This window comes from Pristiophorus japonicus, chromosome 8, assembly GCF_044704955.1.
Source record: "Pristiophorus japonicus isolate sPriJap1 chromosome 8, sPriJap1.hap1, whole genome shotgun sequence".
Classification (NCBI taxonomy): domain Eukaryota; kingdom Metazoa; phylum Chordata; class Chondrichthyes; family Pristiophoridae; genus Pristiophorus; species Pristiophorus japonicus.
The window spans coordinates 63,178,877-63,248,133 of NC_091984.1; the positions used below are offsets into that span (position 1 = coordinate 63,178,877).

The 69,257-nt window shown below is 47.1% G+C and overlaps 1 protein-coding gene across 3 annotated transcripts; it reads right to left on the reverse strand.

The window, feature by feature from the left end:
* Positions 1-6,612: 6,612 nt before the first annotated feature.
* Positions 6,613-59,062, reverse strand: gpx7 (glutathione peroxidase 7). 3 transcript variants are annotated; one of them, XR_011593971.1, is made up of 4 exons: positions 58,868-59,062; positions 38,169-38,430; positions 30,830-32,424; positions 6,613-6,674 (listed from the first exon to the last, which is right to left on the reverse strand). XR_011593971.1 is itself a non-coding variant. In XM_070886101.1 (3 exons), exons 1-3 carry the CDS (start codon positions 58,997-58,999, stop codon positions 32,256-32,258), a joined length of 468 nt encoding a protein of 155 aa, XP_070742202.1. In that variant the 5' UTR covers positions 59,000-59,062; the 3' UTR covers positions 29,620-32,255. The 3 variants fall into 3 exon arrangements, 2 of the variants coding, with proteins under 2 accessions (XP_070742202.1, XP_070742201.1); XM_070886101.1 differs by lacking the exon at positions 6,613-6,674 and having other exon boundaries at positions 29,620-32,424; positions 38,264-38,430; XM_070886100.1 differs by lacking the exon at positions 6,613-6,674 and having other exon boundaries at positions 29,620-32,424.
* Positions 59,063-69,257: the final 10,195 nt, after the last annotated feature.

The window sequence follows — 69,257 nt, forward strand, 5'->3', positions numbered from 1 at the left end:
GATACTGAAGTTGCATGTTCAGCCATGAACTCATTGAATGGCGGTGCAGGCTAGAAGGGCAGAATGGCCTGCTCCTGCACCTATTTTCTATGTTTCTATGTTTCTATGCTGTAGGCTCTCTCAGCCATAGACAGGCTCCTGGAAGCATAAGCAACCGGTTGCAGTTTCCCAAAATCAAAATACACACCCGATGCCATATGACGACGCATCATATGCTACTACCAAACGCTTACATGGATCATACAACACAAGCAATTTGTTTGAGCATAGCAATTTTCTCACTTTTACAAAGGCATTTTCTTGGCTTTTGCCCCAAACCCATTCGTCCCCTTTTCGTAGTAAGACATGCAGTGGTTCTAACAGTGTGCTGAGACCCAGTAAGAAGTTACCAAAGTAGTTCAGGAGTTCCAGAAACGACCGCAGCTCTTTCACATTCTGTGGCCTCGGTGCATTCTCAATTGCCTCCGTCTTCGCGTTGGTGGGCCTGATCCCTTCCGCCGCAATCCTCCTTTCCACGAACTCCACTTCAGGCAACAGGAAAACACACTTCGAGCGTTTTAACCTGAGCCCCATGCGATTGAGACGACTAAGAGCCTCCTCCAGGTTCTGTAGATGCTTGATTGTGTTCCAACCTGTGACCAAGATGTCGTCCTGGAAGACCATGGTGTGCGGGACCGACTTCAGTAAGCTTTCCATGTTTCTCTGGAATATCGCCGCAGCCGATCGGATTCCAAACGGGCATCAGTTATAAACAAAAAGACCTTTGTGCATGAGGACCTTCAATGATTCCTCCAGTTCCTGTGTCATGTAGGCTGAAGTCAGATCCTGCTTCGTGAACGTCTTTCCTCCCGCCAGCGTTGCAAAGAGGTTGTCGGCCTTTGGTAGTGGGTATTGGTCCTGCAGGGAGAAACGATTGATAGTTATTTTGTAATCGCCACAGATTCTGACGGTGCCGTCTCCATTGAGGATTGGGACGATAGGACTGGCCCACTCGTTGAACTCGATCGGGGAAATGATGCCCTCTCTTTGCAGCCGATCTAGCTCGATCTCCACCCTTTCTCTCATCATGTACGGTACTGCTCTCACCTTGTGATGGATGGATCTGCACTTTTGCTCTTTGGAATTTCCTGATGCCTGCTTCGAACAGCAAAGGAAATTTGTTTAAGACCTTGGCACACGAAGTGTCGTCAGCGGGCGATAGCGCTCGGACGTCGTCCCAGTTCCAGCATTTCTTTCCCAGCCAGCTCCTGCCGCGCAAAACGTGGGACCATCACCTGGTACCAACCAGAGTGGTATTTTGTGCACCGCTCCATCATAGGAAACCTTTACAGTAGCACTGCCGATTACAGGAATCAGTTCTTTCATGCGAACTGGAGTTAAAACTGGCCTTGAAGCCTTGTTGCACCACAACCTTTCAAAAGTCTTTTTGCCCACGATGGACTGGCTCGTGCCCGTGTCCAGCTCCATTGACACCGGGAGTCCATTTAGTTCAACATTCAGCATTATCGGGGGACAATTCGTGGTGAATGTGTGCACCCCATGTACCTCTGCCTCCTCGATCTGAGGCTTTGGTTCGTCGTGATCCTCCATGGATCTGTCCTCCTCTGCAACATAGTGGTTTGCAGGTTTAACAGAATTTGCAGCTCGCCTGCACACTCGTTGGAGGTGTCCCATTGTTCTATAGCCCTTGCGAACGTACTCTTTGAATCGGCATGAATGGAAACGATGATCACCCCCGCAGCGCCAACAAGATGTTAATGGCCTTGCATTCATCACCCTTGATGGTGGACTCTGAGACATTTGCGGACGTGTAGCTGCAGGTATGTGTGACCTGCCCTGTATGTTACGATTCGAAAACAACATCACTTTGTTCACAGTACTTGTAGCAGTGCAGCACTTGTGTGCTGAGAGATTTGCTTCGTATTGTCACTGGTGGCAATGAACGCCTGGCCTATCGCTATGGCCTTATTCAAGGTTGGGGTCTCTACAGTCAAAAGTTTGCAAAGTATGGTTTCGTGGCCAATGCCAAGTACGAAAAAGTCACTGAGCATGTGTTCCAAATGTCCTTCAAATTTGCAATGTCCTGCAAGGCGTCTTAGCTTGGCGATATAACTCACCACTTCTTGGCCTTCAGACCTTTTGTAGGTGTTGAACCAGTACCTCACCATCAGAACGCTTTCCTTCAGGTTCAAATGCTCTCGGACCAGTGTGCACAAATCGTCATACGATTTCTCCGTGGGTTCCACTGGAGTGAGCAGATTCTTCATGAGGCCATACGTTGGTGCCCCACAGACGGTGAGGAGGATCGTCCTTCGTTTGGCAGCGCTCTCTTCCCCATTCTGCTCGTTAGCCACTAAGTATTGGTCGAGTCGCTCCACAAAAGTTTCCCAATCATCTCCCTCCATGAATTTCTCCAGGATGCCCACTGTTCTCTGCATCTTTGGGTTCACTATCTGTATCTCGTTGCCAGTTGTTGTGTATGGAGAAAGAGTCAGACTGAACACTGTGGGCTCAAAGTAAAGTGTGACCTTAGTCTTTTATTGCAGGTCTCCAGAGTGCCGCTCCAACCTGTGAAGCCTCCTTAAATACCTGTGCTCCCAAGGGATTATGGGATCCCTTGGGACTCCAGGTGATGAGCCCTCTGGTGGCTGTACAGAGTAAATACAAGTATACATAGATAACACCCACAAAGATCTCGCGAATTTCACCTGTCCCAACCTTTGTTTGAATCTGGCGCTAAATCAAGTGAATTTCCAGCGTCCAGCAACAGTGATGTCATCAAGCAACGTATTCTCACAGACAGCAAACCAGGAAGTAAAATGCACAGATTCTAATTTGCTTTTTATTACATTTTAGAGAGCGAAATAAAGATTGGGACAGACACATAGGATTAAGGTAGAAGCTGAAATATCATAAACAAACCATTTAAAAAATATATATATTATTTAAAAAATTATGTATTTCTTAATCACATTCATGGAAAAATTTGACATTCCACAAATATAAAATTTGTTTTTCAGGGCCAGAATGGTTGCTCAGCAGTCAATAGCCCGTTAAAAACTCAGTAACACCTCTTTCAACAAGGCTTAACTTTTTGGGAGAATGCGGAGTGGAGGGGGCGGGGCGAGGGGGGGGATGCAGTTGTTAACAGCAATATTTCAGTGTACTAGGGTAATGTTTAGTCCTTCAGTGAACCTTTCACTGGTTGCTGGCTCTGGGGAGTTCCACAGCCAAGCCTGTGACAGGAGATGGAATAACTGACTGCAACTTCTGGATTTTCGTGTTTATCTGCACATGCACTAAATCCTAAAGTTGCCGTCAGTTTTAGAGGGATAATGACGGCGAACGCTGACAGTTTTTCCGTCATCACCACCGCAAAATCCAGGCCATTGATTCTTCTTTCTTTAAGGAATATCAAACTTACCAGTACTAACTGGTTGCTTCCCATAAATATTGAACAGTCTCCAAACACAACTGCCTTTGATTTTTACAGAAGGTTTTTTTAAAATAAATTTCATCCTTGATTTTCTTTCCATTGTTTCGTGGTCTATAATCCATTCTCAGCAATGTGACTGATCCCTTGTTATTCATTAGCTGAATCCAAAAGAATTCTGTTTGGACTATTCTCTATTTAAATCCTTATGCTCTGGTATTAGACTAACCAGAAAACAAATCTGTGGGTCGTGATCCCAGTGGTTATGCTAGGATCAGGCCAGCTTTGTGCCCTCCAGTGCTGATCCCACCAGAGTTTTGTGGGGTCAGCAGGAGGATACCTCATTAATTTGGAACAGTACTGGTGAATCTCTGCCGCCCACCTATCCACGTTTGTTGGAATGGACCCAGCCTTCCCCCCCGGGCCCTGGCCATGGCCTCTGCAACCTTCCCCTTTCTTCCAGGTTCCTGGCCTGAACTGGTGGGGCTCAAGTTCACCCTTCTGGATATGCCTCTTTCAACATTTCTATATTCACATTCCCTGTACACCTAAAGCTTACTTTCCCTTCCAAGCTGCCTACTCTCTTGCTGTTCCTCTTTCAAAAATGTTTTTTTAAAGACAGCTTTGGGACTGTACTGTGCACTATTTGCAGACAGCTTGTACAATGCAGTTGCGATTCCTTGGAACTATAGTCATGTGGTTGCTGATGGACACATTTAATGCAAGTTTTTCCTGGTTGGGGCAGGGTAGACCATACTAGACCATGTTCGGAGGCTCATCAGGGTGAGCCATGCTGTTTGTGGAGGTGTGAGCAGAGATGTGGGAGAGCCTTGTTGAAGACAAGCTTAGGGGTGAGTTTATGATCTGTTATGCGTTAAATGATAAATTATATTTTTCTGGGTAGACAGTGAGGTAGTGAGTTCTGCACTGTCCAAGGTGTTGTCTTTTGGATGAGACGTTAAACTGAAGCCACATCCGCTCTCTCAAGTAGACGGAATAAATCCCATGACACTATTCAAAGAGAGCATGAGAGTTCTCCGTTATTTTGGCCAATATGTGTCCCAATATTTATCCCTCAACCAACATCACTAAAACAGATTGGCCTAGAAACTGCATTGTGCAGTGCCTTGAAATCATCTTATGCCCCAAAGTGGTGGGCAGGAGACGCACGCACAATTCTGGCCGGAAGTGCGTTGGTCGTCATATTTGGTAATGACAAACAGGAGATGTCCTTCACCCGTGCTGAAGTTGCATAAAATCCATTTGCAGATGAAAATAACGGGCCTTATAATCTGCTTGAGGTCCCCTATCCAAGATTGCTTTGGCAATTGCCATCACCAATGTCAGCTGTACTCAGGGAAAACAGCCCGAGGGATTGCCTGCAACAAAGAAGGTAAGTAATGTACCTGAATGTGGTGCTGGGAGGAGAACAAGTGCACTTCCCAACCAAATGTAACCACACTACTGATCGCCACCCCTCCCGACCACTGATCCCACTTCCCACCTCCCCCGACTTTCTCACCTGACCCCAATTGCAAACCCCAAGGCCTCCTGTCCTACTCCCGATCTCCCTCCGCCCCCACCCGCCCAATTTCAACTCCCCATCCCAAACACTCCCAGATCCCCGGCCCTGAAATACCCTCCTCTGAACTCCCTTCTCCCCAGCTCCGACCCCCTAATCTCCACCCTCCATACCTTGACCCCCAATCTCCCAAGTTCTCGGCCACGCAACCCCGTCACCCACAACTACAGGCCCCCACACCTGATCTCATCCCTGCCCCACCCCCCCCACCCTTCTCCTCTCCCTGACCATCGGAGCCACTTACCTGAGGGTCTCTGTGACGCTAGTTGCAGCCCGATTGCTCACCACTCCTCTCTAGTCTTTGCCGGTGGGTTGGTGCACCATGCTGGCATTATTACATAAGAACTTAAGAACAAGGAGCAGGAGTAGGCCATTTGGCCCTCGGGCCTGCTCCGCCATTCAATAAGATCATGGCTGATCTGATCCTGGCCTCAATTCCACTTCGGCGCTTGCTCCCAATAACACTTGACTCCCTTATCATTCAAAAATCTGTCTATCTCCACCTTAAATATATTCAAAGACCCAGCCTCCACAGTTCTCTGAGGTAGAGAATTCCAAAGATTCACGACCTTCTGAGAGAAGAAATTCCTCCTCATTTCTGTTTTAAATAGATGACCCCTTATTCTGAAACTATGCCCCCTAGTTCTAGATTCCCTCATGAGGGGAAACATCCTCTCTGCATCTACCCCGTCAAGCCCCATCAGAATCTTATATGTTTCAATAAGATCACCTCTCATTCTTCTAAACTCCAATGAGTATAGGCCCAAACTGCTCAACCTGTCTTCATATGACAAACCCTTCATCTCAGGAATCAACTTTGTGAACCTTCTCTGAACTGCCTCCAATGCAAGTATATCCTTCCTTAAATAAAGAGACCAAAACTGTATGCTATACTCCAGGTGTGGTCTTACCAATGCCCTGTACAGTTGGAGCAGGACGTCACTACTTTTATACGCCATTCCCCTTGCAATAAAGGCCAACATTCCATTTGCCTTCCTGATTACTTGCTGTATCTGCATACTAACTTTTTGTGTTTCATGTACATTAATATGTCCTTACTATACAGTATAAATGCACACAAGGCACATACTTGACAGAAGATCACACTTTGACCAGTCACCTTTATTACCAAGACCTCAAGAGACCGACGGTGTGTGGAGCTTCCCCTTTTATACTGGAAAGTCCAGGTTAGGAGTGTCTCCCACAAATTTGCCCTCTGTGGTCAGTGTTCTGAGGTGTACAACTTAGGTCAGCTGAAACATGGGTTACAATGACAGTTGAATACATGACATCACCCCCCCCCAAAGTCTTATTGGGATCACAGGTTAAGTCTCTCTGGTGGTTTACGCTCCCTTGTAGAGCGCCTGAGTTGGGGCTCCGGTTGTTGGGCGCTGGCCCAAGTGTCTGCTGTTTGCGGTACCTCAGGCCTGTCTGGACTGCCCACAGTGACTGGGCTCTCCTCCACTTGGTTCAGGTGTTCGGTCACCTGTGGTGGAGTAAACTCTACGTCGTGTTCTTCCCCTGCTTCTTCTATGGAGTTGCTGAACCTCCTTTTAGTTTGATCCACGTGTTTGCGGCAGATTTGTCCATTGGTAAGTTTAACTACCAGAATCCTATTCCCCTCTTTGGCAATCACAGTGCCTGCGAGCCATTTGGGCCCTGCAGTGTAATTAAGGACAAAATCAGGGTCATTGACATCAATACATCGCACCCTCGCATTCCTGTCATGGTAGTCACATTGTGACTGAAGCCTGCTCTCAACAATTTCTTTCATCGTAGGACGTATAAGGGATAACCTGGTTTTGAGCGTCCTTTTCATTAGCAGCTCTGCGGGTGGAACCCCTGTGAGCGAGTGTGGTCAGGATCTATTGGCCAACAGGAGGCGTGATAAGCGGCTTTGTAGGGAACCCCCTTGGATTCTGAGCATCCCCTGTTTGATTATCTGCACTGCTTGTTCCGCCAGGCCGTTTGAGGCCGGCTTGAACGGTGCCGTTCTGACATGGTTGATTCCATTGTCTGCCATGAAGTCCTGGAATTCAGTGCTTGTGAAGCATGGGCCATTGTCGCTGACCAAGACGTCCGGTAGACCATGGGCGGTGAACATTGCCCGTAGACTTTCTACCATGGCAGAGGATGTGTTTGAATTTAAAATGGCACACTCAATCCATTTGGAGTAGGCGTCTACTACAACCAAAAACATTTTTCCCATGAAAGGACCTGCGTAGTCCACATGGATGCATGACCATGGCTTGGCGGGCCAGGACCAGAGGCTAAGGGGGGCTTCCCTGGGCGCACGTGTTGCACCTGCGAACACAAAGTTCCAGGTCTGTATCTATCCCTGGCCACCAAACGTGTGACCTGCCAATTGCCTTCATCATGACAATGCCTGGGTGCTCATTGTGAAGTTCTCTGATAAACACCTCTCTACCCTTCTAGGGCATAACTACTCAGTTTCCCCACAGTAGGTAATCGGCCTGAATCGAGAGTTCATCCTTGCACCTATGAAATGGTTTAAATTCCTCAGGGTATGCCCTGTACGTGGCTGCCCAGTCCCCATTCAGGACACATTTCTTAACTAAAGACAGTAGCGGGTCTTTATTTGTCCAGACTTTAATCTGACGGGCTGTCACAGGTGAACCTTCGCTTTCGAAAGCTTCAACAGCCATGACCATCTCAGCATCATGCTCAATTCCTCCCTCAGTGGTGGCTAGTGGTAGCCTGCTGAGTGCATCGGCACAGTTTTCAGTGCCCTGTCTGTGCAAAATTGTGTAGTCATAGGCAGCTAACATAAGTGCCCACCTCTGTATGTGGTACCGATGCATTCGCATTTATGGGCTTGTTGTCAGCCAAAAGGGACGTTAGGGGTTTGTGATCTGTCTCCAGCTCAAATTTCGTGCCAAATAGGTATCGGTGCATTTTTTATTACTGCATATACACATGCTAGCGCTTCCTTTTCTACCATCCCGTAGCCCCTTTATGCCCGGGACAGACTTCTGGAGGCATAAGCTACCGGCTGTAACTGACCAGTGGCATTCACATGCTGCAACACACACCCGAACCCCATAGGACAATGCATCGCACGTTAAAACAAGTTTCTTACACGGGTCATATAACATTAACAGTTTGTTGGAGCATAACAAATTGCGTGCTCGATCAAAAGCCCTTTCCTGGCTGTCCCCCCAGACCCAATCGCGACCTTTGTGTAGCAGCACGTGTAGCGGCTCTAACAGCGTGCTCAATTTGGGAAGAAAGTTGACAAAATATTTCAGGAACCCCAGGAACGAACGCAGCTCCGTCGTGTTATGGGGTCTGGGTGCTCTCTGGATCATTTCCGTTTTGGACGCACTAGGTCTGATCCCGTCTGCTGCTACCCACCTCCCCAGGAATTCTACCTCTGGAGCTAAGAAGACGCACTTCGCCTTTTTCAGTCACAGCCCTACCCGATCCAGTCTGCGTAGCACCTCCTCCAGGTTGTGGAGGTGTCCTTCAGTATCGCGACCCGTGATGAGGATGTCGTCTTGAAAAACCACCGTCCTTGGAATCGATTTGAGGAGGCTTTCCATATTTCGCTGAACGATCGCGGCGGCCGAACGAATCCCGAACGGACATCTGTTATACTCAAACAACCCCTTGTGTGTCGTGATGGTGGTCAGCTTCTTCGACTCACTCGCCAGCTCCTGGGTCATGTAAGCTGAGGTCAGGTCCAATTTTGAAAAAAGTTTGCTACCGGATAGCGTCGCAAAGTGGTCCTTCACTCTCGGTAGCGGGTACTGGTCTTGGAAGTGACATTACCGATTGATGGTGGCCTTGTAATCGCCACATATCCTGACAGACCCATCCGCCTTGAGCACTGGCACGATCGGACTCACCCAGTCACTGAATTCGACTGGCGAGATGATGCCTTCCCTCAGCAGGCGGTCCAATTCACATTCTATCTTTTCCCGCATCACGTACGGCACCGCTCTGGCCTTGTGGTGTACTGGCCTGGCGTCCGGGTTTATGTGAATCACTACCTTGGCCCCCATGAAAGTGCCGATGCCGGGTTGAAATAATGAGTCAAATTTGTCCAGGACCTGTGAGCATGATACTCGCTCCACAGAAGAAATTGCATTGACATCGCCCCATTTCCAGTTCATGACAGCAAGCCAACTCCTCCCCAGTAGTGCGGGACCGTCCCCTGGGACAATCCAGAGCGGCAACCTGTTCTCCGAATCTTTGTGGGTCACGACTACCGTGGCGCTGCCTAGCACCGGAATGATCTCCTTTGTATATGTCCGTAGCAGTGCGTTAATCGGCAATAATTTTGGCCTCCTGGCCTTGGACACCCACAACCTTTTGAACTGTTTGATCCTCATCAGGGACTGGCTGGCCCCAGTGTCTAGCTCCATTAATACTGGGATGCCATTGAGGAGCACTTTCATCATTATCGGTGGCGTCCTGGTATATGAACTGTATATGTGCTCCACATGAACTCGCTGAACTTCAGCTTCCAGCGATTTCCCCCAGTATTCATTTGGCCTCGTTGGGCTTACATTGGGCCCGTCCTCCTCGTACATCAACCTGGCTGCAGGCTTCCTGCACATACGCGCCAAGTGACCGCTGACGTTGCAGTTTCTGCAGGTATATTGCTGATACCTGCAAGCTCTGGCTGGGTGTTTGTCTCCACACCTCCAACATGAGCTAGAGGCCCCATTGTTGGAAACAAAAGATCCATTACCAGTCGATCGTCTCTGACTGTCTCTGTAACTGTCCTTAAGCGCACCATTAACAGGTGTTGATGGCCCCATTACTGGCCGCATTGTCCATTGCGATGGCATGAATCGCCGTTCAGCTAGCCGTTGTCTCTGTTGAATACCCCCTTTGGGTTTGACTGCATGCTGGGGCATGTCCAATTGCTCTTGTCTGACAAGAGAACTGTGTGCCGCGTTAACAATGTTGACTCCCTGGTCGTTTGCCGCATTTAAGCCAAGATTTTTGCCATAAATCATTCTGGTCTCTTCCTCCCCTGAGATAATTGTCTGGGCTATCATAGCCGCCGCTTCCAAGGTCAAGTCTTTGGTCTCAATCAGTTTCGTAAAAACCCCAGCATGCCCGATGCCCTCAATAAAAAAGTCTTGCAGCATCTTCGCTCTGCCACGAGGTCTGGAACGCTTTGCCCTTCTCGCCGCCGGTGCGTGTAAAACCGGTGTCTCGCCATATGCATGCTGCTCGCCGGTTTAAGGTGTTCCCCGATCAACTTACTGAGCTCTTCGAACGTCTTGTCCGCCGGCTTCTCTGGCGCTAGAAGGTCCTTCATCAGGGAGTACGTTCTGGATCCACAAACCGTCAGGAGATGAGCCCTGCGTTTGTTGGATGAATCCTGTCCCAACCATTCCTTAGTGACAAAACTTTACTGTAGTCTCTCAATAAAGTCGTCCCAATCATCAGCAACACAGTACCTCTCTTCTGTGCTGCTAGTGGCCATGCTCGCGTGGTTTAAATCCCAGTTTCTCATCGCCAATATTATGTCCTTACTATACAGTATAAATGCACACGAGGCCCATACTTGAGAGAAGATCACACTTTGACCAGTCACCTTTATTACCAAGACCTCAAGAGACCGACGGTGTGTGGAGCTTCCCCTTTTATACCGGAAAGTCCAGGTTAGGAGTGTCTCCCACAAGTTCGCCCTCTGTGGTCAGTGTTCTCAAGGTGTACAACTTAGGTCAGCTTATACATGGGATACAATGACAGTTGAATACATGACATACATGAACCCCCGGATCCCTCTGTAGTGCAGCATTTTGTGATCGCTCCGCATTTAAATAATAATTTGCTTTTTTATTTTTCCAACCAAAGCTAAATTTTTGCCCACCTACATAGCCTTTCTATATCCCTTTTCAGATTATTTGCGTCCTCCTCAACACTTGCTTTCCCACCTATCTTTGTATCATCAGCAGATTTGGCGACATTACACTCGGTCATTAATATAAATTGTAAATAGTTGAAGCCCCAGCACTGATTCCTGTGGCACCTCACTAGTTACAGTTTGCCAACCTGAAAATTACCCATTTATCCCCACTCTCTGTTTTCAGTTAGTTAGCCAATCCTCTATCCACGTTAATATATTACCCCCAACCCCATGAGCTCTTATCTTGTGCAGCAGCCTTTTGTGTGGCACCTCATCAAATGCGTTCTAGAAATCCAAATACATGGCATTAACTGGTTCCCCTTTATCCACTCTGCTCGTTGCATCCTCAAAAACTCCAGCAAATTTGTTAAACATGATTTCCGTTTCGTAAAACCATGCTGACTCTGCTTGACTGCATTATGATTTTCTCAATGTCCTGCTACTACTTCCTTAATGATGGACTCCAGCATTTCCCCAATGACAGATGTTAGGCTAACAGGTCTATAGTTTCCTGCTTTCTGTCTCCCTCTTTTCTTAAATAGAGGTGTTACATTTGCGGTTTTCCAGTCAGCTGGGACCTCTCCAGAATTCAGGGAATTTTGGTAGATTACAACCAATGCATCCACTATCTTTGCAGCCACTTCTTTTAAGACCCTAGGATGCAGGCCATCAGCTCTAGGGGACTTGTCCACCTTTAGTCCCATTAGTTTGTCTCGTACTTTATCTCTAGTGATAGTGATTGTTTTAAGTTCCCCACCCCGCAATAGCTCCTTGATCATCAATTATTGGGATGTTTTTAGTGTCCTCTATCATGAAGACCGATACAAAATATTTGTTCAAAGTCCCTGCCATTTTCCTGTTCCCCATTATTAACTCTCCAGTCTCATCCTCGAAGGGACCAATGTTTACTTTAGCTACTCGCTTCCTTTTTATATACAGGTAGAAGCTCTTACTGTCTGTTGTTATATTTCTTGCGAGTTTACTCTCATATGCTATCTTCTCTGTCTATATCATTTTTTACAATAAGATTTGAGGTGCAATATCACCCTGCACCCCCCATATGCCCAAAATTGGTCGTGCCCCAATTTCTAGGCAATTATCTCATTGCTGTTTGTGGGATCTTGCTGTGTGTAAATTGGCTGCTGCATTTCTATACATTACAGCAGTGACTACACTTCAAAAGTACTTCAATGGCAGTAAAGTGCTTTGGGATGTCTTGAGATCGTGAATAGCACTATGTAATGCAAGGCTTTCTTTATTAATTGGCTATACCATTTCCAATGCTTCTCCAGTCTGAGCAACACCCTTTAACACTAACCCTTTGTTTCCTGTCTGTCAACAAACTATATTCTATCTACGCTGCTGCTTTCCCTCATACCATATTCCTGAATTTTTGTAACAAGCCTCCTGTGAGACAATTTATCGAAAACCTTCTGAAAATTCGTAAATACCATTATCTGCTTCATTCCCTTTATCCACTCAATCAATCACTTGTTCAAATAACTGTAACTTGTACAGCCTTTCCTCATCACTAAGAGCACTAATTATAGGTATTATTGTGGATACTCTCCTCTGCACTTTTACTGGAGCCTTGATATCTTTCACATTATGCAGGGAAGAAACTAGACGCAATATTCAAAGTGCAGATATACAATAGCCTTTTATTTATATATATATATATATATATATTTATTTTATATAATATTATACCATAACCTTATATAGCCTAAGTATAATACTCTCCATGTTTTACTCAATGGTTCTAGCAATGCAATCTAAAACCTTATTTACATTCCCTAATGCCACTTCATACCATGTTTGGACCTATTTAACAAGTCATTGATTATATCCCCCGGTCATTTTCTTGAGCTGTTACCTTAAATAGTAAACATGCCAGCAGTTTGCTAAACCCCAAATGTTCTTCTCCACATTAATCGTATCTGTCACACGTTCTGTTGAATTGTTTAAATTGCCCTGCAACCTACTGATGTGAATTACTATCCCCTGTTAACATTTTCATGTCATTAGTGAAGTTAAGAATGATTTCACTTAAGCTCTACTTTAAAACATTAATGAAAACGATGAGCCACTTATGACCAGGCCCTAATCATCATCATAGGCAGTCCCTCGGAATCGAGGGAGACTTGCTTCCACTCTAAAAATGAATCCTTAGGTGGCTGAACAGTCCAATATGAGAACCACAGTCCCTGTCACAGGTGGGACAGATCGTCGTTGAGGGAACGGGTGGGTGGGACTGGTTTGCCGCACGCTCTTTCCGCTGCCTGCGCTTGATTTCTGCATGCTCTCGGCAATGAGACTCGAGGTGCTTAGCGCCCTCCCGGATGCACTTCCTCCACTTAGGGCGATCTTTGGCCAGGGACTCCCAGGTGTCAGTGGGGATGTTGCACTTTATCAGGGAGGCTTTGAGAGTGTCCTTGTAAAGTTTCCTCTGCCCACCTTTGACTCGTTTGCCGTGAAGGAGTTCCAAGTAGAGTGCTTGCTTTGGGAGTTTCGTGTCTGGCATGCGAACAATGTGGCCTGCCCAGCAGAGCTGATCAAGTGTGGTCAGTGCTTCAATGCTGGGGATGTTGGCCTGGTCGAGGACACTAACATTGGTGCGTCTGTCCTCCCAGGGGATTTGCAGGATCTTGTGGAGGCTTCGTTGGTGGCATTTCTCCAGTGACTTGAGGTGTCTACTGTACATGGTGCACGTCTCTGAGCCGGACAGAAGGGCGGGTATTACTACAGCCCTGTAGACCATTAGCTTGGTGGCAGATTTGAAGGCCTGGTCCTCAAACATTCTTTTCCTCAGGCGGCCAAAGGCTGTACTGGCACACTGGAGGTGGTGTTGAAACTCATCGTCAATGTCTGCTCTTGTTGATAAGAGGCTCCCGAGGTATGGGAAATGGTCCGTGTTATCCAGGGCCGATCCATAGATCTTGATGACTGGGGGACAGTGCGACGGAGACAGGTTGGTGGAGGACCTTTGTCTTATGGATGTTTATCGTAAGGCCCATGCTTTCATACGCCTCAGTAAATACGTTGACTATGTCCTGGGTCCTGGAGTTCAGCCTCTGTATGTGCGCAGACCCAGGTATTGACCGCGTACTGTAGCTCGAAGACAGAGGTTGTGGTGGTCTTGGACCTGGCCTGGAGACAACGAAAGTTGAACAGGTTCCCACTGGTTCTGTAGTTTAGTTCCACCCCAGCGGGGAGCTTGTTGACTGGCCCACACCAATTAATAACAACTTTCTATTCATCAAAATAACTATCAGATGATCCCACATCTCCAATTTTTCTAATATAATGCAAGTCTTTCAATCTATATTAAATGGCAATATCCATTAGTGGCTATACTACTATGCAGTATTTTGTTAAACTTTATTTTGGAAATCAAGGCACAGAAAATCAACAGGATTGTCTTCATCCACTATTCCATTCATTTCTGCAAAGCTTAGTGCATCAGAACTTATGTTTCCTAAAGACATGCTGGGCACCTCGGAGCTGCCATACTATCCAAGTAATCATAAATCATATTGTGTATAAGGCTTTCCAACAGCGTACAGTGATGGGCCTCTGGGTCTCGTTACACTTAATTAGCTACTGGGCAGTCTGGCTCACAGGAATGCGAGGTCTGCTTAGAGGAGTGGCTTGTAATACTGAACCTAATAAAAATATCCAGGATAATACCTCAAAATGTAACAAATTTGTTGTAGGCCTAGATTTGTCTCCATGATTGTACATCCACCAGTAATACATCAGGGTGGGACTTCAAGCTATTGATGTTCCTATGCTCTGACACCATTCTATTTTCCGTCCTCAGGTTTTTACCACACTGGATTTTGCCGACGTTCAGAGGTCGGATTCAGAGGTGGGCCCGGATCAGTTTCTCAAGTGCCAGGTCTGCCTGCACTTTACGGACCCGGCACTAAGCGGCGGGTGAGCCAATTGACATAGTTAAGCAGGTGTTTAAAGGTACTTAAACATCATTTATCATCTATTTACCATTTTTCTAGCTTTTTGATGACTTTCACGGTGCTCGGGGACTACGTCAGGTCGGTAGGTCTGGTTTTCAATGACTCCATTCCCCTGAATAGGTGTCAGCTAAAAAAATGGTACAAAAGCTACCTTTCACAGCTGTTCACTTTGCAATGTTAGAAGCTAGAGCTTTCAGGATTTGGAATATATTTTTCAGCTTTAGCTAGGTGGGAAGCATTTGGAGTAAACTCTCTATCCAGTGTCACCTCCTTGGAGCAAACTCTCTCACCATTGACCGATTGCTTCTGTCATCTCAACTTCAGCTGTCATCTATTCCAGCAGCATCGGTGCCCTTGAAAAAATCTCACCACAATCTGCCCCAACACCAGCATCACCAAGTACACCACAATCACCAACAACACCAACCTTCTCCGCAATCACCTGATGCTGCACAGGACACAGGGCATCAGCACCCGACCACATTGCTGCCCGGGAAGCCACAGATGACCAGGGATGGCCTCACCATGGCCATATTTATTTCACTTGACGCTGCACACCCTGGCTGCCACATGATGCGCCAGATTGGCACCACCCCACACCAACACCATAAAGCATTCCTACAATGCCCAAGTCCTTCCTTTCACACTCATCACCATTGCAGGGTGTACCATTATGTTTTACCATTCACTACAACTCACTAAGCCACTTCCAAAGAAGCACACAAATCTATCCCAGAAAGTGCAAAATAAAGATTCCAATGTTTGATAACACATTAACAGAAACTTTACATGAACTTTGGCTAAAAGACCCAGTGTGTTGTTAGTTGGTATGATTAGACAAGGGTGAGTGTGAGGGGTGGCTAGTGAGATGGGGATGGTGATAATGTAGAGAGAGAGAGAGGGATGTGTGTAGGTGCAAGGTAAGTTAGTGTGAGTGAGAATGTGCAGGAGTAGGGTAGAGAAGGCAGTGTGATGGGGATGTGATGAGTGGCACAGCAGGATGAGGTTGAGTGTGGCTTTGCAGTAATGTTTCATGATCAACTGAGATCATTGAAAGGTTTGCCCCACTACAGCCAGGTTCCTTCTGATGACATCCCTGCTTCTGCCCTCCTGTGCAATGTGCAACCAGACTGCGTTGGTGTCCTTGGGAGGTCCCTTCTGCCCATGGAAAGGGAAAAGGATCTCCCTGCATGCTGTGACTCCCTCCATAAGCATCTGGAGGGAGTCATGGGAGAGTCTGGGTGCAGCCGTGCACCTTTGTGCAGTGATTGTCTGTGTTTGTAGCACCTCAATGCTGCAGAACACTGACAACTATCAAAATAAACTTGGACATGGTCCCTTTAAAGAAATCGGCTGATGACGCGTCATCAAATGACATCATCAGACCCACTTCTTTTTAATTGGTCGGGAACCTCGCAGGGCGAGCTTAACAAGCCCAATCAGGGGAAAGTCTTGGGGAATCCAGCATTGAGCCAGGAGCGGGGTTGGAACCTGCCCCCGACATCGCCCCCCCTCACTCCAGACCTGGTCGGCAAAATCGCGGCCTCGGAGTGGGCTCCCAGCACTATTAGCACTCACTCATAGCATGCCTTTGGGGGGTGGGGGGCGCTGGGAAAGCAATGCTGTTACAGCATTTAACTGACGGCAACGGCTGAAAGCAGCAGGCAATTGAGTTCAAAACTAAAAGCAATAATAAGTAGACCAGAAGAGGCATTTCTGTGCGTGTTGCACTCAAGTTTTCAGACTTTTCCACAGATTTTATTGGTCCTAATAATGGAAAGGAAGGATCAGTGATTTTGTACTGATTGAAGGCAGACAACTAAAGTAATGGTCCCGGTATAATGGAAGGCGCTAACCTTGGCAATCAGTGGCACTTCCACCGACCCCACATGACAACTCAGTGGTAAAAGCTATTCAGTGGCCTTTTCAGGCTATCAAAGGTAAGGAGAGACAGCCACAGCTCGAAAAAATATATGAAGCAGGTTTGACATTTTCAGTCTCCTTGCTCTCACTATGTTGAGCATCATCTATAACTTACTGCATGAGGTATCACAAGACGTTTCATTCTCTTCCTTCCCCTCCAGTGTTCCTTTAGTCATAGCCTGACATGAAGGGAAGTAGTAAAAACCTCACATGATTTGCATTTCTCCTTTCCTGCACATGTTATCACCCTCTGTAAGGAACACCTACTGAAAGCTGGGCTGCATTCCACATGATGGAAAGTTGAAGACCTTCATACTATGTAGGCTTATGTAGACACAGAAGTATGAGGGGAGTTTCCAGCTGCAGATTGGTCCGAACATTCATCTTCTCGTGTCTCTTCAGCTCCTACAGCACAATACACTGTGAATGCTTAAGGTCATATCTTTACTTAAAGTACTGTAACCATTGTGCTGCGCATCTAGTCCTGCTTCCCTCTTTTCTTTTTGTGACCTCACAGATGTGCCATAACAATAAGCAGGGGAAAAGCTGCAAGAGAAACCTGTTTCTTCAGCGGCAGGGCCTCCCACCCACTTTTCACTCTGTTCCAAGCATCACCCCAGAGATAACCATTATGGGATTGTGGTGGTGGTGGTGTGGGGGGAGTAGTTAGTGAAGCAGAAGGGAGTGGACAGGTAGCCTGACAGTGAGGCACAGAGCAGGATTGGCCATAAGAGCTGAGACTGGAAGAAGAGGAGGCAATGGCAGTTGACAGGAGCCAAAGATGTCTATCTTCAGCTGAGACTCTCAGGATATAGATCTCAGAGGTCCTGCATGTAAACTATGGATTATTGTAGAGCACAAAATATATATGCAGACACTGGAGATGGTGTCCCAGAATGTACTGCAGATGGTAACCCAGTAGGAAGAGTACGCTACCAGCATCTTGGCAGCATAATGGATATTTGGTCAGCACTGCATTCAACTCTGGAGCACATGGCAACTCCAAAACAATCAGCAGTATCAGCCTTGGCTCAGTGATAGCACTCTTGTCTCGGAGTCAGAAGGTTGTCAGAAGGTTTGAGCACCACTCCACAGACTTGAACAGATAATCCAGGCTGACACGATTGGAGGTGATGTCTTTTGGATGAGACATTAAACCGAGACCCTATCTGCCCTCGCAGGTAGATGTTAAAGTTTCCATGGCATTATTTGAAGAAGAGCAAGGCAGCTCTCCTGATGTTCCGGACAACATTATACTTCAATCATCAACACTAAAATAGATGATCTGGTCATTTACCTCATTACTGCTTGTTGGACCTTGCTGTACACAAATTATCAGCATGGGGAGAAGCATATATTTAACCTGCAATTCACTTTTTGTAACACATTTCATTAGTCAAAACATGCTGTGAAATAATGTGGTGTCAGGTGCGTTGACTATTGGTAGAATGCCTGAGTGAGATAGTAGCCTGTAGATACAGATGGGCCACATGCATACCCCTCTCTAAAAGGCATCACAGAGTGGCGGCCCAAAATATCTAGAGTCAGATTGGTTCGACCCCTTCCAGTTGCCAAACTCTCTTTTGTGTTGCAGTCCTCCTTTACATGCACACACAAAGAGATTAATGAAGTGTTGACTGTTTAACAATCCCAGACTTAATTAAGCAACTGGCCGCTGTGCTTCCCAAAATAAAATTGCAGGAACATGCAGCATGCATTGGGCAAGTCTTTAATGACCCTTCCCACCATCAGTAAAAGATTTCCTGGGAATGTGAAAGGTGTGATATGCATGAATATAGGTTGTCTTCTGCTAGTGTTGGAGAGAGCAAAGGGGTCCGTAAAGTGAGGAAGCATCCGATGTGATGATGCACCTGGTAGAGGGGAAACGTGTATATGTGTGACACCATGCCACAACACTGTGAAGAGATAACATTAGCAGTCACTTACCTTGGCAAACTTTATAGAAGATGTTGAATTTTTTCTACATCAGAGAGGAAGAATTTCTACTAGCAGAAACTCTATTCTCCTACTCTACTACCTCGCCCCACGCAGGCCTGACTGTTGCTTACTGGAGACGATGCCACAGACAGCCAAAAATGACAACCTTGCTTTGCATCAGCTCCCAGAGCACAACGTTCAGTGCTCCTTCTTGGTCATTTACAAGCTCCCAGTTCAGCATCAGAAAAAAACAAAGCAACAACAGATTCTATACAACCAGAAGTGCAGTCGCCTCTTTAAGTAGTTGTATCTGCAGTTTTAAGTTTACGTTCCTGCCGCACAACACGTCGGCTAACCTACACTGGGAACATGGCTCCTTTAGGCAAATGAGGAACCTCAGAAAACTCATGAGGTCCTGTCTCTGTGTCTGTAACACAGAAAGCACCTGCATGCTACTGATTGTGTCACCAGTGCAATTTGTACCCTTATATTTTTTGTGTTCCTTAAAGGGGACTAATGTTTGCACCAGGCACACAGGGGAATGTTTATGAGGCATTTTGACACTAAGCTGAGATTTTGCAGCTGGAGTCAATCAGCCAGCCGGGCCCAGACCATTAGAAACAATCAACTGTTCGAGCTGGAGGTCACTAGACATCAGCGGCAGCATTAGCGAGAACTAAAAACCCAGGGAAGTAAGTGGGAGTAAAAGTACTTTAATCTTCATCAAATGCTGTAAATCCATTGTGGGAGATAGAGCAAAAAATAGACTTTATAAGTTAAATAACTGAGAATGATGTTTTAGAGGGAGGGAAGAAGAATCATAGAATCATAGAATCATAGAATCATAGAAATTTACAGCACAGAAGGAGGCCATTTCGGCTCATCGTGTCCATGCCGGACTACCAAGATCTATCCAGCCTAATCCTACTTTTCAGCTCTTGGTCCATAGCCCTATAGGTTACAGCACTTTAAGTGCACATCCAAGTACCTTTTAAATGTGGTGAGGGTTTCTGCCTCTACCGCCCTTTCAGGCAGTGAGTTCCAGACCCCCACCACCCTCTGGATGAAGACATTTTCCTCGTATCTCCTCTAAACCTTCCCCCAATTACTTTAAATTTATGCCCCCTGGTTGTTGACCCCTCTGCCAAGGGAAACGGGTCCTTCCTATCTACTCTATCCAGGCCCCTCATAATGTTATACACCTCAATCAGGTTTCCCCTCAGCCTCCTCTGTTCCAAAAAAAACAGACCCAGCATCTCCAATCTTTCCTCATAGCCATAATTTTCCAGTCCAGGCAACATTCTTGTAAATCTCCTCTGCACCCTTTCCAGTGCAATCACATCTTTCCTGTAATGTGGTGGCCAGAACTGCACACAGTACTCCAGCTGCAGCCTAACCAGTGTATTATACAGTTCAAGCATAACCTCCTTGCTCTTGTATTCCATGCCTTGACTAATAAAGGCAAGTATTCCATATTAATCAAAGATATTTGCATCTTAAACAAGATTTCAAAAGTGATAGATAAATAGTATCACAAATATTCTAAATAAATGGGAAATCCCAAATTAAAATATTTCCTTTTGTTTTGTAGTTGCTGCCAGATCTGCTGTATGTTTCCAGCATTTTCTGTTTTATTTTCAGGGGTTCAATTTTCTCTGGTTATTTGCGCCCTTTTTTGGCGCGCAACGTTTTTTTGGGAGCTTTTTTTTCAATGTTTCCCCCTGCAATCTGCGCCAGCGTAACTGACTTAGTTACGATTTTTCTAGGCCAGTGTTTTATGACGTTCCCTCATGTCTGCGACAGTTTTTTCAATTGTTCGCAGTTTGGACAACATTTTTTTCTCTTAGGTCGGCGTATCTGGCCACTCCCGAAAAACCTTCTGGTGAGTTAAGAAAACCAGCGCACATTCACAAATCTGCGCTGAAAGATGCCACTGTTTTTAAATCGAAGATTTTGGAGGGAGTCAAAAACACTGTCAAAATCAATAATAAAGTTCAACTTTTTTTAAACCTGTCAACATATAATTGTAAATTTGTTGGATTTCAGAAGTTTTCTCATTTTTTTACTCACTCACACGCCACCACTGAATGTCTTGACGCAGGGCTGGAGTGTTGTAGCTTTAGCTGGCAGAATCAGCCTCGCGCCCAGACACAGCGGCTCAGGTACAAAACAAGCCGTGGGGGGCGGGGCGGGGCGGGGGAGGGGAGAGAGCGAGCGAGCAAGGTGCCGATCGGAAGCCTTGGAGCCCGGGGAGGGGAAGGGAGAGAGAGAAGTCACAAGATTCGAATTAGTAAACATAGAAACATGGAAACATATTAATTAGGTGCAGGAGTAGGCCATTCGGCCCTTCGAGCCTGCACCGCCATTCAATAAGATCATGGCTGATCATTCCCTCAGTACCCCTTTCCTGCTTTCTCTCCATACCCCTTGATCCCTTTAGCCTGAAGGGCCATATCTAACTCCCTCTTGAATATATCCAGTGAACTGGCATCAACAACTCTCTGCGGCAGGGAATTCCACAGGTTAACAACTCTCTGAGTGAAGAAGTTTCTCCTCATCTCAGTCCTAAATGGCCTACCCCTTATCCTAAGACTATGTCCCCTGGTTCTGGACTTCCCCAACATTGGGAACATTCTTCCCGCATCTATCCTCTCCAGTCCCGTCAGATTCTTATATGTTTCTATGAGATACCCTCTCATCTTTCTAAACTCCAGTGAATAAAGGCCCAGTTGATCCAGTCTCTCTTCATATGACAGCCCAGCCATCCCGGGAATCAGTCTGGTGAACCTTCGCTGCACTCCCTCAATAGCAAGAACGTCCTTCCTCAGACTAGGAGTCCAAAACTGAACACAATATTCCAGGTGAGGCCTCACTAAGGCCCTGTACAGCTGCATTAAGACCTCCCTGCTTCTATATTCAAATCCCCTAGCTATGAAGGCCAACATTCCATTTGCCTTCTTTACCACCTGCTGTACCTGCGTGCCCACTTTCAGTGACTGATGAACCATGACACCCAGGTCTCGTTGCACCTCCTCTTTTCCTAGTCTGCCGCCATTCAGATAATATTCTGCCTTCGTGTTTTTGCCCCCAAAATGGATAACCTCACATTTATCCACATTATACTGCATCTGCCATGTATTTGCCCACTCACCTAACCTGTCCAATCACCCTGCAGCCTCTTAGCGTCCTCCTCACAGCTCACACCACCACCCAGTTTAGTGTCATCCGCAAACTTGGAGATATTACACTCTATTCCTTCATCTAAATCGTTAATGTACATTGTAAAGAGCTGGGGTCCCAGCACTGAGCCCTGTGGCACTCCACTAGTCACTGCCTGCCATTCTGAAAATGACCTGTTTATCCCGACTCTCTGCTTCCTGTCTGCCAACCAATTCCCTATCCACGTCAGTATATTACCCCTAATACCATGTGCTTTGATTTTGCACACTAATCTCTTGTGCGGGACCTTTTTGAAAAGTCCAGATACACCACATCCACTGGTTCTCCCTTTTCCACACTGCTAGTTACATCCTCAAAAAATTCCAGAAGATTCGTCAAGCACGATTTCCCTTTCATAAATCCATGCTGACTAGGTCCGATCCTGTCACTGCTTTCCAAATGCGCTGCTATTTCATCCTTAATGATTGATTCCAACATTTTCCCCACTACTGATGTCAGGCTAACTGGTCTATAATTACCCGTTTTCCCTCTCCCTCCTTTTTTAAAAAGTGGTGTTACATTAGCTACCCTCCAGTCCATAGGAACTGATCCAGAGTCGACAGACTGTTGGAAAATGATCACCAATGCATCCACTATTTCTAGGGCAGGAGGACTGTTTTGTCAGTTGAAGCGAAGGTTACTGCTGCACTTTCATTCTATGTCTCCGGATCATTTCAAGCTACAACTGGGGAAGTGGGCGCCATCTCTCATCCTGACAACACTTGTCTCCATTCGTCAGGTCACGGCTGCACTGTACGCGAATCGAAATGATTTCATAAAGTTCTCCATGACCGCCCAAGCAATCCATGACCGGGCTGTGGGCTTCTCCAGGATTGCTGTCTTCCCAAAGGTACAGGGCTGCATTGATTGTACCCACATCATCTTGCGAGCACCTTTGAAGGATTCCAAGATGTCCAGGAACAAAAAAGGCTTCTACTCCATTAATGTGCAGCTCGTGTGTGATGACATGCATCATATCATGTCAGTCGATGCAAGATACCCTGGCAGCACCCACGATACATTTATCCTACACGACAGCGTTATATCTGCCATGGTTCAGTAGCAGCCAGAAGGACAGAGCTGGCTACTGGGAGACAAAGGGTACAACCCAGGAGAAGGAGGAGGAGGAGGAGGAGGGGGAGGAGCAGGAGGAGGAGGAGGAGGAGGAGGGGCCATCATGCCCCTTTAATGACAACTATTCCACATGGACATGTTTACTGTTTGGAGCTGTTCCGTAATGTTGTGTTCTGTTAATGGAACGTGATTCAGTTTTATTGTAAAATATATTTTATTCAAAAGTTTACAATGTACTTAACTTTATAAAAATTATTCTTGTATCAAACTTTACTTTAAGATCACTTAAAAACTTGTAAATTTACATAATCTACAAAAAACTTTTAATTTGAGAACAGTTACAACAGTAACAATAATAACAACAACAGCAGCAGCAAAGAAAGGCTGCACCCAGCTCTCCTCCCCCTTAGTCTACCCCCGCCCGCTGCGCTTGGTCTTGGACTCTCCATCACCCCTGTCCACAGGAGGTGGCGCAGTGTTTCTGGGCTTGATACCAAGCTAACATCTCGGGTACAGCGCACCTCTTGAGGGTGGGGGTCGTCGGCATCAGGCAGTAAGTTGGAGGGCCCAGGCGGCAAGTTGGACGGCCCGGCTTTGGGCTCTTCAGAGGCTGGTGTGGGGATTGGAGTGGGAGTGACAGTGACAGTTGATTCTGTCAATGGACGCAGGGTCTAGGTGTGTTCCCTTATTGCAGCAGCTAACTCCAACATACCGTCCCTCATGCGCCCTGACCGTGTCTCAACAAACTGCAACATTCCGTCCCTCATGGTCAGTGACGTGATTTGCACAACCTCTGACATTCTCTCCCTCATGGCCACTATTCCCTCACTGATGGTCCCGGATATCTTTCCCATTTCTTGTGTCATTGCTGTTAAATCTCCCGACAGTCCCGCTACCTCATCCCTCATCCCACTGATGGCTTCCAGGAGTGATCGGGTAGGGTCAATGCTCTCCGCACTCAATTACATAATCTGAACCACATCTGTTAGATCCTGCATCTCCAGGAGAGAGCAGTCGAGCTCTCCTACCCCTCCTCCCCACGGGTGTGGCTCGCACCCCAACGCTGAGACCTGCAGCCTGGGACAGTGGGGCCCTGGGTGTGCCTCGCTGCAACCTCGGAAGGCGTGAAACCATGGAATGTCCCACCAACACTCAAACCACTAGTCACAGAAGGGGCTGTCGCCTCCATGAGCGGCACCTCCTCCAAAGTCATTACAACAGTGGGAGCTTCATCCAGCTCCATCCCCTCCCCCTCATGCCCACGGATGGATTGGAAGATGTTCTCCTCTTCAGGCTCGTCCACGTCTGAATCTTCTGCATCATCAGGGTTGACCTCAAGTTCTGCAAAATATAACAGAACAGTCAAATGGTTAGCAGCAGAGGAGGGGGCAGGATGGGTGGCATGAGTAGGCTCACACGTTGCAGGCCAGGCAGCAGGCTGATTTGAAGGACCATTATGAATTTGCAGGACTTATCCTCTCCATAGTGTGGGCCCAGCTTGTGCAGTACTGATTGCTTTTTTCCAGGCAAGACCCATCAAAGCAGCGACCCTCTCTTCCAAGGGTGTCAGTGGGAGCAGATTTGTCAGGCCTCGTCCTGTTCGAGTTCTTTCCCTTTTATTATGTATCACCTTCCTCTGCAAAGATGAAAATGCAACTTTTTAGAGAGGGTGTCTTTCTGGGTGGGACATATACAGCTGGTTACATTTACAATTGCAATTTCAATTCCATTGAATAAATGAGAATATTTCTTACACTAACTACTTGACCAAGGTCCTGCCATTTCTTTTTACACCGGCCTCCAGATCTCGTGGTGGTCATCACCGCGCAGTAATCTTCTGCAACTTGGTTCCAGCGTTTCTTCATTTTTTTGAGTGGAGCTTTTATGTGACCTCTGCTGGTGTCCAGCTCCTGCCATCTGTTCTCAATCACAGTAACTAGTTCCTTGCACTGTGTTGCATCTTGTATTGCTCCAGCTTCGATTTTCCCAATGCTCTCAGAGCACTATTTCTCACACACACAACTGGCTCTTTAAAAATGGCCAATTGCCAAATCCGAGCTGTACTGAACATGCGCGTGCATTGGAACGACGTCAAAAACATCACTTTTTTTCCGCGCATACACAGAAGGTGCGGCTTCGTTTTTCGGTGCAGACAGCACTTTCCACCCACCGAGGTGACCGGACACACTGCGCGCCGCCAAATTCAAATTATACATCAGGGAAATTTTGGCAAAATATTTCTGCGCATTTCTGGCCTAGAAAAACGGGTGTAACTCTGGCAATACGCCAGAAAACGGGCTTGGGGAGAATTGAGCCCCATAAGTTGTATCTATAAGGCATATGTCTTTCAGTAGCAGTAACATGTGTAATTGTTTTTTAATAGATTTTTCTTTTTGTTTGGAAAAAATACATTTCAAGGCCAACTGCATTGAAAGGGGAAAATTTCGATGAGGCGGAGAATATACTGTGGAAAAATAATATATTTAATAAAATGAAGGCATTTTTGTGTATAATAGTCAAAAGGACTAGCATGCTCAATGGTTAAATATAGTCAATAGCATTTGTATTGTTGTGAAAACTGGACCTTGAACATTGGAATAACAAAACTGCAGTGGCTCCCTTCCCCTTCGCACCACACCACCTATCACCTCTCAAACAGAAATAAAGAAAAACTCGGTGAAATACGGAAGAGGATAGGGAGAGAAGTAAAATGAAAGGAGTTCATTAATATGGCACCTTTTTCAATATCCCAAAGTGTTTTATACCCAATGAAACACTTTTGAAGTCGAATCAAGTTTGCAATGTAGGCAATCATCTCCATGGAAGCACATACTACAGCCCTGGAGGCAAGTGGGGACAAATTAGAGCGCAGCATTGACCATGGCTTCCAGACTGTGGCCACTGCCACGTCTCAGGGCTGGACAGATCTGATAGCTGCCGTTAGGCCAGCCATCCAACAAAGCAGTGGAGCTGCATAACCAGGGCCCAGTGGAATGGCGGCGGGTGGAGTCCATGTGCCTGATACTGCCGTCTCTCAGTACATCAGCACATACCAGGACTCCAACAGTACCCACAGAGCATAATGCCTGCAGATGGTGGTGAGTGAGAACAAGCTGCCAAGAAGCTCCCTGTGCAGATGCACCCAGCAATGCCCCACTATCAGGAACCAGCTGCCATGAGTCAAGGGCCTCCTCAGTCTCATGACCCTTTAGTGCAGCATCAGGAGCCAACTAGCTCTCGTGATACAGGCCCGAGGGGAGCATTTGGACGTAGCACAAGGATAGATATGATTTGGCACAGGAGGGAAGCTCAGTGCTAAGAGTGAGTATCAAGTCTTATAATTTAGACACAAATATTGTTTTTCTGTATCGGAGTGTTTTGTTTGGAATACACTCTGCAGTTATGTTGAGGTTTGTCACTTATGGTCATGATAGTGTTTCAGGAAAGGGGGCACTCATTTGGTGTGGATTTCTTTATCCAAGTGATGCTGCATGTCAAAGTTCTGTTGAGCCGAAGAGGTTTGCTGAGGTGTCATCTGTTGCGGAGCTGCTTCCACTGTAGGCAGTCAGTCGATCAAGATATCCTGCACAATCTGCCTTCAGATGCTGCTTGCAGGGGCAACTAAGGAGACGCCCTGGTTTGCATCAGACGAACGGAACATCCTGGGGATAGAACCCTTTCCTAATCATGTACATCAGTGGCTGCTTTGGTTGGCACCTTCAGTGATGCTTGCCTGCCATATTGGCGCCCTGGGAAATCCATCGATCCTATAGAATGCTCTGAGCCTATGTTGCCTGGAAGTGGGGGAGGGGGCAATGCCTACATGGCGGAATTCAGCTGCTTTATGAAAGAGGGTATCCGTCACCTGCACGATACACATCCTGACAGCCCCCTGGCTCCCTGTAGCAGCCTGGAAGGATATGGAGCTGTAAAAGTTGAGGGTTGTTTAATTGCCACGGACAGAACAGTTATGGCAGTGGAGCGAATCTGCAAATTTTGATCATGACCTTGACAGAGATGCGCAGTTGCATCTTGGAGAGGGATAGCAATTGGAAGCACACCTCCTCGGAGAGGCCTTTGGGACCTGCTGGGGGATGGTATTACCTGTTGGGTTTCTGCTATACTGCCGGCTGGGGGAGGATATTACCTGTTGGGTTTCTGCTGTGTGTCTGATTCTTTTGACCTGGACCTGCTGCTGCTTCAACTCTTTCTCCATTATGATGGCATAAAGTAGTATGCCCATGGGTCAAGTTATCCCTTGTCCAAAGTCAATCTGAATGTGGGTATGGGGCGAGGGGAAAGCTAGGATTCCAAAACTATTTTCTGGGAAGAGAGAAAAGTATTGCAGTAAAGTGAAATGTAAATGAGTGATAAAAAAAATGTGAAAGGGGTTAAAAAAGTTCCTTGGACGCCTATAATCAATAAGTGAAGTTACTGCCCTCTTGAACTCGCTAACTTCTCACTTACGCTTGTCTGAAGAGTTAGAGGAAGCAGCAAGACCAGTTTTTTGGGGGGATGTAAAATTACACTATCAAGTAAAACATATAAATAAGCACTTAAATTCTCTGATAACGAAAGAGGATTGAAAATAATAGGTATGCTTTGATTTTTCTTCTCTGGAATAAGGACTTCCATTACAAAAACTGCTTTCCAAGTGTCCTTGTAGGTATCCTCATTAATTAAAAAGGCAATTTATTGCCCAGGTATTCCTCGGAACTGGTCCCGTAACTTTGCCAGAAGTGCAGCTGAAACCCCATGAAACACGTGACTTGCTCTGGAGAGAGTTCTCTCTCATTTGATGATTCAAGTGAAGTTATCATTAATAATATAAAAGTCTTCAAATTTGACATTAATGGGCAATAATTAAATATTTTTTCTCAGAACCTATAACCACAGCGAATAGTGTATCACAAGATCACAGGATAATTCATCCATCCAGATAGACCCTAATGTCTCTACTTGAATCATCAAAGAATAGAGAACGCTCCTCGAGCAAGATTCAAGTGTTTCTGCTGCACTTCTGGCAAAGTGGTGAAACTATCAAATGTTCATGTTCAAAGAGATTTAGGGGTCCTCGTACATGAAACACAGAGTTAGCATGCAGGTACAGGAAGCAATTAGGAACGGAAGTGGCATCTTGGCCTTTATTGCAAGGGGGTTGGAGTACAAGAGTAAGGAAGTCTTATTAATTGTACAGGGCATTTGGTGAGACCACACCTGCAGTACTGTGCAGTTTTGGTCTCCTTATCTGAAAAAGGACATACATGCTTTAGAAGAATGAGTGGTGATCTCATTGAAACATACAATACTCTAAGGAGAATTGACAGGGCTGCAGAGTCTATAACCAGGGGACATAGTCTCAGGATAAGGAGATGAGGAGGTATTTCTTCACTCAGAGGGTTGTGAATCTTTGGAATTTTCTACCTCAAATGGCTGCGGATGCTGAGTCATTGAATACATTCAAGATTGAGATAGATAGATTTTTGAACTCTAGGGGAATCAAGTGGTATGGAGATCGGGCGGGAAAGTGGAGTGGAGGTCAAAGATCAACCATGATGGTGGAGCAGGTATGGCCTACTCCTGCTTCTAATTCTTATGTTTTTATGTTCTTGCATGTCACCCAGAGTCAACTTTTGTCATTGGGGTGGCAGCATGCCCTTTTAAGCTACTGCAGGTGTTCAGGTCCTGTGCTATTCAAAAGCTCTCTTGGCTGGTCTCCCACCTTGCACCCTCCCTAAACTGGAGGTCATCCAAAACGCTGAAGCCCATATCCTAATTCGCACCATGTCCCATTCATCTACCACCCCAGTGCTCGCGGACTTACATTGGCTGACAGACCAGCAATGTATCAATTTTAATATTCTCATCCTCGTTTTCAAATCCCTCCATGGCCTTGCCCTTGTCTATCTCTGTAACCTCTTCCAGCCTACAAGTCTCTGAGATCTCTGCGCTCCTCCAATTCTAGCCTTTTTCACATCCCCAATTTTCATCACTCTACCTTTGCCAACCATGCCTTCAGCTGCCTAGGCCCTAAGCTTTGGAATTCCCTCCTTGAACCACTCCACATCTTCTCTCCTCCTTTAAGACACTCCTTAAAATCTATCTCTTTTACCAAGCTTTTGGTCAACTGTCCTAATATCTCATGTGACTCAGAGTCAGATTATGTTTGACAATGCTCCTGTGAAATGTACGTTGTGGGCGTTATTGTTGTAGGTTACCAAAAAAAAAATGGATTTGTTTTACTACCATTGCCATCTTTCATTTGGATGAGATGTACATCAAAAATAAAATAGAAAATTACATTGTAATAAATTCAGAATCAGCTGCACAGCAATTAATAAATCAGGAAAATGGAAAGATAAAAATATTGCTTGTTCAGAAAGCATACTTGTTCATTTATGCAAATTATTGCAAGATTTGGATTTATTTTAATCATCTTTAACCCATTGACAAAATGTTGCACCTTTCCTCACTCATCAATTGGTTTATAGAAAATGGAAATGCTGTACACTGGCACTTACTTTTCTATTACAGTTTTTATTGAATATTTAACACTACAAGTATTGCTATAGGGTGTATCACAATTATACTGGGGTTCTTCACAGAAAAATGCAGTTCCTCACTTTCAATAATTAAAAATGATCATGTCACAACAGACATGAATCTTGTATTAATACATTTTGAGTAAGTATACATCTCATCTATCAGTGCTCGTCATGAGTTTGGAAAAGGTTAATTGAACCAATAAAATTAAAAGTAACTACAGCATTGCACTGTGTCCATATTGGCTTGAATATCCAATGTGATAGTCACATCTATGCTAGAATAACACGAAGAGAGACATCTGTCATTAGAACCTATTATACAATAATAAAGGTTGAGCCTAAAAGCATTTCAAATGACTCAAACTTTATTCAATTTAGTCATTCATTCATTAGTTTCCTCAGGTACACATTTTTGTAGAAATGACCAAATATTAGAACATTGTCGGGAGAACTGTGGGAAGCAGCTCAACTATAAGATAGCACCAAGCAGAATGCAAAAATAAAACAAGAGCATCCAAATACAAAATGTATCTGTAAACTTGCAGTGTATGGAACAGAATTTTTGGAATACTGCTTCAGTAAAAAGCATTGAGCGTGCTGTATCACTAAGATTAAATTTTGATCCACAGTGGCGCAGTTTGAAGTAATCATGCGTGATTTAATCCCCTGTGCCGACAACTTCTCAATCTCAGCCCCATCAGTGAGAGGAGGCGCACAGTGGAAGCCAAGCAACACACAATGGGATGCAGGAAAAGTTGGAGGAATGCTATTCCTAGTTCTTTCTTCCATATCTCCTGGATTCTGGTACAGACTGTCATTTAGAAGAGCAGGAATTAAGTCAGCTACCTGTGGCTCAATGGCTGTAGAGGCACAGAAAGGACTGGAGAAAATCCAATTTAAAAAAGAAAATTGTTGCTCTCAAGATAAAGCCAGCTATCAACAGATACAATTTCAGTTCAATCAGTACAAACATTAGAGAGACATAAACGCTGACTGTAAGCAAAAACATTCACTTTTCTGTGTCTTAGCTCAGGGCCAACCATGACTCCACTCTGTTCTTGCAGTCAAACAATACTTGAACTGGGCATTTCTTCACATGTGTTTCTGCTCAAAGAATGCATCATTCATGCTCTTCATATTTACTATATACTAATAAAAAAAACTTGGGGGTTGGGAGGTGGGAATTTTATCCCAACCCTCCCGGCGGAAACCCGTAAGCAGTTAAAATGCGCCGGATGACTTACTCACCGATTTCCCACCTGCCTCACTCTGACCTTGATTTTAACCTGCTCTTCTGAGCAGACGGCAAAAGCACCCGCCTGAAACTGGAGAGGTCCTTCTTTAAACTGCAGATCAGGATCTAATGACATCATCAGGCCCAGACTGAAATTTTAACTCTGACCTGGGGGGAGGGGGGGGGGTGTCAAGATGATACTTGGAAAGGATGAGAAGGGACCATTTAAAGTAGATTTTTTAAAAACTTTTCTTGTGGGACCTGGAGGAGCAGGAATGTTTTTCCAGACCCCACAAAGGAAGTTTCAGTCTCCCCTGCCCCAGGCTGCCCCCTTTTCCTCCCAGAGACCGGCCTGAAACTGCCAATTTACCTTTTTGCCAGCGAGACCTCCACTCCCACCCGCCAGCCAGCTGCCACTTTCCACCTGTTTCGGGAGGGCAGTTAATAAGGTCCAGTGTTAAAATCGCATTTTTACATTTGCCCCATCCCCTCCGAGTTAAAATTCCCCCTCTGGAATACAGAAATTGACCCTTTTTGTGTATGATTTCATATTTAAGAATCAGTTTTGTAGATGCTCAAACTTTTACTGATGTTTAATCTGCAATAATATAAAATTCCTTTCTGCCTTTCATGAATTGACCTAGTTTTCTTAGCACAGGTTGAACCTCCCTTATCCAGGACCCTTGGAACCTGGCCTGTTCTGGATAAGGGATTTTTCTGGACGAGGGGTGGTCACATTAAATTGGATGGTACAGTTACTGAGCAAGGGGATATCAGGGCTGGCTGGCTTGGGGCTGGGAGTATGGCAGAGAGATCGTGGGGGGGGCGGGGGGGTGTGGATCGTGGGGTCAGGCCAACAATTGCAGGGGCTTGGCAGCAGGGAAGGACTTAAATTTGTTCAATGTATTCATGTTGGAGTTCTGCGCATGCGCCACCCAGTGGCCTGGAATGGTACTGGACAAGGGGTGGTTCTGGATAAGGGAGTTCTGGATAAGGGAGGTTCAACCTGTATGAGTAACATAAACAAAGTACTAATCTAAATTTTAACTGAAAATATGAAGGTTAAACATGTAATACGTTACTTAAAAAGAACAAGAAAATTGTAATACTGTGTAAACAATGACTGATCTTCCTGTTCGTCTTACCCATTACCTTTCTCATGTTATGCATTTACTCACAAGGCTGCCCTTGCATTAATGGCACACACCAAACTTGAGTTCTACCTCCATAAAAACATTAATAAGTCACATACAGTCCGCTCCCCCACTTAAACCATTTTTTTTTGCATTAGAAAAGCACAACCTATAATTCAATTAAATATGTGTCACGGAGAATGAATTAGTGGGTTTCACAAGACATAATGGAGAACACAAAAAAAACTGATTGTCAAAAGTGGTGTGAAATTGAACAATGAAACATTAGTTATTACACAGTTGGGGGTTAAGTTACAATTCTTCTTTTTGTTTCACAATGAGCTGTCGCACCAGTGATGCAATTTGCGGCTTTATTTGTGTGACTGAGACAGAAGGTCCCCAAGCATCCACCACCTCGCCATTCGCATCCACAAGATACTTCCAGAAATTCCAGTTTGGTTCCATCCCAGAGGAGTCTATATTGAAATGCAGAAAAAAATCTCCAATTATGAGAATTATAATAGCCTTCAGATTTACTGTACACCAATTTTTATGAAAACACTTGCATTTATATAGCACCTTTAATTTAGTAAATCATCACTGCGAGAGCACTTCAGCTAGTCCCACTCCCCCACCCTTTCCCCTTAGGTACCCCTTTTTCCTTCAGGTACTTATCCAATTCCCTTTTGAAAGCCATGATTGAATCAGCCTCCACCACCCTTTCAGGCAGTACATTCCAGATCATAAACACTCGCTGTGTAAAAAAGTTTTTCCTCATGTCGCCTTTGATTCTTCTGCCAATCACCTTAAATCTGTGTCCTCTGGTTCTTGACCCTTCCGCCAATGGGAACAGTTTCTCTCTATCTACTCTATCTAGACCCCTCATGATTTTGAACACCTCTATCAAATCTCCTCTCAAACTTCTCTGCTCTAAGGAGAACAACCCCAGCTTCTCTAATCCATCAACGTAACTGAAGTCTCTCATCCCTGGAACCATTCTTGTAAATCTATTCTGCACCCTCTCTAAGGCTTTCACATCCTTCCTAAAGTGCAGTGCCCAGAATTGGACACAATACTCCAGTTGAGGCCGAACCAGTTTTTTTTTAATAAAGGATCATCATAACTTCCTTGCTTTTGTACTCTTATGCCTCCATTTATGAAGCCCAGGATCCCATATGGTTTTTTTAAGCGCTTCCCCTATCTGTCGTGCCACCTTCAACGATTTATGCACATATACCCCCAGTTCTCTCTGTTCATGCACCCCCTTTAGAATTGTACGCCTTTAGAATTGTACCCTTTAGTTTATATTATCTCTCCTCATTCCTTCTACCCAAATGTATCACCAAAAGTATAAAGTAGGTAGTAAGGAGCGTTTTAAAGGAGAGAGAAGTTGAGAGGCGGAGTGGTTTATGGAGGGAATTCAAGAGCTTAGGGCCTAGGCAGCTGAAGGCACGGCTGCCAATGATGAACAGCTGACACGCTCAATGCCCCTCCCCTTTGCTTAAAGGGGAGACTGCTGCGCACCCTGCAAGGCATCTGATGGCCTCCACTAGGCCACCAGGGCAGCGTGAGACCTGGCCTGCAGCATGGCACCCAAGACGGAATGTCGGGATGCACGATTGTGGCCTGGACCACGTTAAGGCTGCCATTGTAGAGTCGACCCGAAAGCAAATCAGATGTTAGGTTGTATTAATAGTTGAATATTAAGCCAAAATAGTAACGTTTTGCTGCCTCTTTATAAATCATTGGTGTGACCACACTTATAATACTGTGTACAGTTCTGGTCACCACAGTGTAGGATACTGCAGCTATTGAAAGGATACAGAAGAAAGCAACCAGAATGATTGAAGGGTTGGAGGGATTGGATTAGGATGAGCCACTATGAAAATTGGAGAAGAGGTGGTCAAAAGGTGATATGATTACTGTTTTTAGGATTCTAAAGGGATTGGCTCATGTAGATCATGACAAGCTATTTCACCTTGTACAGGACAATAGAACTATTGGGCACAGCCTGCGCTTGACGTGAAATAAATTCAAAACTAATCTGCAGAAATATAATTTCAGGAAATATGTGATAAGTCTATGGAACAAGCTCCCTAGGGAGACAATAGATGCAGATAGTGTGTATTCAAATATAAATTAGATACATTTATTTCAGAAAATAATATTTGAGGATACAGTGTAAGAGTAATTTGAGATGTAATGTATGCTAAGTGTAGCACACTCAGGAGGAGCAGATGACTTTGGACCTATGGTTCCTGAAGCTTTCCACCACAGGGATTTTGCTCTCCTCATATCCGAGTCTGTTGTAGACTAATTGATAGAGACTGATTGCCATGATTAATCAATAACTCCATTATTGTTGTATCATGTGACTACCACAATAGTAGAAGGTGTACTTGATAAACCTTGGTCTTTTTTTAATCTAGCAATTCTTATTGTTTAGCCCACCACCATTCTGTTTTACACAAGACCAGTTTTAATTTCTTTAATTTTCTTTATTCGTTTTTGGGATGTGGACAACACTGACGAGCAATGTTTCCTTTCATTTTTTATTTCTGGATGCGTGGCCCCTTTAATGGGGTGCATGGCCACTCTAAATACAGTGCATGCTCGTTTTTTCCTATCTAAAAGCCAGCTCACCAGCTGCGTGGGAGGTCCAGAGCGTGGCCGCAAAGCTTAAAGGGAATGTTGCTGACAAGCCAGTATATATTGTCCATTTCTGGTTGCCCTGAGGACATCAAGAGTCATGGATGTCCTTTTATCTCTAGCTGTATCAATTTCTGTCTCGACTTAAATTTCAACTGGCTCAAGAAATTAATCGTAGGATCTGAATATCAAATGGCTTTGCTGTTTCTTCAGTTGATATTTTAGAATCTGAAAAGAGTAGTTTTCTTTAGAAATGTTTATCTTTCCTGGGGAGCACAGATTTCATTAACTGAGTTGCCAAACCTTTCTACATAAGAACAAACTGCAACAGAAAGGCTGTTGGAAAGTGGCCCCTCTGGAATAGCTTCACTGAGATGATGGTCGCCTCGGGCCTATAAGCATCTTATTGCCACGATAGACTCAAGGAGCTGAATCGCTACACTTTAGAGAAGTGTAGACTTATTGGAGATTTGATTGACATTTATATGATGATGAAGAGTCTCCATTTCATTCCATAGATGAAAATTCTGCAGAATTTCGTCTTTATCCTCCAGAGTTATCGAGCCAAACTCTGGGATAGCTATCCTTCAACACTGGCTGGTAACGTTCCACAGATGGCATTTCCTTGGTTACAACAGTACAAGAATCACTGAGTTCCAGAGAATGCAGCTGTCCCTCTCTCTAACTATACATGTGACCTCAGAACCATTCTAAACCAAATTTTTATCCAGTTCTTTTTCAAAACATCTAAAATTGGTGTTATCCGATGTGTCCGGGTTTGAAGCCACTTCCGTCCAACAAGGGACAAAACTCTAAATGGACGTTTGCTGTTCACGAAATCTTGAATAATCATCACTTCCACAACATTTCAACCCAATACTATAACTGCAAGAAAATCAAAGCAAGGACTCTTCAAGTAGAGATTTGCGTCCGGAATTTCCAAAAGGGTTCTTCCGCTTTCCTGCTGTACCTTTGATGGATAATTGGTGGAAACCCTGCAGGAGATGGTCAGTGGACGTTTGCGCAGTTTCTCCGGGAGTTCTGCCAATCTTACAGCAGGAGATTGGGGAAATCCCGACATTTCGGTTGCACTTGGAGAAGTAGTTTCAATGGAAATCACTGCCAAACTTGAGGCTTTTAGTTTCATATCTAAAAATCGAGGCTGACACTCCAGTGCATCACTGAGGGAGTGCTGCACTGTCGGAGGTGCTGCCTTTCAGATGAGACGTTAAACCGAGTCCCCGTCTGCTCTCGCAAGTGGACGTAAAAGATCCCATGGCACGATTTTGAAGAAGAGCAGGGGTTATCCCTGGTGTCCTGGCCAATATTTATCCTTCAATCAACATAACAAAAAAAACAGTATCTGGTCATTACCACGTTGCTGTTTGCGGGAGCTTGCTGTGCGCAAATTGGCTGCCACGTTTCCTACATTACAACAGTGACTACACTTCAAAAAGTACTTCATTGGTTGTAAAGCGCTTTGAGAGGTTCGGTGGTCGTGAAAAGCGCTATAGAAATACAAGTCTTCTTCTAGATTGTGTTTGTGTAGACAATTTGTTTCAACTGAATAGGTTAGAAAAGAATAGGAGTCACAATATCAAGTTGTGCAAGGGCAGAACTAGGTTAGATGTTAAGAGGTTCTTCTTTTCCCTGTGAATAGTGGAACCGTGGAACAGGCTGCTGGCCCGTGCAGTCAAAACAAATTTCCTTTAAGTGAGAGCTGGACCTGTTCCTGGCTGATTCAATTCCCAGTCTGTGTTAAATTAGCTGGACTCAGCTGAGGTGAAATTGGGGCACTATAAATTACTAGGCTAGTGAGGAGGAACTTCGCTAAGGCCCCTGCTCTTGATTGCTATCTGCAGCACTGCTGTGTGAAGCTATAGCACAGTTTGACAAGTAATGAATGATGCTGCAGAACATGAATTCACAAGCAGTGATATTAGGAAATATTATTTGACAAGCAGCATTTTCCTGGCTTATTTTACTGCCCAATTTCAAGCAAATGCTATGGAATATATATATGGCTAGTTTAAAATTCTAGCTCTGCTTCTCATCAGGTCTATAAATTAACTTTTTTTAAACACAACAGCCTTGTCAGTGATAAGGTCATGTTATCTGCTTCTATTCTCTATCTGGAAGCCTCCCACTTACCACCAGCAATAAGCCCAGAGTGTTAACATTTATATTCATGGTTCACCACTGCAGCTCCCCCCCCATTCTCAACCTCTCCATCTTTGGCCGCATTCACAGTTCCAACCAACGCAACACAAACTTTCACAACAGTATTGCATCATCTTCTTAGGCACTCAGCAATTTTATGTTTTAAATAATAGGGAGCCTTGTCCACAAGAAGTGCATATTGGAAATAAGGGCAAGAACTGCGCACAATTTTGGCCAATAATTTAAATACACATCCGAATCTCCAATATGTACATCCAGTGTGCGAGGCTCCTCACTCAGAGTCAGAAGATTATCCCTACTGGCTTTAACAGTTTCAGATCTTAATTACTTCTCATTTTCCAACCATTTCCCTCATTCACATTCCACTTTGCTACCTTCTATTTTGGAGTTTAAAATATGCTTTTTCAATCAGATTGAAATAGTCTGTATGCATCACCCAGCACCTTTCACCATTTCCCAGTAAACAGAAAAACACCCTACTTTTGTACCAGTATTTGTCCAGTGTCATTTACTAATTGTCCCCCCCGCTTCTTTGTTTTAATTTGTCCTACAATAGGGCTCACCTATCTCTCCTTTCCAGTTCTGATGAAGGGTTTCTACCCAAAACATTAACTTCTCTTTTCAGATACTGACAGACCTGCTGTGCATTTTCAATATTTTTTTAAAAATTTAACATTTCTGTTCATGTTTTGAACATGCTCAGCATATCATAAAACTAGAAATGTAAACTAGCTGCATGACACTTTATTAAAACATCATACTGTGAGGAGCCAGGATTGTGCCCAATTGCTAAATTAAAATCCAACTAGCCAGGCTTTCAAGCTATGGGACAGAGAGCAGCCATCTTACATAAAGTCATAGATCATAGAAATACGCTCACTTCATAAGAATTATGATGATTATACGCAAAATAATATTTCTATTGTGATGCCTTACATGGTCAAGTAGCTCACCAATACTCAGTCTCAGCTCACAAGTGAAAAATGGCCACTTGAGCAAGGTACCAGAAGCCACTTGATGCCTGCGGAGAGGTGGGAGCAAAAGAAGGCCTAGAAAATATTGCCACTGCTTCAAACTGGACCTAACATCCAATATGTTCAAAAGTCCATTTCAAGAAAAAAGAATGCACTATTCAAAACTGTCCACAAAATATCACATTACCATGCATTGAGATTTACCCGAATCCTGATAAAAAGCTTGGCTGGTCTAAGAAAATGGATAATTAGGAAACTAGGAGAATGTTACTGGAAACTCACATTGTGAACTCTGATAACCTCTTCTCACGGAGAAGCCACTGCACTTTTTGAATAAGAGAGGATTCTATTGATAATTTGTTTCACATTTCAAGCTACATAGTCACTCCTAAATTCTAATGAAATCTCATTCTTACCTGTTAAATATTTGAATGCTGCATTCGCACCAGTGCCTTTGACAATGATCTTACTGAACATGGGGAAGGAAACTCTATAGGCCCTTCGCACAAACCTTTCAATCTCTTGGTCAGATCCTGGCTCTTGATTCCCAAACTGGTTACAGGGGAATCCCAGGACATTGAAATGCATTGAGCCCAGTTCCCGTTGTAACTGCTGCAGGTCTTGGTAGTGACTTTCTGTGAAGCCACATTCACTGGCAACATTAACAACTAATGATACCTGCAAAATTAGAGCAGAAAGATACAAAATAACTGCAATTTAGGATTAAAAACAAAAGGACGTAACCGTGATACATATACAGCACATTTCCTAAATGTAAACAAAACCCCAAAGAATTAATAAACTACAGCAGAAGTGTCCAAACATGTTGCTTTTGCGCGCCACTTAGGTGCATAGCATGGAACCTCGCAGATCATATATTAAGTTTGGGTACCACATCTCCATAATTCTGAAACAATGACACTGAGAATTGGATTAATTAGAACATAAGAAATAGGAGCAGGAGTAGGCCATATGGCTCCTCAATATCATGGCTGATCTGATCGTGGCCTTAAATCCACTTTCCTGCCTGTTCCCCATTACTCTTGACTCCAGTATAGTTCAAGAATCTGTCTATCTCAGCCTTGAATATATTCAATGACCCAGCCGCCACAATTCTCTGGGGCAGAGAATTCCAAACATTCACGACCCTCAGAGAAGAAATTCTTCCTCATCTCCGTCTTAAATGAGCGATCCCTTATTCTTAAACTATGTCCCCAGTTCTAGATTCCCCGAGGTGAAATCTCCTCTCAGCATCTACCCTGTCGAGCCCCCTCAGAATCTTATACATTTCTATAAGATCACCTCTCATTCTTCTAAACTCCAATGAGTACAGGCCCAATCTGCTCAACTTTTCCTCATAAGTCAGCTCCTTCATCCCAGGAATCAACTTAGTGAACCTTCTCTGAACTGCCTCCAATGCAAGTATATCCCTCCTTAAATAAGGAGACCAAAACTGTATGCATTACTCCAGGTGTGGTCTCACCAACGCCCTGTACAGCTGTAGAAAAACTTCCCTACTTTTATACTCTGTCCACCTTGCAATAAAGGTCAACATTCTATTTGCCTTCCTAATTACTTGCTGTACCTAATTACTTGTGTGTTTCATTTACAAGGACACCCAGATCCCTCTGTACTGCACCATTTTGCTTTTCTATTCTTCCTACCAAAGTGGATAAACTCACATTTTTCACATTATAATCCATCTGCAAAATTTTTGCCCACTCACTTAACCTATCATTGGGCCCAAGTTTGCCCAGGAGTTACTCTGTTCTTTTTGGAGCAACTAGATTTTTTTGGAGTATCTTAAAAATCGCAATTCTGCCCATTTAATTTGCTCCAATATAAGTGAATTAGTTAGGGTTTTTTTAAGTTTAGTTTTTTTTTTCAAAAAGGGCGCTACCAGCCACTTATGCCTGTTTAGGCCATTTAAACAAGTGTAGACAGCTAAAAGTTACTCCAAACTAACTTAGGCCAGCATAGGTGGCCACTTGTAGTCACACAGAAAAACCTTGCGGCGAGTTATGAAATCAGCGCAGGTAGCCAGAGATGGGGCGGGAGTGGAGGGAGGGAAGTGAGAGGACCTTGCAAAGCTCCAAACACCTTCACAAAAACATTAAAGAAGCATAAGTACATTTAAAGCACCAAGCACTAAACAAAGCACAAAAATAAGCATTCAATAACAAATAAAAAATACAAGGAAGCTGAGAGGACCTGCGCCTAGCACCAAGACTTAAGCACTAAACAAAGCGCAAAAAGTAATAAGCAATTAATTAATAAAAAATAGAAGGAACCCTGCACCTAAAGCACCAAGACCAAAGTAATAAGCAATCAATCAATAACAAATAAAAACAAAGTAGCCTTGTCCAAACTACTCCGGCACAGTCCCTTTCAGTACCTTCAATAGCATTCTTTTGCTGGCTCCTACTTTATTCTAACCAATGGCATATAAATACTCAGCACAATGTATAGACCAAGTGCAGTGCACTTACTCCATCCATTGTGTGGCCTTGTGAACATTGCAAGCATGATTTGTCTCAATGCTTCCCATTTGTTTCAGACATTGGATACCTAACCTAACCCAATCTACTTCTTCTAAATTGATTCCCTTGTGGAAAACATCAGCATACTAACCAGCTGCAGGGTTTCACTGACAACCTGCTGGGGTTCTGGTTCTCTCAGACCTCCTTTTACCGGTGTGGCTGGATAAGGCAGCAGGCCGCCGATGAGGGAGCCCATAAGGCCAGGGCTAGGGGCGGCGTGCTTCGGGCCCCTCCCACACAGCCTGCAGAGCGCACGCAGAGATTGTGGGGGCGAGGAGCTATTGCACATGGGCGCTCACTCTAGTGTGCATGTGCAGAGGTCCCGGCACTGTTTTCAGCGTCGGGACCTGGCTCCGCCCCCCCACTGCTTGTGCTGCGCCACGCCAAGGCCTGCGCCATTTTTTGGCTACAAAGTTGGCGCACCTCACGGAGGTGCGCCGTTTTAACCGGAGGAGCAAACTTGGGCCCTATATCCCTTTACAGACTCTTTGGACTAGAAATTCATTGGCTTCACGGCACCAGTTAGCGCCCAAGAGGGGCAGCGCGCTCAACAGCCTGCCGCAAATTTCATTGATGGTTTAGCGACGGCGCTGTCATTTAGCACTGTGCACTCTGGCGCCACCCATTTGGTGACGTCACACGCGTGCAATGCCCTCTTAGCGCCGCGTTCACCAACTTGACTGCTTTCGTCTGCCGTAGGGCCTGGCGCTGCAAAGAGGATGCTGGGATGATCTCTGAATGACTGACCAGGTAAGTGTTCAGATTTCACTTTATTTACAGTTACTTACCTTTCCAACCTCTAGAAGACTGTTGCTAACATTTCTTACATTTCCTTGCAGTTTTTGCCTGGTCCACTTCACCTCCTCATTAGGCGCTAGAATGCTGGTATCCTAGTGCCTCAACTTCAGTAACGCTCGCACCCTACCGCCCTAAGAGGAGTATGGAACATCTCAGTTAGCACTCCAGTCCCCTCCCTTCTTGGAGTGCTAAAAATGAATAACCCGGTTGGAGGCACTAAACATCGCCCATGCTAATATGTTACCCCAACACCATGAGTTCTTATCTTGTGTAGTAACCTTTTATGTGGCACCTTATTGAATGCCGTTTGGAAATCCAAATATACCACATTTACTGGTTCCCCTTTATCCATCCTGCTCATCACATCCTGAAAGAACTCCGATAAATTTGTCAAATACGATTTCCCTTTCATAAAACTATGTTGACTCTGCTTGATTGTAAATTATTTTCTAAATGTCCTGCTACTACTTCCTTAATAATAGATTCCAGCATTTTTCCAATTGTCTGTTTGAAAAGGATCTAGGAAATCCGTTCCAGGTCACATAATGTAAAGAATCACGGGATGGATTACTGTAAAATCTGCTGTAAACAAGTGCATTTACCTTACAGCAATGACAAAACTCAAGCTTTATACAGAGCTCAGCAAGGTAAATGGGACAACAGTGCTACCTCCAAATGCACCAAGGCCAATCTACTAAAGAGATGGTTTTCACTAGTGCATCTAGAGGCAGTCTTACTGCAGCAGAAAGGAACACTAGCATAGTGGTAATGTTACTGGACTAGTAATCCAGAGGCTTGGCCTAATGATCTGGAGACAAGAGTTCATAATCCCAGCACGGTTTAAATTCGGTTAATTAAATAAATCTGGAATATTTAAAGCGAGTAATAGTGACCATGAAGCTACCTAAAAACTTTGGGGAAGGATATCAGCCTAATTCCAGACTTTTCAAGGGCAATTAGTGATGGGCAATAAATGCTGTCCATGAATTAATAAAAACACACAGAAATGACAGGCAGGGAAAGACCATCTGTGGTGAGGGATAAAGTATCAAGATCACCCACATAATCTCCTGTGAGAAGAAGCCAAGAAAACAATTAAAAGGCCAAATTGGGGAAAAAAATCTGGAAATTCCTCTCTCCTGTCTTACACGATTGAAACTAATCCAAAAGACCACATATTTATATTATCTGGTACGTGAAAGTCACAAAGTGCAGCTGTCAAAGTGTGTATCACAAACTGAATCTTAGCTTCAATAAATTAACTGCTTTTGAAGATTTGCGAAAGGGGATAAATTGGACTGGAGAAGGCGATGGGGTAGCAGTGTTGTGAGATAGTCAACACTTTCAATTAAACATTCTCTTCTCAGACTCAATTTTAATTAAAACTAACAAAGGAAAAGTGTGCCAAGATATTACATGATTCATTGTGGATTTGTTGTCATAAAAAGTCACCAACTTGGTCCAAGCATTTGCATGTGGTGATACTGATTATTGCCAGGTCTTCGTCACTACAAAAAGGCAGCTACTTACATTTCCCCGCCCCTCTACAATTCTTCAAATTGTGGTATTCACCGTAACCATGCCAATTGCTTAGTTTGAAACTATGTTTGATCAGGTTATCCGTAGCTCTCACCATCGATATGTTTGTACGGTTCAGAGCAGGCCATTGATTCCTCGGTCTTGTTTTATCCAAATGGAAACTTTTGGTCAGTTGGAAAGTGACAAGAGCTTTTACTGACCTATTCCACATACAACTGGCTCAATACAATAGCTATGTGGTGTGCCATTCAGTGGAAGTGTATTGCAAAGCTAAGCCTTGATTGAGGGATAATGGGTGCGTGACTCAAGAGTTTTTTGGTTACTCTGTGTGTTTGCCACTGAAGGTCACTTGTTTGTGAATTGCAGGTGGACTAGTGGTGACAAACACATAGACAGCAGGTACTAAAGTGGATTGTAAACTGCTCAAAATCTTTAATAACCAAACAACAATGCATAGCATCATAATTTTAATTCAGAAACAAAATAAAAATAATTCCTACATGCTTGGATAAAACTATGGCAACCGATGGAAGCATTCCTGCTTTTAGCCAAAGCTGTTATTTTTGCTCAGCCCTAAATGAAAAAAAAAGACTGCAGTTGTATGTCCCTCTTCCCTTTCCTCTTTGCACTGTTTCCAAGGCAACGATTCATAGAGGGAAAAATGCAACAGGCTCCTGATCACATCTATCATTGAGCTGACCCTGGGAGAGTAGAGAGACGTTAAGAGTGGACAGATTAAAGGTTTGTTACCTAAATGATGCCATTTCTGGATTTGCAGATGTTCTGAATCTGATTAAATAGAACAGCCTAGAAATTGGATAAGGACTGCAAACGGGTGGTGTCACGGGCCAGCGCCATTTGCCTGCACCCGTTGAAAGTGGCTCAGGCAGCATGCAAAATTTCTACTGCATGCTCATGCTCATGATAATGATTGGAGTGCTGATCACAGCACTAAACGTGCTGCTGATTGGCTTAGCGCTGAACAGGTGGGCCAATATCGGGTGCAGTCGAATGGCCAGTAATATTTGGCCTAGGCCTTCTGTACTACGAGAGAGGGAGAGAACGAGAATGAAGGTTTTTGGCTGCTGCGCTTGAGGCCTTGATAGTGGCGGTGGAAAGAAGGCGTGATGTCCTCCTCACATTTTGCTTTCCCACCCATTTTGTATCATCAGCAAACTTGGCTACACTACACTCGGTCCCTTCATCAAAGTCATTAATATAGATTGTAAATAATTGAGGCCCCAGCACCGATCCCTGTAGCACCCCACTAGTTACTGTTTGCCAACCGGAAAATGACCCATTTATCTCCATTCTCTGTTTTCTGTTAGTTAGCCAATTCTCTATCCATGCCAACTGCCAACCCCTTGAGCTGTTATCTTGTGTAGTAACCTTTATGTGGCACCTTAACGAATGCCTTCTGAAAATCCAAATGTACCACATCCACTGGCTCCCCATTATCTACCCTGCTTGTTACATCCTCAAAGAACTCCAGCAAATTTGTCAAACATGATTTCCCTTTCATAAAACCACATTGACTCTGCTCGACTGTATTATGCTTTTCTAAATGTCCTGCTACTGCTTCCTTAATAATGGACTCCAGCATTTTCCCAACGACAGATGTTAAGCTAACTGGTCTATAGTTTCCCGCTTTCTGTCTGCCGCCTTTTTTAAATAGGGGTGTTACATTTGTGGTTTTCCAATCCGCTGGGTCCTCTTCAGAATCTAGGTAATTTTGGTAGATTACAACCGATACATTAACTATCTCTGTAGCCACTTCTTTTAAGACCTCAGGATGCAGGCCATCAGGTCCACCTTTAGTCCCATTATTTTACTTAATACTTTTTCTTTAGTGATAGTGATTGTTTTAAATTCCTCCCTCCCTATAGCCCCTTGATTATCTATTATTGGGATGCTTTTAGTATCTTCTACCATGAAGACCGATACAAAATATTTGTTCAAAGTCTCCTCCATTTCCCTGTTCCTCATTATTAATTCCCCAGTCTCATCCTCTAAGGGACCAATGTTTCCTTTAGCTACTCTCTTCCTTTTTATATACCTGTAGAAGCATTTACTATCTGTTTTTATATTTCTTGCTAGTTTACTCTCATACTCTACCTTCCCTCTCTTTATAAATTTATTTAGTCGTCCTTTGCTGATTTAAAAAAAAATTCCAATCCTCTGGTCTCCCACTAATCTTGGCAACTTTGTATGCCATTTTTAAAAAATTTGATACCATCCTTTACTTCCTTAGTTAACCATAGATGGTTCTCCCTTCTCTTAAAGTCTTTCCTTCTCACTGGAATATATTTTTGTTGAGAGTTATGAAATGTCTCCTTAAGCGTCTGTCACTGCTCATCAACTGTCTTACACTTTAATCTATTTTCCCAGTCCACTTTAGCAACTCTGCCTTCATACCTTTGTAATCACCTTTATTTAAGATCAGGACACTGGTTTGAGATCCAACTTTCTCATCCTCCAACTGAATTTGAAATTCAACCATGCTATTTCCTAGAGGATCCTTTACTATGCGATCATTTATTAATCCTGTCTCATCACACAGTACCAGATCCAAGATAGCCTGCTCCCTGGTTGGTTCCACAACGTACTGTTCAAGGAAACCATCTCGGATACACTCTATGAACTCTTCCTCAAGGCTACCTTGGCCAATTTGATTTGTCCAATCAACATGCAGATTAAAAAGAAGACAACATAGTCTTCTCCCAAATTTCTAGGCCAGGGACTCTATAACTCTACATTACATATTGATATGGACACAAGACTTTTTGAAAGAAAACATTATGATGCAGACATAAAACAATTAATAAGAACAAAAATCAAAAAAGATAAAGAGTGCAAAACCTTTTTCCCATTGAATTTTGATTATTCTTTATATATTTCCCCTGTATATTGACTTCCCATTACTCTAGTGCCATAGGAGGAAAGTGCATACACACAATCCTGCAACCAGCTGTGGCCATCCACCCTGTCCCGCCCCACCCCGCCCCGTACAGACACAAACAAAATATTGTGGATCACTACCTCATCTTTTTTTTTTAAAACGTGATACGTAATATTAAATTCAATGGTTCTTAAATTTTGCATGATTGATGTTATAAAGTCAGGATTTCTTTGGAGGATTTGCTCTTCTGGAATATGTTTCTTGAAAGCCTGACCATGTACCATGCTAACATTTCAACTGCATCACTTCTCTTTCTCTTCAAATGTCATTTTTGTTTGAACAGCTATTCAATTGATCAATGGTGCCCTCTTGTGGGAAATTATATGCAAAACAATCAGCAATAGATATTAAATAAAACTTTCTTCACAAGGGGTTTAGATAGAAAGAACTTGCATTTATATAGTGCCTTTCATCACCTCAGGACGTCCCGCTGCCAGCAAGGCAAGCGGCCCAAAATTCCTTTCATTAAATGGTTGAGCTGCCTGTGGAGGTGCAACAGGAAGGTATAACTGTAGTCTCTTTTCATGTAAAACTGACCAAGAATTACAAATTTGACTAAAAGCAGAAGGGTTTCCATCAGTTGCTGTAGTTTTATTCAAACTCACTTAAATTATTGAACCTATTTCAAACCAGCCTCGAGCCTCCCCGTTGGGGATTTCTACCCCAATTTGTTTTGTTGATTGCTTCTCTAATTAGATGAGACACACGGTGTGCCAAGTCTCCAAGTGCCAAGATCTCTGCCAATGTTTGATTCTTTCTAGGGATGGAAACCAAAACAGATCTATATGAATTCTTGACTACTGAGGATCACTTCAGTGGGAAAAAAGCAATCTGGTTGTCATTCAGAGGGCAATGGTCAGATGTAACGTGGCCTTAATCCTGCTGTTGCAATGGGGAAGTATCATGGGAAAGGTTCACAGGAAAAGTTTACTGCACAGGCCATTCAGCCCATCATGCTTATGTCAGCTTGAGCAATCCAAAACTAATGGCGCCCACCCCACTTTCTTCCTGCAGCCCTCTAACTTCCTCTGCTTCAAATATTTATCCAATCTTCCCTTAAAAGATGTAATGGAGTCTGCCTTAACCATTCCCTACAGCAAAGCATTCCACACTCCCAACAACTCTCCACATAAATAAATTACTGCTAAGTTCTCTCCTTAGTCTCTTAATGATCAATTATAAATTGGTGACCCATCATTACCAACTCCCCAAACAAAATAATCTTTTCCTATTACCTGATCATTTTTAAAAAGCTCTATGGTTTTATAGCTCGATAGAAATAGTTCCAGTATCTCAGTCTCTACTCATAACTATGGCTTCCTATCCTTGGCATAATCTTGGTGAATCTACACTGTACTTTTACTGTGGCTTGAATATCTTTTCTTTAATAGATTGCCCAAAATAGCACATAGTACTCTAACTGTGGCCTAACTAATGTTTTGTATAAATTCATCATTTTTTTTACTCTTTGCCCCTAGTTATAAACCCCACATTTCTATTGGCCATTTTATGGCTTTAATCTAACTGCATTCTCACTTTCAGGGAATTATATATTTGAACTCCTAGACCTCTCTTTTCACTACACCCTTTTGTGTCTTAGCATTTACTGTATACTCTCATTATTCCTTTTTATACCCCATATTGCATTACCTCACAGTTATCCACATTAAATTAACTTTTCTGCCCATTCCACTAAACTGTGGCCTGCACAAAAGGCTACTAAATAAGGTTGAAATCCTTTGGGATTAGATAGTAGATTTTGGGTTGGAGAAGGAACTGGTTGTATTCTCAGAGACAGAATGTAGTTATTAATGATACCAGTTCTGCATGGGGACTGGTCATTAATGGGAGTTTAAAAAAAAATTCATTCCTGGGATGTGGGTGTCGCTGGCCCATTCCTAGTTTCTCTTGAGAAGGTGATGGTGAGCACCTTCTTGTACCGCTGCAGATCGTGTGGTAAAGGTGCTCCAACAATGCTGTTGGGGAGGGAGTTCCAAGATTTTGACCCAGCGATGAAGAAGGAATGGCGATATGTATCAGAATGGTGTGTGACTTGGAGGGGAACTTGCAGGTGATGGTGTTCCCATGCGCCCGCTGCCCTTGTCCTTCTAGGTGGTAGAGGTCGCGGGTTTCGGAGGTGCTGCCGAAGAAACCTTGGTGAGTTGCTGCAGTGCATCTTGTAGACGGTACACACTGCAGACACGGTGCGCTGGTGGAGGGAATTAATGTTTAAGGTGGTGGGCGGAATGCCAATCAAACGGGCTGCTTTGACCTGGATGATTTCGAGCTTCTCGAGTGTTGTTGGAGCTGCACTCATTTAGGCAAGTGGTGAGTGTTCAATCACACTCCTGACTTATGCCTTGTAGATGGTGGAAAAGCTTTGGGGAGTCAGGAGATGAGACACTCGCCGCAGAATACCCAGCCTCTGACATGCTCTTGTAGCCACATTATTTTTGTGGGGATTCAGCAATGGTAATGCCATTGAATGTCAAGGGGCGGTGGTTAGACTCTCGCTAGTTGGAGATAGGCACTGCCTGGCACTTGTGTGGTGTGAATGTTGCTTGCCACTTATCAGCCCAAGCCTGAATGTCATCCAGGTCTTGTTGCAATCGGGCATGGACTGCTTCATTATCTGAGGAGTTGTAAATGGAACTGAACACTATGCAATCATCAGCAAACATCCCCACTTCTGACTTTATGATGGAGGGAAGGTCATTGGTGAAGCAGCTGAAGATGGTGGGCCTAGACACTGCCCTGAGGAAGTCCTGCAGTGATGTTCTGGGGCTCAGCCATGGAATGAATCAAATTGACTGAAGACTGGCTTCTATGATGGTGGTGACCTCAGGAGGAGTCCGAGGTGGATCAACCACTCGGCACTTCTGGCTGAAGCTGGTTGCAAACACTTCGCCTGGTCTTTTGCACTGTGCTGGGCTCCGCCGTCATTAAGGATGGGGATATTCATGGAGCCTCCTCCTCCTCCAGTTAGTTGTTTAATTGTCCACCACCATTCACGATTGGATGTGGCAGGACTGCAGAGGTTTGATCTGATCTGATCTGATGATTGTGAGATCACTTAGCTCCGTCTATAGCATGCTGCTTCCGCTGTTTAGCATGCAGGTAGCCAGGTTGACACCTCATTTTTAGGTACGCCTTGTGCTGTTCCTGGCATGCTCTTCTGCACTCTTCATGTGGCCCCTCGAGCCTACTCCGCCTTTCAATATTGAACCAAAATTGGTCCCCTGCCTTGATGGTAATGGTAGAATGAACATAAGAAATAGGAGCAGGGGTAGGCCATTTGGCCCCTCGAGCCTAGTCTGCCGTTCAATAAGATCATGGCTGATCTGATTGTGGACACTTCCCTGCCTGCTCCCCATAACCCCTTATTCCCTTACGCTCAAAAATCTGTCTATCTCTGCCTTAAATATATTCAATGACCCAGCCTCCACAGCTCTCTGGGGCAGAGAATTCCATAGATTTACAACCATTAGAGAAGAAATTTCTCCTCATCTCAGTTTTAAATGAGTGGCCCCTTATTCTAAGACTATGTCCCCTAGTTTTAGTTTCCCCTATGAGTGGAAATATCCTCTCTGCATCCACCTTATCAAGCCCCCTCTTTATTTTATAAGTTTCAATAAGATCACCTATCATTCTTCTGAACTCCAATGTGTATAGGCCCAATCTACTCAACTTATCCTCATAAGTCAACCTCATCTCCGGAATCAACCTAGTGAATGTACTCTGAACAGCCTCCAATGCAAGTAAATCCTTCCTTAAATACGAAGACCAAAACTGTATGCAGTACTCCAAGTGTGGCCTCACCAATACCCTGTACAGTTATAGCAGGACTTCTCTGCTTTTATACTCTATCCCCCTTGCAATAAAGGCCAACATTCCATTTGCCTTCCTGATTACGTGCTGTACCTGCATACTAACTTTTTGTGTTTCATGCACAAGGACCCCCAGGTCTCTCTGTACTGCAGCACTTTGCAACTTTTCTCCATTTAAATAATAATTTGGGATATGCCGGGCCATGAGGTTACGGATTATGGTGGAATACAATTCTGCTGCTGCTAATGGTCCACAGTGCCTTATGAATGCCCAGTTTTGAGCTGCTAGATCTGTTCTGAACCTATCCCATTTAGTGCAGTGGTAGTGCCATATAATGGAGGATTACCTCAGTGTGAAGACGAGATTTCATCTCCACAAGGACTATGCAGTTGTCACTGCAACTAATGCTATCTTGGATAGATGCATGTGTGACAGGTAGACTGGTGAGGACGAGGTCAAGTCGGTTTTTCCCCACATGTTGGTTCTCTCACCACCTGCCGCAGTCCTAATCTGGCAACTATATCCTTCACGGCTCGGTCAGTAGTGGTGCTACCAAGCCACTCTTGGTGATGGACATTGAAATCCTCGTCCCAGAGTACGTTTTGTGCCCTTGCTACCCTCAGTGCTTCTTCCAAGTGGTGTTCAACATGGAAGAGTATTGATTCATCAGCTGAGGGAGGGTGGTAGATGGTAATCAGCAGGAGGCTTCTTTGCCCATGCTTGACCTGAAGCCATGAGACTTAATGGGGTCTGGAGTCAATGTTGAGGACTCCCAGGGCCACCCTCTCCCGACTGTATACCACTGTGCTGATTGGACAAGACATACCCAGGGAGGAATCTGGGACATTGGCTGAAAGGTATGATCTGTGAGTATGGTTATGTCAGGCTGTTGCTTAACTAGTCTGTGGGACAGCTCTATTAACTTTGGCACAAGTCCCCAGATGTTAGTGAGGACGTTGCAGGGTCGATTGGGCCGAGTGTGCCATTGTCATGTCTAAAGTTGGTGCCAAGGTCGAGGCCAAGTGGCCCATCCGGTTTTATTCTTATTATTGTTTTTCATAGCAGGTTGTACAACTGAAAGGCTTGCTAGGTCATTTCAGAGGGCAGTTAAGAGTCAACCACATTTCGGTGGGTCTGGAGTCACATATAGGCAAGACCAGATAAGGATGGCAGATTTCCTTCCCTAAAAGGACATTAGTGAACCAGATGGGTTTTTACGACAATCCGATAGTTTCATGGTCGCCATTACTGGTTCTAGATTTATTTTATTAACTGAATTAAAATATCCCAGCTGCCTTGGTGGGATTTGAACTTACGTCTCTGGATTATTAGTCCAGTAACATAATAAGCTACCGTTACTGTCCAATAGAGACCGCTGTTAAGGTATTGTCTTCACCATCTTTATTAATGATCTGGATGAAAAGATTGAGGGGAACTGTCTGCAAGTTTGCAGATGATACAAAGATAACTGCTAGTATAAGGACCCAAAATGAAAAAAATAGATTGCAGGTAGAGCTAGATGTGATGGGAGAATAGGCTCATATTTGATAGGTGTCTTAATATAGATTAATGCAACATTATATACTTGGGTGTGTTGGGCAATGGGCACATAAAATTGCTTCTTTCCCATCATGCCCATTTTTGTCTGCTGCCTGGCAAGTGGCCTTGTCACTTGTAATGAATGGCAAGACATGACTTAACTGCGAGCAATGCGTGTCTGTGAAAGGAATGGTTCAGTCATTGTAGGACTGCTTCATGGTTCGGGGCGGGGGGAAAGTGGGTTCAGCATCTCGGTGCCAGATGGTGGACTGGTGCAACCTAACTAAATCATGCCGTTATTGGGCCACGGGCAACAATATGTGCCGCTGCTGGTGCCATGTCCATATCAAGTTCCTCCTCCGAAGAGGCTCTGCACTCTACGCCTTGTACCATGCTCCTCCTGCAGCTCCAATTCTCGCTACTGTTCTATGTTGTGCAGAGCGCAGCATACCACGATCATTCTGGAGACCCTGGCTGGTGCATATTGAAGGGCTCCTCCAGATCTGTCTAGGCATCTGAAGTGCATCTTCAGCATCCCGAATCTCATCATCATTTGGCTTTGATTGTACCGCTCTTCAGCCTCATTGCCTGGGGTCCTCAAGAGTGTCATCAGCCACGTCTTCAGGGATACCCCTTGTCTCCAAGCAGCCAGCCGGTAAGTCTGGTTGGAGGTGAGAAGAGCTGAGGGAGGGCGGACTGGCGCAGGGCGATTGAATCATGGCAGCTCCCTGGGAATCTGGAACACATGCATGATGATCCTTTTGTGGTTGCAGACGAGCTGCACATTGATGAAAGTGTCCACTAGATCCCTGGTACACACCGCACTGTCCAATAGATCTCTGAAACCACTGGAAGCCTTTACGGTTCATAAACACTCCTGGGTGATTTGGGGGTGCCTTGATCGCCACATGTGTGCAGTCGATGATACTCTGCACCTGTGGGAAGCCAGCCAGAGCCGCAAACCTGAGCACCTATTTGTTGTGACAGGCTTCATCGGTGGCAGAGGGTAAACAACTACCTGCCCTGGCAAACATGGCATCGGTCACCTGTGTCATGTATTCAACTATCATTGTAACCCATGTATAAGCTGACCTAAGTTGTACACCTTGAGAACATTGACCACAAGGGGGTGAACTTGTGGAAGACACTCCTAACCTGTACTTTCAGGTATAAAAGGGGAAGCTCTACCCACCTTCAACACTTGAGGTCTTGGTAATGAAGTTAACTGGTCACAGAGTGACCTTCTCTCAAGCATGGGCCTCGTGTGCATTTATGCTGTACAGTAAGATCATTGGCGACGAGAAACTGGGATTGAAACCACGAGAGCATGGCCACTAGCAGCACAGAAGAGAGGTACTGTGTTGGTGATGATTGGGACAACTTTATTGAGACGACAGCAAAGTTTTGTCACGAAGGAATGGTTGGGACAGGATTCAGCCGACAAACGTAGGGCTCATCTCCTGACGGTTTGTGGATCCAGAACGTACTCCCTGATGAAGGACCTTCTTGCGCCAGAGAAGCCGGCGGACAAGACGTTCGAAGAGTTCAGTAAGTTGATCGGGGAACACCTTAAACCGGCGAGCAGCATGCACATGGCGAGACACCGGTTTTACACGCACCGGCGGCGAGAAGGGTAAAGCGTTCCAGACTTCATGGCAGATCTCCGGCGACTGGCGAGGCTATGTAAGTTCCCAGATGCATGCAGAGCGGAGATGCTGTGAGACTTTTTTTTTTTTATTGAGGGCATCGGGCATGCTGAGGTTTTTAGGAAACTGATTGAGACCAAAGACTTGACCTTGAAAGCGGCGGCTATGATAGCCCAGATATTTATCTCAGGGGAGGAAGAGACCAGAATGATGTATGACAAAAATCTTGGCTCTAATGCGGCAAACGACCAGGGAGTCAACATTGTTAATGCGGCACACAGTTCTCTAAGCAGACAAGGGCAATCGGACATGCCCCAGCATGTAGTTGAACCCAAAGGGGGAATTCAACAGAGACAATGGCTAGCTGAACGGCGATTCATGCCATCGCAAGGGACAATGCGGCTAGTAATGGGGCCATCAACACCTGTTAATGGTGCGCTTAAGGACAGTTAGAGATGATCGACTGGTAATAGACTTTTTCTTTCCATCAATGGGGCCTCCAGCTCATGCTGGATGTGTGGAGGCAAACACCCACCCAGAGCTTGCAGGTATCAGCAATATACCTCCAGAAACTGCAACGTCAGCAGTCACTTGGCGCGTATTTAGGAAGCCTGCAGCCAGGTTGATGTACGAGGAGGACGGGCCCGATGTAAGCCCTACGAGGCCAAATGAATACTGGGGGAAATCGCTGGAAGCTGAAGTTCAGTGAGTTCATGTGGAGCACATATACAGTTCATACACCAGGACGCCACCGATAATGATGAAGTGCTCCTCAATGGCATCCCAGTATTAATAGAGCTAGACACGGGGGCCAGCCAGTCCCTGATGAGTATCAAACAGTTCGAAAGGTTGTGGGTGTCCAAGGCCAGGAGGCCAAAATTATTGCCGATTGACGCACAGCTATGGACATATACAAAGGAGATCATTCCAGTGCTAGGCAGCGCCGCAGTAGTTGTGACCCACAAAGATTCGGAGAACAGCTTGCCAGTCTGGATTGTCCCGGGGGATGGTCCCGCACTACTGGGGAGGAGTTGGCTTGCTGTCATGAACTGGAAATGGGGCGATGTCAATGCAATTTCTTCTGTGGAGCGAGTATCACGCTCATAGGTCCTGGACAAATTTGACTCATTATTTCAACCCGGCATTGGCACTTTCATGGGGGCCAAGGTAGTGATTCACATAAACCCAGGCGCCAGGCCAGTACACCACAAGGCCAGAGCGGTGCCGTACATGATGCGGGAAAAGATAGAATGCGTATTGGACCGCCTGCTGAGGGAAGGCATCATCTCGCCAGTCGAATTCAGTGATTGGGCGAGCCCGATTGTGCCGGTGCTCAAGGCGGATGGGTCGGTCAGGATATGTGGCGATTACAAGGCCACCATTAATCGGGTGTCACTCCAAGACCAGTACCCGCTACCGAGAGCGGAGGACCTCTTTGCGACACTATCCGGTGGCAAACATTTTTCAAAATTGGACCTGACCTCAGCTTACATGACCCAGGAGCTGGCGAGTGAGTCGAAGAAGCTGACCACCATCACGACACACAAGGGGTTGTTTGAGTACAACAGATGTCCGTTCGTGATTCGTTCGACCGCCGCAATCTTTCAGCGAAATATGGAAAGCCTCCTCAAATCAATTCCAAGGACGGTGGTTTTTTAAGACGACATCCTCATCACAGGTCGCGATACTGAAGAACACCTCCACAACCTGGAGGAGGTGCTACGCAGACTGGACCGGGTAGGGCTGCGACTCAAAAAGGCGAAGTGCGTCTTCTTAGCTCCAGAGGTAGAATTCCTGGGGAGGAGGGTAACAGCAGACGGGATCAGACCTACTGCGTCCAAAACGGAAGCGATCCAGAGAGCACCCAGACCCCGTAACACGATGGAGCTGCGTTCGTTCCTGGGGCTCCTGAACTATTTTGGCAACTTTCTTCCCAAATTGAGCACGCTGTTAGAGCCGCTACACGTGCTCCTACACAAAGGTCGCGATTGGGTCTGGGGGGACAGCCAGGAAAGGGCTTTTGATGGAGCATAACAAATTGCATGCTCTAATAAACTGTTAACGTTATATGACTCGTGTAAGAAACTTGTTTTAACATGCGATGCATCATCCTATGGGGTCGTGTGTGTGTTGCAGCATGTGAATGCCACTGGTCAGTTACAGCCGGTAGCTTATGCCTCCAGAAGTCTGTCCCGGGCAGAAAGGGGCTACGGGATGGTAGAAAAGGAAGCGCTAGCATGTGTATATGCAGTAAAAAAAATGCACCAGTACCTGTTTGGCAGGAAATTTGAGCTGGAGACAGATCACAAACCCCTAACGTCCCTTTTGGCCGACAACAAGGCCATAAATGCGAAAGCATCGGCCCGCATAGAGGTGGGCACTCACGTTAGTCGCTTATGACTACACAATTCGGCACAGACCGGGCACTGAAAACTGCGCCGATGCACTCAGCAGGCTCCCACTAGCCACCACTGAGGGGGCAACTGAGCATGATGCTGAGATGGTCATGGCTGTTGAAGCTTTCGAAAGCAAAGGCTCACCTGTGACAGCCCATCAGATTAAAGTCTGGACAAATAAACACCCACTACTGTCTTTAGTTAAGAAATGTGTCCTGAATGGGGACTGGGCAGCCACGTACAGGGCATGCCCTGAGGAATTTAAACCGTTTCATAGGCGCAAGGATGAACTCTCGATTCAGGCCGATTGCCATTGTGGGAAAACTGTGTAGTCATGCCCTAGATGGGCAGAGAGGTGTTTATCAGAGAACTTCACAATGAGCACCCGGGCATTGTCATGATGAAGGCAATTGCCAGGTCACACGTTTGGTGGCCAGGGATAGATGCAGACCTGGAACTTTGTGTTTGCAGGTGCAACACGTGTGCTCAGCTGGGCAACACACCCAGGGAAGCCCCCCTTAGCCCCTGGTCCTGGCCCGCCAAGCCATGGTCACGCATCCATGTGGACTACGCAGGTCCTTTCATGGGAAAAATGTTTTTGGTTGTAGTGGACACCTACCCCAAATGGATTGAGTGTGCCATTTTAAATTCAAGCACATCCTCTGCCACGGTAGAAAGTCTACGGGCAATGTTTGCCGCCCATGGTCTACCGGATGTCTTGGTCAGCGACAATGGCCCGTGCTTCACAAGCACTGAATTCCAGGACTTCATGCCAGGCAATGGAATCAACCATGTCAGAACGGCATCGTTCAAGCCGGCCTCAAACGGCCAGGCGGAACGAGCAGTGCAGATAATCAAATACGGGATGCTCAGAATCCAAGGGGGTTCCCAAAAAAGCCGCTTATCACGCCTCCTGTTGGCCAATAGATCCCGACCACACTCGCTCAAAGGGGTTCCACCCGCAGAGCTGCTAATGAAAAGGACGCTCAAAACCAGGTTGTCCCTTATATACACTCCACTATGAAAGAAATTGTTGAGAGCAGGCGTCAGTCACAATGTGACTACCATGACAGGAATGCGAGGGCGCGATGTATTGATGTCAATGACGCTGTTTTTGTCCTTAATTACGCTGCAGGACCCAAATGGCTTGCAGGCACTGTGATTGCCAAAGAGGGGAATAGGGTTTTGGTAGTTAAAGTTACCAATGGACAAATCTGCCGCAAACACGTGGATCAAACTAAAAGGAGGTTCAGCAACCCCATAGAAGAAGCAGAGGAAGAACACGACGTAGAGTTTACTCCACCACAGGTAACCGAACACCGGAACTAAGTGGAGGAGAGCCCAGTCACTGTGGGCAGTCCAGACAGGCCTGAGGCACTGCAAACAGCAGACACTCAGGCCAGCACCCAACAACCGGAGCCCCAACTCAGGCGCTCTACAAGGGAGCGTAAACCACCAGAGAGACTTAACCTGTGATCCCAATAAGACTTTGGGGGGGGGGGGGGGAGGCGATGTCATGTATTCAACTATCATTGTAACCCATGTATAAGCTGACCTAAGTTGTACACCTTGAGAACATTGACCACAAGGGGGTGAACTTGTGGGAGACACTCCTAACCTGGACTTTCAGTTATAAAAGGGGAAGCTCCACCCACCTTCATCACTTGAGGTCTTGGTAATAAAGGTAACTGGTCACAGAGTGACCTTCTCTCAAGTATGGGCCTTGTGTGCATTTATACTGTATAGTAAGGACATATCAACCTGGTTGATGCATTTGTGGATGGCTGATTGAGAAATCCTGCAAATATCTCCTGCAGATCCCTGGAAGGAGCCTGAGGCGATGAAGTTGAGGGCGGTGGTCACTTTGACAGCCACTAGAAATGCGTGACCACCAGGTCCACTTGGCAGCAGGTCTTCTTCCTGCAAGCTAAAAATGTATGCCATGACCTGACGGGGTAGCCTGAGCCTCCTGAGACAATGGTGTTTGGTCATGTCGAGGAAGCGGATCCTCCTGTGAGGTGCACCCCTGTGTTCATCCCCTCTGTCTTGTGGAGTGGCAGGTTGGTGAGGAGAAGGCTGATGCTGCTCCCGCTGGTGTTGTTGCTGCTGGTGGGGCTCATCTTGGTCCTCATCTGAGGTCCAAGGTGAAACAGCATAAACGGCATCCATGCTGATCTGATATATGACAGATTTTATGTTTGATCTCCACTTTCCATTTTCAAATGTAGCAAGAGTGACCTCCAGTGTGCTGAGCGTGACCTCCAAAATTGCTGAAGGTAGTGCGGTATATATTGTGTGTGTGGACTTTCACAAAAAGGTGTTTGACAAAGTACCACATAATAGACTTGTTAGCAAAATTAAAGCCCATGGGATTAAAGGGACAGTGACAGCATGGATACAAAATTGGTTAAGGGGCAGAGAGTAGTGATGAATAGTTGTTTTTCAGTCTAGAGGGAGGTATACAGTGGTGTTCCCCAAGGAGAAGACCACTGTATTAAGACTATTAATACTATTAAGACCACTGCTCTTGTTGATATATGTTAATGGCCTGAACTTGGGTATACAGGGCATAATTTCAAAGTTTGCAGAGGACACAAAACTTTGAAATGTAGTTAACAATGAGGAGGATAGTAACAGACTTTAGGAGGACATAGACAGACAGTTGAAATTGGCAGACGCCATTTGACAAAGATAAGTGTGAAGTGATACATTTTGGTAGGAAGAATGAGGAGAGGCAATATGAACTAAATGGTACAATTTTAAACAGGGTGCAGGAACAGAGAGAAGGATATTATTTTTGAAAAAGCACATGGGATTCTTGGCTTTATTAATAGAAGAAGAGTACAAAAGCAAGAAGTTATAATAAACCTTTACAAAACACTGGTTAGGCCTTAGCTGGAGTACTGTGTCCAATTCTGGGCACTACACTTTAGGAAGGATGTCAAGGCCATAGAGGGAATGCAGAAGAAATTGACTAGAATGGTACTAGGGATGAAGGACTTCAGTTACATGGGTAGACTAGAGAAGCTGGGGTTGTTCTCCTTCTAGCAGAGAAGGTTAAGGGGAGATTTGCTAGAGGTATTAATCTTGAAGGGTTTTGATTGAGCAAGTAAGGAGAAACTGGTTCCAGTGGCAGAAAGGTTGTTAACCAGAGGACACAGATTTAAGGTGCTTAGCAAAAGAACCAGAGGAAACATTTTTTTACACTGCAATTTGTTGTGATCTGGAATGTGCTGCCTAAAAGGGCGGTGGAAGCAGATTTAATAGTAACATTCAAAACAGAATTGGATAAATACTTGAAGGGAAAAACATTTACACGACTATGAGGAAAGAGCAGTCACGTGGCACTAAATGGATTGTTCTATCAGAGTTGGGACATGCATGATGGGCCGAATGGCCTCCTTCTGTGCTGTATCATTCTATGATTGAATATTCAAACATAGGTAACTAGTTTTACAACGTGATGGTCTTTAGCGTATGAAATGGAACCGATTGGGGGCACTAATTAACTTGAATAACAATAAATGAATCATTAATTTACTGAATTTGAAGTGCGTTGCTTTTCATAGCTTTACAGTATATCTATAAACTTTATAGCAATAAGTAAACGCGTTTAGGTGGGACGTTAAACTGTTTTATTGTTGATGCCACGTATACAGTCGTTGTGCTCAAAGGGGCCTCCATGATTCCCTCTGAGTTACCGGTTAAATGACAGCAATCTCTCCTGATTTAGGGCAAATAGTGAATTGTGTATATACTCGAAGTTCGCAAGTGTTAGACGTGTAAAACCTTCGTGCTTCATGCAGAGGTGAGTTTGCACAGCCCCATTACCGTGCCCGGTTAGTAACGGGGTGGAGTTGTCAAACTTACCGATCCTCTATACTTCTCCAGTGAAATTAGCTTCCCTCGAATGTTTACTCCTTTAAAGGAGTAAAAATCTTTGGCTTTTTCTTCGGATGGCAAAACGAGTAAGAGCAGCACTGTGGCCACCACCAGTAACATGGTTATGAATAGCAAAAGGAAACTGAGTTTGGGCGGGACGGAGGCTCTCCTTCTGAGCAGATCACTGCCTCATGCACCGAGATAGACCGCTTTCACAGCAGTACCACAGCTCTCCAATCACCACCAGGCAGATTGGATAGTGCCGCAAAACAGTCGTAATAAGCTCCAGAAATGTAAGTGGCGCCTAACGTTTTCCAACTGTCGCTAATAAGAGACTTTCTCTTTTCAATTACTTGTTTTTGTTTTATTCTCCCCCCAGCCCTTTCTGAAAGAGGCATCAACATAGGACAAGCTGAGTCGTATCTCCTGGATTCCGAATAAACTCAAGAGGATTAACCTTTTGTCAGTGTTTAAGTGCCTAGACATATTCGTTACAGCTAAACTACTTGGGACAATCTTAATTACTTCAAAAAAGTATGCCGTTCTTAAATAAAATGAAATTGACACACTGGGCTGCCCCAGTGTCATCAAACAAAATAAACAAAATTGCCCCTGTCATGTATTCAACCAGCATTGTAACCCATGTATAAACTGACCTAAGTTGTACACTGTGAGAACACTGACCACTAGGTGGGAGACACTCCTAACCTGGACCTTCAGGTATAAAAGGGGAAGCTCCACCCACCTTCATCAGTTGAGTGCTAAGGAATAAAGGACAGGTCACAGACTGACCTTCTCTCAAGCATGGACCTCGTGTGCATTTATACTGTATAGTAAGGACGTATCAGCCCCCTTTTCATAGAATCATAGAAATTTACGGCACAGAAGGAGGCCATTTAGTCCATTGTGTCCATGCCGGCCGAAAAAGAGCTAGCTAGCCTGATCCCATTTTCCAGCTCTTGGTTCGCAGCCCTGTAGATTATAGCCCTTCGAGTGCATATCCAAGTACTTTTTAAATGCAATGAAGGTTTCTGCTCTACCACCCTTTCAGGCAGTGAGTTGCAGACCCCCACCACCCTCTGGATAAAAAAAATTCTCCTCAACCCCCCTTTAATGCTTCTACCAATTACTTTAAATCAATGTCCCCTGGTTATTAACCTCTCTGCTAAGGGAAACAGATCCTTCCTATCCACTCTATCTAGGCCCCTCATAATTTTATACACCTCAATTAAGTTTCCCCCTCAGCCTCCTCCGCTCCAAAGAAAACAACCCCAGCCTATCCAATCTTTCCTTGTAAAATTCTCCAGTTGTAAATCTCTTCTGTATCTTTTAAAGGGGTACAACGAATAGAAAATGAAATCAAAAAACAAAAGACACTTTTATAATTAAATATCACCTGTGTCGTCGACACACTCCAGTCCCTGCAGTACCCATCAGTCACAGACGGCCTGAAGCGTACCAATGGACACCGCATGCACCTTCTACAGGGCTGCCCAGCTGCGGAAGAGAGGCAGGCAGCAGAGTGAGCCAAAATGTATGTGTTTAAGTAAAAACTGTGAATGTGGAAGTTATACTCAGGATTGTGAAGCTCTGTCACTGGCTTGTGTTAATGATCTTTGATCAGAATTTTAGCTATTGTCCCTCTGATATTTCAGTGAGCAAATGCACAAGTTCACCTTGATAAGTTAGATTAAGGTAGGATTTACTGAAAGATGTTCATTTGTGAATAATAATATGTTTATTTGATATGCTGGCAGCATGTTATGAATCTTTGCAGTCTGACTTGGTAATCTCAACAAACTTTTTGATTGCCTGGAATCATCTTTTGTACACCTAAATTATTTGGATTTGGGGAACTAGATCGTACAATGAGATAATACTCTTCCTTAATGGGGTATGTTATGTATGTAACTATGTAATACTTGCCACCAGAGGGTGCAACTGTTGGAATCCTAATGGTCACTTGCACACATGTGCAGGGCCAGTATAAAAGGTTGGCTGCCATGTTGTTTAGGCACTCTAGAGTTGTAATAAAGAAAACTAAGGTCACACTAAGTTTCTACACACAACGAGTAACAGAATACGAACCTTAACGCAACCATGGCTGCCGTTGGAATATTAGAGAGATTCATAGAGGGTGATGATTGGGAACCTTCATTGAGCGTCTCGACCAGTACTTCGTGGCCAACGAGCTGGAAGGAGACACTAATGCGGCCAAGCACAGGGCGGTTCTCCTCACCGTCTGTGGGCCTAAAATATACGGCCTCATCAAGAATCTACTCGCACCGACAAAACCAACGGAGAAGGAATATGTAGAGTTGTGCACTCTGGTTCGGGACCACCTCAAGCCGAAGGAGAGTATCCACATGGTCAGATATCGTTTTTACACGCACCATCTCTCCGGGGACCAGGACGTGGCAGATTATGTCGCCGACCTGAAACACCTCGCGGGACCTTGCGATTTTGGAGCTGCATTGGGGCAAATGCTGCAGGATATTTTCGTGCTGGGCATCAGCCACGAGGTCATTCTTCGAAAGCTGTTGGCTGCCGGAACCCTAGACCTGAGCAGGGCCATCGCGATCGCCCAGGCATGCATAGCCACGGACGATAACAGCAAACAGATATCTTCTCAACATCGAAGCTCACCGGCAAGCACTGTGCATAAAATGACGTCGCTAGCAGGCCGTACTGCATATGGCAGGGCCTATATGTCTGCGGCTGCAAGACTTGTGATGACTCGGAGTCCACCATCGAGGGTGAGTATGAATCGATTAGCACAGTGTTGCCACTGCGGGGGTAATCATTGGGCCCATCAATGTTGATTCAAGCACTACATGTGCAAAGGCTGCGCAACAATGGGGTACCTCCAGCGAATGTGCAAACGTGCTGCGACATACCACGTGGCAGAGGATGATCGACCCAGCGCGGATCACGCAGCACAGGCAGCTCAACCCGAGGAAGAAGTGTATGGGATACTTACCTTCACCACCAAGAGCCCTCCTATAATGCTGAAAGTCAAATCAAATGGAGTTCCAGTATCCATGGAGTTGGACATGGGTGCGCGTCAGTCAATAATGAGTCAGAAGACTTTCGAGAAACTGTGGGGCAATAAAGCACAAAGGCCCAAACTAAGCCTGGTTAATGCAAAGCTGCGTACCTACACCAAAGAGCTCATACCTTCACTGCCACGCTTCCAATGACTGGTATCATATGATGGAGCTGTGCATGACCTATCATTGTGGATTGTTCCAGGCAATGGCCCAACGCTGTTCAGCAGAAGTTGGATAGAAAAGATTAGATGGAATTGGAACGACATCAATGCACTATCTTCAGTGGATGGCACCTCGTGTGCTCAAGTGCTGAGCAAGTTTCCCTCACTATTCGAACCAGGCATCAGCAACTTCACAGGCGCCAAGGTACAGATCCATCTAGGCCCCGATGCACGGCCTGTCCATCACAAGGCTCGGGCGGTTCTATACATGATGAGGGAGAAAGTCAAGGTCGAGATGAACAGACTTCAACGAGAGGGAATCATATCGCCAGTTACGTTCAATGAGTGGGCCAGTCCAATTGTTCCGGTGTTGAAAAACGACGGCACGGTCAGAATCTGCGGAGACTACAAAGTAACGCTTAACCGAGTCTCACTACAGGACCAGTACCCACTGCCCAAGGCGGATGACCTGTTCACAACGTTAGTGGGGGGGAAGTCGTTCACCAAGTTGGACTTAACCCTTTGCCTACATGATACAGGAGCTGGCTGAATCTTTGAAAAGACTGACGTGCATCAACATACAGAAAGCGCTGTTTGTATAACACAGGTGCCCTTTCGGGATTTGCTCGGCTGCAGCTATTTTCCAGAGAAACATGGAGAGTTTGCTGAAATCTGATCCGCGCACCGTTGTGTTTCAAGACGACATCCTGATATCTGGTCATGACACCATCGTACATCTACAGAACCTGGAAGAGGTTCTAAGTCGCCTAGACAGAGTGGGACTCAGGCTAAAACGCTCCAAGTGTGTTTTCCTGGCGCCAGAAGTTGAATTTTTGGGGAGAAAGATTGCAGCAGATGGCATCAGGCTCAAAGACAGAGGCCATCAAGAATGCACGCAGACCATAGAATGTGATGGAGCTGCGTTCCTCCCTGGGACTCTAACTATTTTGGTAACTTTCTACCCGCGTTGAGAACGTTGTTAGAGCCTTTGCACATGTTGTTACGTAAGGGTGACAACTGGGTTTGGGGCAAATCTCAAGATATAGCCTTTGAGAAGGCCAGGAACTTGCTATGTTCAAATAAGTTACTTGTACACTATGACCCATGTAAACATTTGGTGCTAGCTTGCGACGCCTCATCGTACGGCAAGCCAATGTATCGGGCAACCTCCAACCAGTTGCATACACATCTAGAAATCTGTCTAAGGCTGAGGGAGCTTATAGTATGGTCGAGAAAGAGGCGTTAGCATGTGTATATGGGGTTAAGAATATGCACCAATACCTATTTGGACTTCGGTTTGAGCTTGAAACTGACCACAAGTCACTCATTTCGTTGTTTTCAGAGAGCAAAGGTATAAATACCATGCTTCATCCCGCATCCAAAGATGGGCACTAACATTATCCACTTATGACTGTTATCTGCCACGGACCAGGCACTGAAAACTGTGCCAATGCTCTCAGCCAGCTACCATTACCCACCACTGGGGTTGAAATGGCGCAGCCCGCAGACTGGTCATGGATGCTTTTGAGAGCGAGGGGTCACCCGTCATAGCTCGCCAGATCAGGACCTGAACCAGCCAGGATCCTGTGCTATCATTAGTAAAGAGTTGCGTCCTAAATGGGAACTGGTCGGCCATTCCCGGGGAAATGCAAGATGAAATTAAGCCGTTTCACCGACGCAAAGGTGAAATGTCCATCCAGTCGGATTGTCTCTCATGGGGTAATCGCGTGGTTTTGCCAAAAAAAGGCAGGGAAACTGTTATGTATGCAATAAAGGTTCAAACTGAGTATAGCTTAACTAAGCAAGGTACAACCTTGGCTCTGCTTTATTTAGGCCCGAAGTGTCTGACTCTCAAAATGGCTAGCCTTTTATACCTGAGTAGCACCATGTGCGTGCTGCTCAGTGGCCTCCAACAATGACGCCATCTGGTGGCTACAAACAGAATGTACATACATGACAATACCCACCTCTGCGACCTTATCACAGTCTTTCACAGGTTGAGAGGGTCCGGTGCTTTGCACTCCCGGGTTGACCATCTCAGTTCGATTCCAGCCTTGGTGAGCGTGCGGGGTCTGTTGTGGCTGATGGCTGGATGGCTGACTTGTTGGGGGTGGGGGTGGGGGTGGCAGTGGCCATGTCAGGAGTTGCAAGTCCATTTTTATTGAACGGGTCCGTGATGGAAATTCCGGGTTCACTGATGATCCTCGAGTCCTCTGAAGACTGCTGGTAGGTTGGTTGGTCGTTGATGGTTTCTTCGTCCGACTGTTCTGGCTTGTCTGTGTGCCTCAGCTTTGTTTGATCCATGTGTTTCCTGCAAATTTGCCTATTCTTGGGCTTAATAACGAATACTCAGTTGCCCTCCTTGGCCATGACCGTACCAGCAATCCATTTGGGACCCTGACCATAGTTCAACACATATACAGGATCATTAACAGAAATCTCGCATGACAAAGTTGTGCGATCGTGGTACTCTTGTTGACTTTGTCTTCTGTATTCAACATGATTATTTAAATCTGGGTGTACCAGAGAAAGCTTGGTCTTAAGACCTCTTTTTTTCATCATGAGTTCAGCAGGCAAGACCCCTGTGAGTGTGTGGGGTGTTGTCCTGTAACTCAGCAGTATGCAGGACAAGCGGGTCTGCAGTGACCCTTGGGTTACTCTCCTCATGCTTTGCTTAATAATTTGTACTGCACGTTCAGCTTGTCCGTTGGACGCAGGCTTGAATTGTGCTAACCTTACATGTTTTATGCCATTACATTTCTTAAACGCCTGACTGGTGAAGCACGACCCATTGTCACTCACCACTAGGTCAGACAGATCATGTGTCGCGAACATGACATTGAGATTCTCTATGGTTGCCATGGACGTGTGTGGGGAGGAAGGGGGGGTGTGTGGGGAGGAAGTGGGGAGGAAGGGGGGGGTGGGCGTGTGTGGGGAGTGTGGGAAGGGAGGGGGGGAGGTGGGCGTGTGTGGGGAGGGAGGGAGGGAGGGGGGGAGGTGGGCGTGTGTGGGGAGGAAGTGTGGGGGGGGGTGTGGGGAGGAAGGGGGGGGGCGTGGGGAGGAAGGGGGGGAGGGTGTGCGGGGAGGAAGGGGGGGAGGGTGTGCGGGGAGGAAGGGGGGGGGAGGGTGTGCGGGGAGGAAGGGGGGGAGGGTGTGCGGGGAGGAAGGGGGGGAGGGTGTGCGGGGAGGAAGGGGGGGAGGGTGTGCGGGGAGGAAGGGGGGGAGGGTGTGCGGGGAGGAAGGGGGGGAGGGTGTGCGGGGAGGAAGGGGGGAGGGTGTGCGGGGAGGAAGGGGGGGAGGGTGTGCGGGGAGGAAGGGGGGAGGGTGTGCGGGGAGGAAGGGGGGGAGGGTGTGCGGGGAGGAAGGGGGGGAGGGTGTGCGGGGAGGAAGGGGGGGAGGGTGTGCGGGGAGGAAGGGGGGGAGGGTGTGCGGGGAGGAAGGGGGGGAGGGTGTGCGGGGAGGAAGGGGGGGAGGGTGTGCGGGGGGGGAGGGTGTGCGGGGAGGAAGGGGGGGAGGGTGTGCGGGGAGGAAGGGGGGGAGGGTGTGCGGGGAGGAAGGGGGGGAGGGTGTGCGGGGAGGAAGGGGGGGGAGGGGGGAGGGTGTGCGGGGAGGAAGGGGGGGGAGGGGGGAGGGTGTGCGGGGAGGAAGGGGGGGGAGGGGGGAGGGTGTGCGGGGAGGAAGGGGGGGGAGGGGGGAGGGTGTGCGGGGAGGAAGGGGGGGAGGGGGGAGGGTGTGCGGGGAGGAAGGGGGGGGAGGGGGGAGGGGGGAGGGTGTGCGGGGAGGAAGGGGGGGAGGGGGGAGGGGGGAGGGGGGAGGGTGTGCGGGGAGGAAGGGGGGGGAGGGGGGAGGGGGGAGGAAGGGGGGGGGGGGAGGGGGGAGGGGGGAGGAAGGGGGGGGAGGGGGAGGGGGGAGGAAGGGGGGGGAGGGGGGAGGGGGGAGGGTGTGCGGGGAGGAAGGGGGGGGAGGGGGGAGGGGGGAGGGTGTGCGGGGAGGAAGGGGGGGGAGGGGGGAGGGGGGAGGGTGTGCGGGGAGGAAGGGGGGGGAGGGGGGAGGGGGGAGGGTGTGCGGGGAGGAAGGGGGGGGGAGGGGGGAGGGGGGAGGGGGGAGGGGGGAGGGGGGAGGGTGTGCGGGGAGGAAGGGGGGGGAGGGGGGAGGGTGTGCGGGGAGGAAGGGGGGGGAGGGGGGAGGGTGTGCGGGGAGGAAGGGGGGGGAGGGGGGAGGGTGTGCGGGGAGGAAGGGGGGGAGGGGGGAGGGTGTGCGGGGAGGAAGGGGGGGGAGGGGGGAGGGTGTGCGGGGAGGAAGGGGGGGGAGGGGGGAGGGTGTGCGGGGAGGAAGGGGGGGGAGGGGGGAGGGTGTGCGGGGAGGAAGGGGGGGAGGGGGGAGGGTGTGCGGGGAGGAAGGGGGGGGAGGGGGGAGGGTGTGCGGGGAGGAAGGGGGGGGAGGGGGGAGGGTGTGCGGGGAGGAAGGGGGGGGAGGGGGGAGGGTGTGCGGGGAGGAAGGGGGGGGAGGGGGGAGGGTGTGCGGGGAGGAAGGGGGGGGAGGGGGGAGGGTGTGCGGGGAGGAAGGGGGGGGAGGGTGTGCGGGGAGGAAGGGGGGGGAGGGTGTGCGGGGAGGAAGGGGGGGGAGGGTGTGCGGGGAGGAAGGGGGGGGGAGGGTGTGCGGGGAGGAAGGGGGGGGAGGGTGTGCGGGGAGGAAGGGGGGGAGGGTGTGCGGGGAGGAAGGGGGGGGAGGGTGTGCGGGGAGGAAGGGGGGGAGGGTGTGCGGGGAGGAAGGGGGGGAGGGTGTGCGGGGAGGAAGGGGGGAGGGTGTGCGGGGAGGAAGGGGGGGAGGGTGTGCGGGGAGGAAGGGGGGGAGGGTGTGCGGGGAGGAAGGGGGGGAGGGTGTGCGGGGAGGAAGGGGGGGAGGGTGTGCGGGGAGGAAGGGGGGGAGGGTGTGCGGGGAGGAAGGGGGGGAGGGTGTGCGGGGAGGAAGGGGGGGAGGGTGTGCGGGGAGGAAGGGGGGGAGGGTGTGCGGGGAGGAAGGGGGGGAGGGTGTGCGGGGAGGAAGGGGGGGAGGGTGTGCGGGGAGGGGGGAGGGTGTGCGGGGAGGAAGGGGGGGAGGGTGTGCGGGGAGGAAGGGGGGGGAGGGTGTGCGGGGAGGAAGGGGGGGAGGGTGTGCGGGGAGGAAGGGGGGGGGAGGGTGTGCGGGGAGGAAGGGGGGGGAGGGGGGAGGGTGTGCGGGGAGGAAGGGGGGGAGGGGGGAGGGTGTGCGGGGAGGAAGGGGGGGGAGGGGGGAGGGTGTGCGGGGAGGAAGGGGGGGGAGGGGGGAGGGGGGAGGGTGTGCGGGGAGGAAGGGGGGGGAGGGGGGAGGGGGGAGGGGGGAGGGTGTGCGGGGAGGAAGGGGGGGGAGGGGGGAGGGGCGGGGGAGGGGGGAGGGTGTGCGGGGAGGAAGGGGGGGGAGGGGGGAGGGTGTGCGGGGAGGAAGGGGGGGGAGGGGGGAGGGGGGAGGGTGTGCGGGGAGGAAGGGGGGGGAGGGGGGAGGGGGGAGGGTGTGCGGGGAGGAAGGGGGGGGAGGGGGGAGGGTGTGCGGGGAGGAAGGGGGGGGAGGGGGGAGGGTGTGCGGGGAGGAAGGGGGGGGAGGGGGGAGGGTGTGCGGGGAGGAAGGGGGGGGAGGGGGGAGGGTGTGCGGGGAGGAAGGGGGGGGAGGGGGGAGGGTGTGCGGGGAGGAAGGGGGGGGAGGGGGGAGGGTGTGCGGGGAGGAAGGGGGGGGAGGGGGGAGGGTGTGCGGGGAGGAAGGGGGGGGAGGGGGGAGGGTGTGCGGGGAGGAAGGGGGGGGAGGGGGGAGGGTGTGCGGGGAGGAAGGGGGGGGAGGGGGGAGGGTGTGCGGGGAGGAAGGGGGGGGAGGGGGGAGGGTGTGCGGGGAGGAAGGGGGGGGGAAGGGGGGAGGGTGTGCGGGGAGGAAGGGGGGGGAGGGGGGAGGGTGTGCGGGGAGGAAGGGGGGGGAGGGTGTGCGGGGGAGGAAGGGGGGGGAGGGTGTGCGGGGAGGAAGGGGGGGGAGGGTGTGCGGGGAGGAAGGGGGGGAGGGTGTGCGGGGAGGAAGGGGGGGGAGGGTGTGTGCGGGGAGGAAGGGGGGGGAGGGTGTGCGGGAGGAAGGGGGGGAGGGTGTGCGGGGAGGAAGGGGGGGGAGGGTGTGCGGGGAGGAAGGGGGGGGAGGGTGTGCGGGGAGGAAGGGGGGGGAGGGTGTGCGGGGAGGAAGGGGGGGGAGGGTGTGCGGGGAGGAAGGGGGGGGAGGGTGTGCGGGGAGGAAGGGGGGGAGGGTGTGCGGGGAGGAAGGGGGGGAGGGTGTGCGGGGAGGAAGGGGGGGAGGGTGTGCGGGGAGGAAGGGGGGGAGGGTGTGCGGGGAGGAAGGGGGGGAGGGTGTGCGGGGAGGAAGGGGGGGAGGGTGTGCGGGGAGGAAGGGGGGGAGGGTGTGCGGGGAGGAAGGGGGGGAGGGTGTGCGGGGAGGAAGGGGGGGAGGGTGTGCGGGGAGGAAGGGGGGGAGGGTGTGCGGGGAGGAAGGGGGGGAGGGTGTGCGGGGAGGAAGGGGGGGAGGGTGTGCGGGGAGGAAGGGGGGGAGGGTGTGCGGGGAGGAAGGGGGGGAGGGTGTGCGGGGAGGAAGGGGGGGAGGGTGTGCGGGGAGGAAGGGGGGGAGGGTGTGCGGGGAGGAAGGGGGGGAGGGTGTGCGGGGAGGAAGGGGGGGGAGGGTGTGCGGGGAGGAAGGGGGGGGAGGGTGTGCGGGGAGGAAGGGGGGGAGGGTGTGCGGGGGAGGAAGGGGGGGAGGGTGTGCGGGGAGGAAGGGGGGGAGGGTGTGCGGGGAGGAAGGGGGGGAGGGTGTGCGGGGAGGAAGGGGGGGGAGGGTGTGCGGGGAGGAAGGGGGGGAGGGTGTGCGGGGAGGAAGGGGGGGAGGGTGTGCGGGGAGGGAAGGGGGGGGAGGGTGTGCGGGGAGGAAGGGGGGGAGGGTGTGCGGGGAGGAAGGGGGGGGAGGGTGTGCGGGGAGGAAGGGGGGGAGGGTGTGCGGGGAGGAAGGGGGGGAGGGTGTGCGGGGAGGAAGGGGGGAGGGTGTGCGGGGAGGAAGGGGGGGAGGGTGTGTGGGGAGGAAGGGGGGGAGGGTGTGTGGGGAGGGAGGGGGTGTGGGGAGGGAGGGGGTGTG

Coding starts and splice junctions, on each gene's coding strand:
- gpx7 (XM_070886100.1), bottom strand. CDS start 58,999: ATGTTACTGGTGGTGGCCACAGTGCTGCTCTTACTCGTTTTGCCATCC. Junction 38,431..58,867: donor TGGAGAAGTATAGAGGATCG/GTAAGTTTGACA, acceptor CTAATTTTGCAG/GTATCATTAGTTGTTAATGT. Junction 32,425..38,168: donor AGCATTCAAATATTTAACAG/GTAAGAATGAGA, acceptor ATTTCAATATAG/ACTCCTCTGGGATGGAACCA.